Source organism: Narcine bancroftii, chromosome 3, assembly GCF_036971445.1.
Source record: "Narcine bancroftii isolate sNarBan1 chromosome 3, sNarBan1.hap1, whole genome shotgun sequence".
Classification (NCBI taxonomy): Eukaryota; Metazoa; Chordata; class Chondrichthyes; order Torpediniformes; family Narcinidae; genus Narcine; species Narcine bancroftii.
The window spans coordinates 259943386-260012794 of NC_091471.1; the positions used below are offsets into that span (position 1 = coordinate 259943386).

Below are 69409 nucleotides of genomic sequence, written 5' to 3' on the forward strand. Positions count from 1 at the left end.
GTTCTGTAGGCAACTTAATCTAGGAGCTGGGCCCAAACTAGTAGTTTCTGTGCTGTAAAACCCTACAGGCACTTGCTTGACATTGATGGTCATGAAAGGACCTTAAATTGTAGGGAAATTAGAAATGGGTCACCTGTAAACACATTCATGTATTCAAGTAGCTTCTTCATGCAAGTTGTGGTGAGCAGGTGATATTTACAGCCACAGGGCGTTTGACATGAAGGCGTGTGGTGCATTTTAAGGAAGACTGATAAAGGAATACATCTGGAAGGGTGGCTGCATATTTGAACCCAAACACCAATGTTGGCTGAATAGGCGAAGGACATGTTTCTGTGTGGTATCTAGATCTGTGAAAGAACAGAAATCAGTCCCACTGACAGCAGGATTCGTACATTTTTCAGTTATTACTTTAACCTGCAACATGTTCAGCAGGTAAGGCAAGAGAATCAACTGACACCAACTCATCCATAAACCACCTTCCCACTCATACATAAGACTGTGGCAAATACCGCACTCCTGTCCCTTCACGCAGGCTGCAAAATCAGAGCATCAGCAGGTAATTGTTAAATGTTAACTCCTTGGAGGATGTGCAAGGATCCCTCCTTCTTGTTGACCTGTGTCACCTCATTCCAACAAACTGTCATGGTCTGCAGCCATTGCATTTTTTAATTTTATTACATCTTTTAATGAAGGTACAATGCAGTTTGCAGAGAGGGATGAACACTGCAAGGAACTGTTGCTGTTAACGCCCTCTCCAGCCCTGTACAGCTCAGGGAATAAAAATGGACTAAGTAAATTATTCAGAACCAAAAATAAGGAATTTTAATCCTAAAATTTATAGATAAAAAAGGAGCCAGATTCAAGCTCTTCTGGCTCAAACGATTACCAGAAACCTCAGGCAGTCACCATCATTCCCCACTCCCTTGTCTCCAAGAGAGAATAAGGAATCTCTACCACACTCTCCATGCCCCCTCGCCCATGAGATGGGGAAAGAGGAGTTTCAAGACCCTCATCCATGGGCATGGAGGAGGAGAGGAGCCTAAGGGCCTCACAAATGAGTGAGGGGAGGAGAGCACAGCCTCTTTTCACTGAAGAATTGTGTGTCACAGAGAGGCTATGGTGTGGGGGAGGAGGGAATAGGAGAAGGAGTGGGAGGGAGGAGAGTGGGGGGTGGGAGGAATGAGAGTGGGAGAGGGAACGGCGAGGAGGGGCGCGGCGGGAGGAGAGCGGGCGGCAGGAGGAGAGGGGTGGGGAAGGGGGAAACAGAGAGGGAAGAGAGAAAAAAAGAGAAGTAAATGTTTTGACTTCACAAGCAAGCATTGCATTGCATTACAAAGGCAGACAGAGCACAGCATTGACACATCTCCTTAAACACAGAATTCACACAGTGTAACATCACATCATATTACATACACGGCAGAACTAAATGGAAAATTATAACCATGACCCATCAACATAGGCCAGTCAGATTCCAATTAAAGGCTGTTGCCAAAGGAATGGTCTGGGTGGAAATTATGATAATTCATGTCCCTTGAGGGTGGACTGTCCTCTAATAGTCTGTAGTCCAACTTTTGATCGTCTCTCCCACCACACCATCCCCTTCCTCTCCCCAGGTGATGCTGTTTGCAGTGGGTGTAGGGGGTGGGCAGGACAAGCATAGTGACTGAGAAACAAATAATATTAAGGACCCCTCACACTATTGGCAACTCTTCTCCACTGAATAATTTGGCATCCCTAATGCACAGTGACAGTGGGAGATGGAAAGCATAACAGTTCAGTTTGCCTTGCTGTCTAAATTGTGCACACACTTTAATGTAATGGAGTACTTTGACTTTCCTTGGATAAATACAAGTGAGTGTACACAAACTCAACACATTCTTAATAACAATGTCAAAGCAACTAACAGGAATCACTGGCAGGTGATGAGAGAACCATACTTTTGGGCACTCCCTACCCCACCAGGGATCACTGAAGCTACTGTGTCGTTTTCCCCCCCGCCCCCCCCCCCCCACAATACTACGGGAGGGACAGAGTACAACAGTGGCATCTGGGGCAAAGTCTCAGCCCTGCACAAATTCCAACCATCGTGATAATATTAAAACCATTTTGCTGCTGACTGCAAGTAGCCTTTAGCCAACAATCCATGCGACAGCTGGTGCCGCCTGGCCCTGGCAAAGCAATACCAAAGTGCATCTCTCCCACTTGGTGGCTTCATCCAGCAGATACAGTAATCAGATACAGTAATACAGCCACCTGTGACAGTGGTGGAAGGCTTAAAATAAAACGAACTGCTGGAAGCTCAGATGAAAGGCCATAGTTTAAACTCTATTCCCTTCTCCACCGATGTTGCCTAAACTGCGTGATATTTTAGAAGCATTTTCTGTTTTATTTTCCACTTTCGGCAGTTGTTGCATTTTGGTTTTGGACTGTAGGAAGTTCTGTCTGTGGCCCTGCACCCATTCCTGCCATACTGATCTCACAGAGTGGATGGAGCCAAGTTCCAAGGCCGAGCCAGGGTGACAGAGTGAATGCTGGCGATAATCATTGCTGGGTTCAGAGATGGGTCAAGTATGAACTGCTTCAGGATCATCATGGTGAATAGGAAAGCAAAGCATGGATAGGCGAGGAGTGGGGAGAGGCAACTACGTCCACAGGAGCAACCCAGGAACTGCAGGTAGGGAATCTTAAGCAAACAAAGAGGTGGCGCTGGAGGGACTGAACAGATCTGGCAGCATCAATGGAGAGAAACGGACAGTTAATGTTTTGGATTGGGACCATTTTTTGACACCAGATCCACAGGAACCTGAAAGCTCAATAACAACATGCCAGTCTTTTCCCCCTCCCCCCCCCTCCCCCATTTTCCTTCAGTTTTAAAGAGTGGCGAACATTTCACCATGGAGACATTAGGAGGCACACATCTCTGCAGTCTTTTTTAAAAACACCAACCACCACATGACTACTTCAGTGCTAGCCAAGCATCCAGTGTTTGGCAAGGGTTCCCCTCCATTCTGGCCACACTCCATCATTCCATCTGCCACACCTTCAACCATGGTACTGCTAAACAGGATCACTGCTTAAGAATACTCTCAGAACAGTTTAAGCCTCCCTCTAAAGAAGCTCTTATGCACAAACAATTTTTTTTAAAAAACACTCTCACTTTGATTCAACGAGACACTAATTTAAACAGAGATGTTTCTGTAAAGAAGCAAGCGTTAAATTTGAAAACTTTACATAATAGTCAAAAAAAAAAATCCCCTGAATTTCAGGCAGTTAATATATTAACACACTTGTGTTTGTTTTTGTATCTCCAGTTCAGGTTGCCTCACTCCCACCCCACTTGTTTGGAAAGCAACCTTCAATGTGACTTCATATACAGCAGCTTCAAAGGAAGTTAAAGGTCTCAGCCCACAAGAGGGTTCAAGCCAAATATTAACAATCCTCAAGTAGCACAGAGGAAAACAAAGGGGCCATGAATACTGTGCACAGGTAATCTGTTCCATTCGTCAGCCAAAGATAATGTGATCGAATGCAGTTCAAGCCCAAAGCATTCCATTTAATGAAGACCTTCATTCAGCCAAGGTTTAATAGGGTTTGTAGAGCAGAGCCTTGATTCTCATTCACCAGAAGCACTTCTGTTCAGAGCTGGCAGGGCAGCGGTGAACACCCATCAGAGATTGCAGAAAACCCAGCCACCAGCCCTGAACTTGGAGTTGGTGCCTGACACCAACTTCTAATACTGGTCACTTGCTGGGAATAGTTAAAATAAAGGGTCTCAGCAATTTTTCAGTTCTTGAGTTTGTGCAGATCTGGGCTGGTTTGCTTTTAATGATGTACAATTGGCGCGGTCAACTGTGGGATCCTCCAGAGTTGACTGATGTCATTAGAGCAGCAGCTCTGTCTAATGAGGTGAAGTCAAATGCATGGATGAAGTTTCACAAATCTTGTAATCTTGGTACGCATTTCTGAAAGGTTGCCCACTGTAGACGGATTAGTGACAGACTTTGCTTCTTTTTCAAGATAAGGAGAGGGGCATGGGGTGGAAGAGAGGTGCAGCAGCTGGAGACCACCAAAGTCACCTTTTACTAGTCCTGCATTCCGGTGGCCAGGATGCATCACAGGATCACAGGGTACACATCAGCAAGCATTAGGGTGCAACCAAAAATATGTCATGCAACGCCACAATGTATAATCAGAGTGCGAAGAGAAAAATACGACAAAATAGGGGGTGGGGAAGGGAAGAGAGAATGAGTTCAAGGATCACAAGCAGATTCATGTCAAGTGCATTTCCTCATTGATAACACTAGCTGTGTGCTGTAGACTGGTGCTGTGACGATCATTCACTTACACGGGAGCCAATACAATCATCTCACCAGCCAAGAGCATGGTGCGTCCCCCAAGGTCACGCAGTGCACTTGCAACTGCAGTGTGTGAGTGTGTAAGCACAGGTTAAGTGCTGAAGCAGGTCATGGTGAGGGAGGGCACTGGCTGTACTGTACACGGTATCTGTTGACGGGAATGTCATGAATGGTGTCAGTTTCACAAATGGTCTTACACAGGATTAGGTCCTCAACATCCTCGCCCATCAGCCAATCCTGCACCAACTCGGCTGTCTCGTCCGTCACATGGTCCTGCAGCCAACGGTTGTGCCACGACTGAAACTGCTGATGCTGGTACCGGGCAACCTGGCATTGCGACTGGAGTGGGAAAAAGTTGGGAGGGGGAGACAATGGCAGGGATTGGGAGAGTGACAGCGGGGATGGGGAGGAGCACAGTGGACAGGATGGCAAGGGCAGGGGCATGGTGGGACAGGAGTACGAGAGGGAGGGGGCACGGTGGGGAGGGGAGATGGGGCATGGCGGGGAAGGGGCAGGGCCACAGTGGGAAAGAGGACACGGCAGGGAACGGGGAGGGGGCATGGCGGGGAGGAGGAAGGGTTGGGGAGGGGGGACGGGGAGGGGCAGGGAAAGGCAGGACAGGCACACGGTGGGGAGCAGGAAAGGGGCAGGGGAATGGCGGGAGAGGGCCATGGGGGGGGGGAGGGGGAACGAGGCAGAGGCATGGCGGGGAGTATGGCGGGGACCGTGGAAGGGCAGGGATGGGGCGGAGTCAGGACAGATATGGGGAGCAGGCACAGTAGGGAATCAGGGAGGGGCGGGGAGCAGGCACAGCAGGGAGGGGGCAGCGGGCATGACAGGGTGTGGGTATGGCAGGGAGTGGCCACAGTGGGAGGGGGTACGGGGGGTAAGTTTGGGAACGCAGAGAAAAGATCGAGAAAGATGGAGAATGGGACAAAAGTGGAAGACAAAAAAAGTCAATGGTTGTACTATAAATTTATGCTCATTACAACAATGAAACCATGAATGAACTTTGCTGACAAATAAACAGTCCTTTTCCCATCCTCAACCTCCCAGCTTGCAACGTAGCTGTAGTAGACCAAATAAAGCCAACCTCAGGAGGAGGCCATCATTTCTGGGAATGGTCCATATTCCATTGCCCACATTCTCCCAATAGAAAACTCTTTGGTCAGGCAGAATATAGGTGAGATAAATTGATGTTTTCTCTAGACTGTCTCAATGATGCTTCTTCCCCAAGTTCCTCATAGTGCAAATGTCCTGCACCTTGGTCCCATTATGGGGAATCGTTTCCTGTGCTCAAACAAGTCAGTTGGCACGGTCCTATTGTCCCACGTTGCTAAGGGCTGTTGATTAGTACAATGGACTGGCTGGTCTTCTACGCCGGGGTGGCCAGACTTGCTTAATGTAGGAGCCACATACAATAAACTCCAGATGTTTGAGAGCTGCAATAATCACAGGATTGCAAGCCATGCCCACTAAAACAACCAATATGAACATTGACTGGTGTGATTCCAGTCTCAGCCAACATATCTCTGTGAGCCGCATATTATGTCAAAGAGCCACATGTAGCTCTTGAGCCGTGTGGCCACCCCTACTCTATGCTATAACATTTACGTGATGACAGTTTGAGTGAAAACAACAGGGAGATGAGAGTACAAGGAATACTGCGCTATTTTTTAGCCAGGTTTTACTGTGTAAGTGTGGAAGTGACCTATGATAAGTGGGAAAATTACCTCACGGGCTCGATGCAGAGCTCCACATCGATACATGAAGTCTTCAGAGTTCATGACATAAACCAACTTGTGAGTGTTGAGTTTAAACTTGCAGTCAATGCTGTTGGAGTTCTCAACCCCCAAGCTGCGCTGCCTGCTGTTCCTGCTTTCATTCCTCATTGATAGAAACTGTTTCTGTTGCCATTTACGAAACTTTCGAAGATTTCTGTCAACATAAAAGATGTTTTAACTCACACGGAATATTACAATTGAACCTTTCCTTCTGAACCAACTTTTCAATGTTTGCATTCAACATCTAACAACTAAGCAAACAGGAGTACAGTAGAAATCCTGGTTTCCGGCATTTACTGGGATTGCGGATGCTGGATATACAAATTTTCCAGTTGGCTGAGATACACTCTCCCAATGCCTAACCAATACACTTGCACTAAGAATAAAAAGCTTAAAAAAAACAAGAGGGTAAAATGTAATTCGTTAAAAAAAAATCAGTATTGTAGTCCTTAGTTATGTAAAGTTGACTTTAATTAGGTATTTCCCATAACTCACAAAATTTAAATCCAAACCCTGGTTGTTGGTGCAGAAACAGCCGCTACGCTAACCGTGCCACTGTCATAACCCCCCTCCCCCAAGTTTACAGATAAAGCCTTACTAGTATACTTAATACTTATAACGACAAAGACTCTGACTAAGCAGGGATAGGGAGAAACTTTGGGAGAGTCACCCCAGAGGCGAGCGGCACCAGCCTGTTCTTCATCCTGGGCACTGCTGTTTTATTTAAACATAACTTTATTCAAACAGGTGAGATGAGTACAACTGGGGCACTCCGACAGCTGAACGTTTGCTCCAATCTTCACTAAGGGCTTGTGTGTTGCTTTGGAGAACATTTACTTTTACAGTTTTAAACCTTTAATCTAATCTATTTATTTATTTATCTATCTCTCTATTTATCTATCTATCTATTTATCTATCTATCTATTTATCTATTTATTTATTTAGCCGGTTGCTGGTTGCTAGAATTCCAGACACCGGGGATTTTACTGCATTACAATAATTAGGTTAATTGGGACCAGAGGGGCAACATCAGTCTACAAAGCAAGAAACAGAAAATGCAACCCAGATAATGATTAATGTATACATTACACTGTATATGATTCATATTCTGTATATTAATGCATTAAGATTGGTGATTGCTTTCTGTTTTATAGATGACGTAATATTACCCTCTTCCAAAAATATATCAAAAAGAAAGAAAATGCAATCCAGATAACTTAAAGACTAAAACGTTCTGATAGATCTGTAGTAATTCACCTGGGTAAAAAGACTGGCTTATAAAAGAATCCGTCAGTCTGCTCGAACTGCAAGGCTGCCTCCGGGCCTGCATATTGTTCAACATAACTTGTTAAATTCTGCCAATGCAAAACAAAAATAATGAGAATGAACATAAGCACCAGATGGAGAAGAAGGTGATGGGTGAAACAGGACATCTCGGCAGAGGGAATTCAAATAACGTTGAATAATGCAAATTTAAACATATCTAATGCAAGGGTGTCAAGGTGGTGCACAGCAGCAATAACCTGAATCAATTATGACCTCTGGTGTTGTCCACGTGGAGTTTGCATGTTCTCACGTTTCCCCTGGGTGCTTCAGTTTCCTCCACATCCCAAAGATTTGTTGTTAGTAGGATAACTAGCCACTGTAAATTGCCCCTCATGTATACGCGGGTGGCAAGAGTGGGATAGGAATTGGAGAGTTAATATGTGTGTGAGGAGATTCACTAAACTAAAGAGCCCATTTCAGTGTGATGTGACTGGATGATTCTACAATGGTCCAAGAGGCATTGATTCTAATGTGCATAAAAACCTCAGTTGACTAAAGAGTGCACACCTCTTTATGTCCTATAAATGCCTTGACAAGAAATGGGGCCACATTCCTCCCACCCCACATTGGGAATGCACCACCCACACACCCCGAGTGGAAAGTTCATTCACCTGCAGCTCTAGGGGATCATCTGAAGGTGCTTCCTCAGTGTCCAACAGCTCGATGGTCATGGAAACGTGTCCCTTACTCTGAATAAACATAATCTGCAGCAAAAAAAGGCACCAATTCATTCTGTGTAGAGATCTAATATGATTTCCAACTTTTCTAATCCTCTCAATGATTCTATGCCTACTTATAACACTGGTCAATGAAGATTTTGCTTCCTGAACACTCTTGGATGTATTTTATGGATTTTGGGCTGCTGGTCATGAAAATTACCTTAAAAAATTCATATCACATACAATACAACCTATTTTTGTGACTTCCTTTCATATTTTAAATCTACTTCAAATATACAAAGCCATGAAGTGTAACATGTCATTGAAAATTCATTTTCTGCATTCGCACTTAGACTTCTTCCCCAGTGATCTTAGTGCAGTCAGTGATGAACATGGTGAAAGGTTTCACCAGGATATTGTGATCAAGGAAAAGGGGTATCAGGGCAACTGGAATTCATCAATGCTGGCTGACTATTGTTGTAGACTGACATGAGAGGCATCAGATGCTGAGTACAAAAGAAGATCAGTGGCAAAACATCTTTTGGTCAGTTGAACTATCATGATGTGTCAGCATCATTATGCGATGAAACATGTTAAATTCAACTCAAAGTTAATTTAATGTTTCTCCAACATCCTACATGATGCAGCAAATCTGAAATTACCTTTATGGTCATCTTGAAGTTGCCTATCATACCTATTTTTTTCAGGAAGGAAACCTATTGAAAAAATTTGTTGCCCAGTGTAATCTATCCCCCAATTCAAGGTGCTATCTCTATAAAAGGCCTCCTCTTGACACACTGACAGCTTTTTCAATGCAGAATCAATTGTACTGACATGGCCCAGCACAACATGCATCTTAATTTGATTTTGGACAATACCAGTAATCATCAATTGAATCCATTAGCTCTTAATGTGTCTGGTTGCCCTGACTCCTCATGGGAGGGGAGAGGGGTGCGATGTTGAGTGTGCTTTTTTCCCCTCAATATGTATCGAGGGCTGTGGGCTTCGGAGACTGAACCAGCATTTAATTTTGGTGGAGTGAGTAGTTGTGGATGGGGTGCCTATTAAGTGTACTTCTAGGTTCTGAATGGTTTTAGCTTCTCGAGTGCTGTTGAGAATATTCCATCACAATCATGACTTGAGACCCTGGTTAAGAAGAAGAACGGGACCATTAGAGGGCGCACAAAATCAGTAAACTGGTGCGGACTCTAAAGGCCAACATGGCCTGTTTCCGCTCTGTAAATGGTTATATGGAGCCTTGCAGATGGTGGATGGGCTGAATAGTTTATTTCTGCTCCTATGACTTATGGTCATACTATTTTTAAGCTGGCTCTGAAAGTTTCATTTCAACTTTTCAAGCTCTTGCTCGGAATTCATGCACACTCACCTGTTTGCCATGAGGAAAGAGAAAAGCCCAAAGCAGAATCATAAAATTAGTGAAAATTTGTATTGACCATGGGTCGGAAGAGAATTGGCCTTCACACATTGTTGGCAGCCCTGCAGTTCACAGTTCTTTGAGTACACATCTATGTAGAACATTTCTCTCTTTATACCTCTTTCAGGTATAGAGTTCATCTTTTGGATAAAGGACGGTTTCCTCTTTTCCTTTGAACTTTCCCCTTTTATTCTACAAATTGCTGTACTTAAGGTAACGTCCTTTCCATTTACTAGCACCATATATACTCACTAAATCGCTGATGTTGTGTAAGTCAACTTTTGTTTTGGCCCTGACCGCCACCTGCCAAATTCCAAACTGCCCACCCATCTGAGCTCTTGACGCCCCCCCAGACCTGCAGATCTATGCCCCAGCCGGCTACCCACCTAAGCTCCTGACATCCAGACAACGGATCCTCACCCCGACTGCCTGCCTATCCGAGCTCCCAACACCCTGAACACGGACTTACCACCTGGTCCCAGCCATCCAAGTCCCGACGCCACAGTTACTTAATGTAGTCAAAATTATGATCCGTGTAAAAGTCGGGGACACCCCCCCCACCCCACATAATTTGACCTGAAAATTTGGTTGGACCAAAAATTTTGATGATTACATAAGAATATACAGTACCCAAGTTATTCTCTTGCTCTTTATATCCTTATAAAATTACTTTGGAAGTTCATTAATTCAACTCGCCAGAACCTTTCACACTCAGCTTGGATTCAAGTAAAGGGTTTTAGCTAACACTCGTTACCTTAAAACAGTTTTCATCTGGCATCACTCGCTCAGCCTTTAGCTGGTAGGCTGCTTCCAGGGTGGCTCGGACGCACTGGGAGGGCAAACTCCCACCAGCAGCTCCTCGCTTTCTCTCACTCAGATACACCTCTGTTGCCTGCACACACACATCGTCACTCACCAGGTGCTGCAGCTGTGGGAGAAAGAGAACATGAGAAAGACATACTCTGGATAAGATGGGGGTTCAGCGAGATATTCAGCACACTGGGATAACCTTGGATTTAGGATACTTGGCACAGGGGGACAGGTTCAAGCACCCCATGGGGAATGCTGGAGATTGGGACAGGAAATCACACTATGTTCTGCAATATGACAGTAAAATCTAGATAGGATCCACTGTGACAGCCACCGAGTAGAAACCAGCAAAGCAGCTATACCTTCCTCTGACATAGCTTTGATCCCACTTCATGGAGGAAATACAGTATTGATAAACTCAGCTATATATTGCAATATTTAAACTGCTTTTCAAACTAGGAGGCACCAGTGAGTCAGCATTACCTCTCATTCTACAGTCCTGGGCCACTGATTCACAATGTCTCAGCTTGATATTCTTTTGCCATTGACTGCACCTTCAACATGCATAATAGCCAGTGATAGGGTCTCTACCCGAGATTAGTTTCAGACTTACTGAACATTGTAGGTCGAGCCAACTCCCATTCCCAACAATGGCAGAAGTGATTCCATGAACCTCTCAAAAGAAGCAAGGTTGGAAAACATACTGAAATGCTACAGTGAGGTTTCTTCCCACTACTAATTCCAACACTGCACTGCCCTGAAACCCTGAGGCAGCCTTGACGCAATGTGCAAGAGTGTCTTAGTTTCATCGGTCATCTTAGAGCACGCATAATTAGAGTAGAAATAAGTCATTCTTGATCCTGAAAGTGTAAAGTGAATACACAAGCGATGTAACACATGAACCTACAGTTAAATGCAGCTAGGGTCCTTCACATGTGCTGGCCAACTACCATCCCAAATACGAGGGAGAAGAAATCAATCAAATAACCCACCATTTCAATCACCTCACTTTCCAAAAGTGGTATGTCACTCACCTGCCGTACAATATTTTGAATCAGCTTATCAACAGTGAAACCAATGTAGGCATGAATGGTGAACATTTCACGCAGTGTGTCCTCATATTGTGTTGGTTCAATGTTTCCATCCAGCAGATTCCTCACCATATCCAGGAAGGCTGGGTAATACTCTTCCAACTCAATCTCGCCTAAAGATTCAAACACAAGAACTCAGACACAACCTTCCAGAACTCTATCACAGCCTACCTACGTGGCCTTCCATTTGCGTAAGCTCAAAGGCTCCAGTCGGAAGTCGAAAAGAGTTAGCGTCGTAATTCTGCCAGAAATGAGAGAGGAGATGGGGCAGTACCGTCAGAGGGGCAGTGCAGTGAACTACTAGCCTATTGGCATGAGTTTTTTGTGTGAGACATTACCCTCAAGCAAATGAACAGATCCCACTCCAGCAAAATATGCCCCGTATTTATCCACACTGTCACCCAGCAGCTCAACAACTGTCAGACTAAATCTACTTGCCTCTCAACTATTCTATAAGCAAAGTGCAGCATCTTTTCACAGGAATGCACAATATCACGAGAGGAATAGATCAGGTCCTTTTCCCAGTGTAGGGAGTCAGAAACTAGAGGACTTGGGTTTACAGTGAGGGTGGAGAGATTTAATAGGAACCCAAGGGGTAAATTATTTTTAACCCTTTGGACTCCGCCATTTTTTAACCTCTCATAATTGGGGCGGCATGGCCAGCGTAGCGGTTAGTGCAATGTTGTTACAGCGCCAGCGTTTAAAATGATTATAAAGTTAAATTTATGATATATACTCTGGACTGGGTCCATGGGTAAACTACAATGCAAACACCAGAATGAACCTGCTGGTGGTTGGGTATAAAACCAGTTCTGAAAACGGGGACATGGAGTACATGAGCTTATTGGAAATCCCTGAAAACAGGGGCAGGGAGTCCAAAAGGTTAATGCGCAGAAGGTGGTGGGCATATGGAATGGGCTGTCGGGGAAGGTGGTTGAAGCAGGTACTATGGCAATGTTTAAGAAACATTTGGATGGACACATGGATAGGATGGGTGGGATCAATGTGGGTGGGACACTTTAGTCATCATCGAAGGGCCTGAGACAAGGGTGGAAGAGGAGAAAATAGGAGATCTCTCAGCTGGCCTCAGCTGTAATACTGATGTACCCTCAGGGGTCTGGGTGTCAGCACTGCAGGGACAGAGAGAAACCAAACCTTGGGGAAATTAATCGTACTTTGCTGTTTGAGCCGGAGCTCCACGGCAGGGTCGCTGGCTTTCTCTTTCCTTCCTTCCTGTAGTTGTTTCTCCTTCTCTTTTTCCACCTGATACTCCAACAGCTGCTTCTCAGCTTGTCTGTAAATACGCAGCAGCCGGTAGCACAGAATTTGGTGGAGTCGCAGAAAAAAGTACCAGTTATTGTTTACAAAGAACAGGTTGTACACGTCGTCCAAGTTCTTTTGATATTCAGCCACCTGGTCACGCAGGTCCACTCTCTCCTCGGCCAGACTGCTCTCTGGAGAAGCCGCTCCTTTCTGCCCCGTATCTGCATTGTTGCGCTGACTTTGCCGCTGATCACTTTCCATCTCATCGTCCGTTGAGTCCTCCGACTCACTCAGTTCCCCGCGCTGAGAGAAGAACAAGTCTGGCACAAAATGATAGATAATACGCTTGATGTGATCCTTGTCCTCCTTCTGAATGGTGGGCTGTCGCTTCACGTGGTAAATTATGAGGGATGCGGCATCCTCCATGATTTGCTTGTCTTCATATACAAACATCAAGTGGGGCCCAGTAATGCCTGGGCAACCTTCCTCAGAATTTTGCTCCTGTCGCTACATCAAGAGAAAAAAAAGTCAATGCCCTCTGATTTCACCCTCATCCACAAACCCTAGTGAGAAAATGTCAGCTCTGGAACCCACTTTATCCCCCAGGTTAGATCCAATTTGAGTTTATAGATTGGGGTTGATTGATCAGACCTGTTTTTGTAGTCCAAAACTGACTTAAACCCAAGGGGCAGCACAGTTAGTTTTGGTGGGGGGGTGGGGTGGGGAGAGGGCACAGTTAGCATAACACTGTTACAGCACCAGTGATTGCAACCAGGGTTCAAATCCTGTGCTGTCTGTAGGGAGTTTGTACATTGTCCCCATGTCTGCGTGGATTTCCTCCAGGGTCTCCAGTTTTCTCCCGTCGTTCAAAATGCACCGGGGGGTGGGGGGGGGTTGTAGGTCAATTGGGCGGCACATGCTTGTGGGCCAAAAGGGCCTGTTTACTGTGCTATATGTCTAAACTTAAAATTAAATAGGTATCCAGGACAGACCTGCATCTGGATTTCTAGTGTTGAATTGATGAACCTTAGAGTGTTCCACAGCCCAGGATTGTGTTTAAGCTCCGCTGAATTATAGTAACGGGCAATGTGGCACTATGCCATATTTTGTTGCAATCAAACTTTGTAACTACTTAGTCCCATTCCTGGGCAGAACATTCTCGAGGTAAGCATGGTGCAGGGAATTTAACAAAAACCTCTCCGAATTCTTCTTGTCCTTTTTATTTGGAAGTACGTGTGATTGTCTCTGGGATCTTGCCCCATCAAACATCCAAAGTAAGTGTCACAACTGTTCAACCCATCCTCTCCAAACCCGATTCCATACTAACCATGAAATCTTCATTTTCTCAAATACGAAACGTTCACCAGTAAAGAGCTTTCACAACTCTTCATCGACTCTATGTACAAGGTTGGTCAGAGCATATCAGCACAGATTTATGGAGCACAAAAGCAACAGATGCTGGAATCTTGAGCAAACAAAGAAAGGCGTGGGGAACTCAATCTTCGACTTAGTCTTGATGAAGGTTCTTGACCAAAACTTTGACCGACCATTCCTACCCATTGATTCTGTCTGACCTGCTGAGTTCCTCCGTTTCTCTTTGCTTGCTCAAGCATGGATTTATTGAGTAACATTATGTCACCTCATCGTAAACGCTTTCAATCTCATTCAGCAGACTCTTGGAGCGCAGCGCCTTGGTGTCATTTTGTTTGAAGTTGACTCCCTGGTGATCCAGTGATTTCAAGTACGATTTCTCATACTGCTCCCGCCAGATTTTGTTGAAGCCCTGTTGTGCCTCCCGCCATTCCTCTTCCTTGGCTTTCAACCTGTAGCAGGGCAAACTTAATAAAATTTCCAAATCTTTAACACATCCTCATGCCTCATCTTGTCAGCTTGGGTTTGTGGAACAAGACCAGACAAGGGCATTGAGCATTCACATGTGGGATGCAGCACCTAGAAATTAACTAAACTCCAACCCACAAGCACCAACACCATAGATCAAAGCTCCAGCATGTCCCTGCACCCATTCCTTTGAACACCACAGCTTTCAGCCCTCAAATCACTTCTTCTTTATGAATTGACAGGAAACCAACAACAACCCCCTTCAGCCAACACTGCAGCTTTGATTAAAGGTGGCGGATCCCATATTAAATCTCACCTTTTCAACACTACAGGTACAGCGGTTGCTGGATTTTTCTTAAGCCCATCGATTATTTCTGGTGCCTTGTCACCATAGATACGGTAGATGGCTCTACGATGAATAACCTCGGATGTTCCGCCCAAACAGTTATCAAGGCGATATTTGTCTTGATCTTCTGGGGACATTCGGCTCAGTTTCTTCTGCACACTTTCAAGCACACGGATTGTGGCAAGGTTGGTTTCCAATACAACATCAAGCTATTTGTCAAGAAACATCCAAAATAAGTGTCACAACCGTTCAACCCATCCTCTCCAAACCCGATTCCATACTAGCCATGAAATCTGCATTTTCTCAAATACGAAACGTTCCCAAATCGAACCTCGGGTCAGCTCCTCACTTATCAAAACCCATACCAAGCAAGTCAACCTCTTACCCGTCTGGGAAGCTAGCCAAGGGCTAGAATTTTTTTTAACCTATTTTTACCATTACCTAGGTCCATGATCTTGTGCCGGCCTAGTTATCAAAATCGTTTCAGTACCTCAAACCGCTCATCCTCACAGCGATGAAGCTGCTCCTCATATGGGGTTTTCTTTGAGCTGACAAAGGTGGAATCTTCTGACCATGAAGGGAATGAGACCCAGGTGTCATTGAGAACCTAAAAAAAAATAAAAAAGTTATTCAGAGGCAGGCTGGAGAAGAACCGGGGTGGGGGGGGGGGGGGGGGAGAGGAGGGGCGGACACACAGTAAGGAACTCAGCAGGTCTTGCAGTGTCCGTAGGAGGTAAAGCTACGTTACCAACGTTTCGGGCCTGAGCCCTTCTTCACCTTGACAGGTGTTGATCAAAACAGTAGGTTTCCCCATAGCCAAATTTCTGGAAACCGAAAAGATCCAAACACAGAACTTTTTTTTGTGATGCCGATATGACGTCAAAGTGACTGAAGACACAGTGGTACACATCTGGCACAATCTCTGGGCTGCAACTATGTTCAGTGATGATGTTGAACAAGATGGTGATTTTAAAAAGGATTCCTTATGTCAGGTAAGAAAATAATGTTGTGTGACCTCCTTACATGTGCTCAAGATCTACGTTCAAAGTCCATCAGTAAGCTGGAAGACGTGGATATTGAAGCTTTAAACGTCAAGAATGAGGCTCCAGTTGCTCATTCACTGACCGATGGTGAAATAGCTGAAACTGTTCTGCATCCAGGTGAGCAGGATGAAGGGAACTTAGTTAACACATATTGAAGGACAAGAGCAGTGTGCATTCATAACAGAACAAGAAATCATATCAGTTTATAAAATCTAAAACAAAAACCATGAGGCAGATGGCTCTGGAGGAACCTTTTGAAAAAACCATCAAGGAGAATTTCTAGCATTTGGTGCTGCATTTATCTTATTTTGTGAGCAGAGATGAAGTTGTTTTTTGGTAGGTATTAAACATTATTTCACACTCAATGTTTTTTGTTGCCGTCTAACCGCTGATACAAGTATTCTGCTGATACTACTGAGTTCCTTAAAATCATTGTTCCAATAACTGGAAAACCATCGGTCCCAAGCGTTTTGGATACGGGGAAACGTACTGTACTGTGAACTTACAAATAATGCCAAAAATATTAGCCTGAAGCCAAAAAATCTCAATATTTCCAGTATACAAAGCAAAAAGCTCTGTGGACTGAATGTTCAGGCTGCACAGCAGGGAAGATGAATGAGAAGCAGCTGCTGGGGTCATGGGAGTGAAGCAGAGAGATCTGGGCTACTTGTGTGCAGTGAGCATGATCCCACATCAAAAACCATCCCCATAGAGGAGTCACGTGATGGAGTAGTGGCCGGACGGTGAACTCCAGCCCTCTCCAGAAAAGTCGGGAAAAACAAGAGAAAATACAAAGGCACAGAAATACAAGTTAAAGAAAAGTGAGTATAAAGGTGGAAAGAAGATGGAGACAAAAGGAGAAAAATCAAAATCAACGGAAAGAAGAGAGGAAGAGAAGACAACGGAGGAAAAAGGTGAAGGCCTTACCTGTCCGAAGAGGCCCGCTGTGGAGAGAAGACCCCACTACCTCAGGTCGGTAGAAAGAGAACTACAACAATGGCTCACAGAGCCGAGTAAAAGTGCGCAACCGCGCATGCGCGACTCCTCGCGCATGCGCGATGCGCATACAAAAAAACACACCGACGGGAGGGGGGACCAGCTGGGGAGTCGATCTCCACAGCCGGCAACGACAGCTGCAGAACACCTGCAGCAAGAAGAGACCACAGAAGACAATAGAAACAAGAAAGAAGAGGAGGAAAGGGCAGCAAAGAAACAACAGATGGTCAACCTAGAGGAAGAAGAAGAGGAAGAGGAAGAGTACAGGGAAATAGAAGAAGAAAAGATAGGCAAGGTAAAGGAGGTACTTGCTCTTGTTAGAGGATACATGGAGTCATTTAAAGAATGGCAAACACAGGAATTCAATGATTTAAGAAGAAGAATAAACAACACAGAAAAGAAAATAAATAAAATGGATATGACCTTAACAGAAATGGGGAAAAAAATGGACAAGATGGAAGAACGGGCAGTAGCAGCAGAAATGGAGGTAGAAGACTTAAAAAAGAAATTGGAGGAATCTAATAAAAAAACTAAAGAGACACAAGAATTACTAGCCCAAAAAATAGATATAATGGAAAATTATAACAGAAGAAATAACATAAAGATAGTGGGCCTCAAGGAAGATGTAGAAGGCAAGAATATGAGGGAGTTTATAAAAGAATGGATCCCTAAGGCCCTAGGATGTCCAGAACTACAGCAAGAAATGGAAATAGAAAGGGCACATAGAGCATTGGCCCCTAAACCACAACCACAACAAAAACCAAGATCTATTGTAGTAAAATTCCTAAGATATACTACAAGAGAAAAGGTACTGGAGAAGACAATGGAAAAAGTAAGAGAGGGCAACAAACCACTGGAGTATAAAGGGCAAAAAATCTTCATTTATCCAGATATAAGCTTTGAACTCCTAAAGAAGAGAAAAGAGTTCAATGCAGCAAAAGCGATTTTATGGAAGAAAGGATATAAATTTACACTGAAGCATCCTGCGGTATTGAAAATATTTATTCCAGGACAACAAAACAGACTATTCTCGGATCCAGAAGAAGCACGAAAATTTGCAGAACAATTACAAAAATAGACTGAGGGATGAAGACGGGTAATGAGAGCAAAAATTATCACGATTGATATGTATGTGGGTAAAGACAAAAATAGACTGAGGGATGAAGACGGGTAAGGAGGGTAAAAATGACCACGATTGATATGTATGCGGGTAAAGAGGTATAAGAGTGAATAGAGACAATGGGCATATGTGAAAGTATCTGTAATTAGAGGAAAACATAGAAAGTATAGACAAGAATTAATAAGGGAAGGTAATGGAATAGAGAGAATAAGGAGGGAACTAAAAGAGTGACCTTTGTGACATATAAAAAACGAAATCTTTTCTGGGGGGGGCTGGGTGGGGGGAAAAGAGCGGTCACTGCAAAATCAGTTGACGCTTGCGAGTGGATTCGCAAATCCAAATGGAGAGGGGAGATGTGGTTGTCCGACAAGGGATAAAGGGCAACTCAGGAGGGGAAGGGGAGATTGGGGATAAAGAAGATAGAAATAGGAGAATAAGGAAAATGTTGGATGTTGTAGGAATGTTGTCTGGTAAAGAGTTGAAAATAAGAAAACAGAAATGGAAAAGGAGGAAAGGTAATGATGGAAAAACGGAAAGAGAAGATAAACAAAATATAAAATGGCTACGCTGAACTATATGACTCTAAATATTAATGGAATACATAACCAAATTAAAAGGAAGAAACTACTAAATTTACTGAAAAAGGAAAAAATAGATATAGCATTTGTCCAAGAAACACATTTAACTGAATTGGAGCACAAGAAATTAAAGAGAGATTGGGTAAGGCATGTAACAGCAGCATCGTATAATTCAAAAGCAAGAGGAGTGGCTATATTAATTAGCAAAAATGTGCCATTTAAAATAGAAGAGGAAATAATAGATCCAGCAGGGAGATATGTTATGATAAAATGTCAGATATATTCAGAGCTTTGGAATCTACTTAATATATATTCACCTAACGAAGAAGATCAAAAGTTTATGCAAGATATCTTTTTGAAGGTAGCTAATACGCAAGGGAACATACTAATAGGAGGGGATTTCAATCTGAATTTGGATCCAAATATGGATAAAACGGGGAAAAAAATTAACAGGAAGAACAAAGTAACCAAATTTATAATTAAATCAATGCAAGAAATGAAACTTGTGGACATATGGAGGAAACAAAACCCAAAAGAAAAGGAATACTCATACTACTCGACTAGACATAAAACATACTCAAGGATAGACCTATTCCTGTTATCAGCCCACATACAAGGGAGAGTTAGGAAAACGGAATATAAAGCTAGACTATTATCGGACCACTCACCCCTGTTATTGGCAATAGAGCTAGAAGACATCCCTCCAAGAATGTATAGATGGAGATTAAACCCCATGCTACTTAAAAGACAGGATTTTAGAGAATTTATTGAAAAACAATTAAAAATGTACTTTGAAGTAAATACGGAATCAGTGGAAGATAAGTTTATACTATGGGACGCAATGAAAGCATTCATTAGAGGGCAAATAATAAGTTATGCAACCAAGATGAAGAAGGACTATAATCAGGAAACAGAGCAGTTGGAAAGGGAAATAATAAACATAGAAAAAAAATTAGCAATAAAGGAAGATACAACCAAAAGAAGAGAATTGGCGGATAAAAAAATAAAATATGAAACATTACAAACATATAAGGTGGAGAAGAATATAATGAAGACAAAACAGAAATATTATGAACTAGGGGAAAAAACACACAAAATCCTAGCATGGCAGCTTAAGACAGAGCAAACTAAGAAAATGGTATTGGCAACAAGGAAAAAAGACAAACAAATTACATATAATCCAAAAGAAATTAAGGAAAACTTCAGAGAATTCTATGAACAATTATACCGAACCGAAAACGAAGGGAAAGAAGGGAAAATAGATGAATTTTTGACTAAAATTGAACTACCAAAACTACAAATAGAGGAACAAAATAAATTAACAGAACCATTTGGAACAGTAGAAATACAAGAGATAATAAAAAATTTACCAAATAATAAGACACCAGGAGAGGATGGACTCCCAATAGAATTCTACAAAACATTTAAAGACCTAATAATACCGCCCCTCCTGGATGTAATCAACCAGATTGATGAGACACAAAACTTACCAGATTCATGTAAAACAGCAATAATTACAGTGATACTAAAACAAGGGAAAGATCCACTCTCACCAGCGTCATATAGACCAATATCTTTGCTAAACACAGATTATAAGATAATAGCTAAACTATTAGCGAACAGATTAGCAGAACAGGTACCGAAAATGGTAAATTTAGACCAAACTGGATTTATCAAAAAAAGACGCACAACAGACAATATTTGTAAATTTATTAACTTAATTCATGCAGTAGAAGGAAATAAAGCACCGGCAGTAGCAGTTGCTTTAGACGCAGAGAAGGCCTTCGACAGAGTAGAATGGAATTACTTGTTCAAAGTATTGCAAAAATTCAGTTTACCGGAGAAGTATATTAATTGGATTAAAGCATTATATAAGGGACCGTTAGCGAAAGTGACAGTAAATGGACATGTATCAAAGCAATTTAACTTAAGCAGGTCAACGCGGCAGGGATGCCCACTATCACCATTATTGTTTGCGCTAGCTATAGAACCACTAGCAGAATCGATAAGAAGAGATAATAATATAAAAGGAATAAAAATAAAAGACAGGGAATATAAAATCAGTCTGTTTGCGGATGATGTGATAGTGTACTTAACAGAACCAGAACTATCAATAAAAGAACTATATAAGAAATTGAAGGAATATGGAGAAGTGTCGGGATACAAGATAAACGTAAATAAAAGTGAAGCAATGCCTATGAATAACGCGGATTTCTCAAAATTTAAGGAGGAATCCCCATTCAGATGGCAAACGCAGGCAATAAGATACCTAGGTGTGCAAATAAACAAAAATCTAGGCCAATTATATAAACTCAATTACAATCCACTAATGAAAAAATTACAGGACGATTTAGAGCATTGGAAAGAGCTACCACTAACACTGATAGGAAGGATAAACTGTATTAAAATGAACATTTTTCCAAGGATACTATACTTATTTCAGGCATTGCCAATACAACTGACAGAAAAATTCTTCAAAGAGTTAAAGAAAATAATAAGGAGATTTTTATGGAGAGGGGGGAAACCGAGGATAGCACTAGACAAATTAACAGAATGGTATAAACAAGGAGGCTTACAATTGCCAAACTTCAAAAATTATTATAGAGCCGCACAATTAAGGTACCTATCAGATTTTTATCAAACAAGGGAAAAACCAGACTGGACGAGACTAGAATTAGATAAAATAGGGGAAAAGATACCTGAACACATATTATATAAATGGGACGAAAAATTGGTACAACATAGAACTTCTCCAGTATTACACCATCTCCTCAATATATGGAAGAAGATTCATGTAGAAAGAAATAAAATAAATTACCAAATACCAAAACTAATATTGACGCAAAATAAGCTACTCCCTTTTACAATAGGCAACCTTGCCTTTAGAAAATGGGAAAAAAAAGGGATTAAAAGAATAGAAAATTGTTTTTCAGGAAGTAGATTCTTATCCTTTGAACAAATGAGAGATAAGTACAATATAACGGGAGATACAGCGCTGGCATATTACCAACTGAGATCCTACTTGAAAGATAAATTAGGAAGCAACTTGAGTTTACCAGAGGGAAGTAACCTTGAATATGTGATTACAGATACAATGTTAATCAAAAGATTTATAAAAAATATGTATATTAAACTGCAAGAAAAGGAAAATGAGGAAACAAATGGTAAAACTAAACAAAAATGGGAACAAGATTTAAATATAAAGATAAAAAAGGAAACATGGGAGAAGTTATGCTCTGGAACGATGAGAAATACAATAAATACGAGGCTGCGTATGATACAATATAATTGGTTACACAGACTATACATTACACCGCAAAAGTTAAATAAATGGGACCCAACAGTATCTGATAGATGTTTTCGATGTAAAAAAGAAAGGGGAACAACAATTCATGCAATCTGGACATGTGAGAGAGTAGAAAAATTTTGGGATGATCTCAATCAGATATTAAATAAAATAACAGAAAACAATATACCAAAGAATCCAGAGATCTTTCTCCTAAGTAACATAAAAAATAAAGAATTTGGAATTGACTTGGAGGATGCACAAAAAAGATTTGTTAAGATAGCCCTAGCTGTAGCAAAAAAATGTATTATGTCAACCTGGAAATTGGAAGATAATTTGAAAATACAACAATGGTATATAGAAATGAATAAATGTATTCCATTAGAAAAAATAACATATAGTTTAAGAAATAATATTGAAATATTCGAACAAGTATGGGAGCCTTACATTAAATACAATAGCGAAAACCTACCGGGAACAAACATTACCTAAGTTGATGGAAGGAGAAGAGAAGAAAAGAATGGACTCAGTAGAATTTCTGGTGTATTTTTGTTGAATGACAACATTGTCTAACTGAATTAATGCAACCTAGATTGTATAACTAAAATGGATGAGAGGGGGGGGGGATGGGGGGGTGGCTTGGGAGGAGGGAGGGGGGAGGGAGAAAAAGTCACTGTAAATGTGTGGAAAAGAAAAAGTGTATATCATGGCTATTGTGATTTATGGTGTGAAAAATAAAAAATTTAAAAAAAAAAAAAAAAAAAAAAAAAAAAAAAAAACCATCCCCATTCAGATTGCATTCCAAGATGGACGGAACAACAATTTAGACAGAAATGATTCGGTTCAAGTATTTGAAATACTGACGAGAATGACTTTGGGAATGCCAAATAATTGCCGAAGAACAATAGTGCTGGATATTAAAACAAAAAGTTTTAAGGGAAGTGAAAGAGGTTGGATTTCAAAGTGGTGCAATGCAGAATTTCAAAATCTTAAAAGCAATGGACAAACCCGACGAGGCAACAAATTTCCCAAACTGGTTAATCCCAGAAAGGAGTTGGGGTTGAGAGGGAAGAGCACTGAACCCAAGAAAAACTGATATTTTATTATTTATTTGTACACGAGATGTGGAGATTGCTAGTAAAGCCAGGATTTATTGTTCATTTCCAATTGTGCCTTAAACTAAAAAGTTTATTAAGCCACTTCAGAGGATAGTTAGGAATCAACCACATTTTTGGAGATTGGAGTGAAGCAGGTCTGAGTGAGGACAATAGATTGATAGTAGTTTCATGGCCACTATTGTTGATGCAACCTTCTTAGTTCCTCTTTTTTAAAAACTTTAAATTTTCCAATGGAATTCAAACTTGTGTTACCACTTCAACATTCCAGGTTCAGGATATAACTGATAAGATACCCACTTTTCAAACTTATTCAATTATAGGAACTTCCCCCCCCCACCCCTCCCCCGCATTGTCATCCATCAACTATACATTTCAGATATTCTGAAGTTGACATCACCCTATTCATACATCACTCGAGAACTGTTCGTACCTCCTTGCAGACTGCTGTTCGCCCACTGCACTTTGGTTGTTGGTAAGTTTTAGGCAAAGCTCTGTAACTGGAGCCCAACCTCTTACATGAAGCATAGTCAATCTCGCGGGCAATCCCATCCACTGGTCGATCCCGTTGCAATGGCTGAGTGAGTGAGAGCTCTTTTTGACCCAAGAATGACTTGAAGCGTGCAAAAAGCTCTGGAAACTTCCTGCTTTCAGAGTGGAGGGGGTTAGAGGGACAGAAAATTAAAGGAAGGGAGTAAAAAAAATGCATTGAAAAAGTTGACCAAAAACATGGAAAACCCCATCTGCAGAAGAAATCCATTCCATACATTATCAGTTCAAGTAACTGCGAAGTAAAATCCTAAATTCCATTCTCCCAGTCAAAATAACCCTGCAACCAAAGGAAAATGCTTTGCACAGTTAATAAGGTGTAGGTTAAGCCGAAACTTGTACCTAGAATCTTTATCTATCTAATCTCATACTTCCAAGTAGAAAAGGAATTTAAAATCTTATCATCACACATCATATGAAAAATAGCTCACCACTGCAACTGCAGTGGAAAATTATTTCTTTTAAAGTATCTCTACCAAGAAACCACACAACGAAGGAAGATACAGAATGAATCATAGACCAAGGAACTAGGCTCTTTGGTGCAATTTGTCCACGTCGACCAGGCTGTCCATCCAAGCTAGTCCCATTCGCCTGCATTTGACCCATATCCTCTCAAACCTTTCCTATCAGTACAGTAATACCCCTGGTATCTGGGACCTACAGGGAATGGTAAATGCCATATATGCTTGAGACTCACTCTTACAAAGTCTAACTAATACACCAGCATCAAGAATAAAAAGACAAAAGACAGAGTAAAATATAATATGGAAAAAAATAAGTAACTTAATTCTGTAAAGTTCACTGTAATCAGGTAACTCCAGTAACTTACAAAATTTAAATTCAAACCTCAGTCGCTGGCACTGTAACGGCATTGCACTAACCGCTAACCTAACCATGCCGCTGTCATAATTAACCGCCCCCTCCCCAAGTATACACATAAAGCATTACTAATATACTTAATAATGCACTAATAAAAACTCTTACTAGGCTGGGACAGAGAGACACTTTGGGAGAGTCACCCCAGCAGTGAGCAGTATCAACCGGCTCTTCATCCTGGGCGCTGCCATTTTATTCAACACAGCTTTATTCAAACATCTGCTGTGGGCGGTGCACAACCGGGCGCTCCACTGGCTGAATGTTTGCTCCCATCTTCACCAAGGGGTTGTGTGTTGCTTTGGAGAACGTTTACTTTTACAATTTTAAAATTTTATTAAAAATTTAATTTATTCTTAATTATTTTAATTTTTAAAATTAATTTATAAGTGTTCAATTTAGACATACAGGACAGAAATAGGACCTTTGACCCATTAGCCCGTGCCGCCCAATTACACCCAATTGACCTACAACCCGCGGTACATTTTGAATTGTGGGAGGAAACTGGAGCACCTAGAGGAAACCCACGCAGACACGGGAAGAACGTACAAACTCCTTCCAGGCAGTGCCAGATTTGAACATCGGTCACGATCGCTGCCAATGTAACTGCTTGTCACCTCGATTTTTTTTTCCAGTTACTTGAGGTTGCCAGTTGCATGAATTCGGGATAATAGGGATTTTACTGTCCATGTCAATACATCTTTTACACCTTGAAATTGTACCCATTTCTACAGCTTCTTCTGGCAGCTCAGTCCATACACCCACCACAGCCTATATGAAAAAGTTGCTCCTCTGTCTGGTCCCTTTTAAATCTTTCCCTTCTGCCATTAAATTTATGAACCCTAACTTTGGACTCCCCTACCTAGACTGTGATCATTTAATGATGGCTGTGTTTTGCAAAACTCAGAATGAATATGTGAATCAAACGCTAACGTAATGTTGGAGGTTTTTCACCTTCAATGAATAAATGAAGTGAATGGACTTACCCGAGGAATGGAGTAACCAGTTGAAGGAGCTCGGAACCAGACACCACCTCCTGGTTGAACAGGGCAATGCAGCGCAAGAAATTTTCATACACCTCCTGACTCTTTAGAATCCTTCGTACCTGGGGGAGCCGGGAGTTGGGAGGAAGTGGAGATCCATGAATGGAAGGTGGGGATGTGTGGGGAGAGAGGGGAAGTAACAAATTGCACATGCAATGTTCTACATTCAATTGAAACAGTTATCAGTTAAAACTAGAAGTAAAACACAAAATTCTGCAGCCAACGTGGTTAAAGTAAAAACACAATGCTGGAGAAACTCAGGTCAAACAGGGTACTTTATGTAACAAAGATAAAGATAGATACCATGTTTTGGGCTTGAGCCCTACATCATGGTATCTTGATGAAGGGCTCAAGCCAGAAACGTTGGTTATGTATCTTTTATTAGTTAAAACTACCTTTTAGGGCAAGAATTTCCTTGGGTGCTCTCTTACAACTAGCTCCGCACTGCTCTATGTAGAGGTGTTTTGTTAAGCACTATATTGTGGCACTAAGGGCCATAATACTGCTATCTGCATAGCGAGATAGTCGAACACGAACCTTGGTGGTGGTAATAGTGTAGAAAGTTGTGCAATAGAATATAGACAGGTTGTAGGGTTAGGTGGAGAAGTAGCAGATGGAGCTCAATCTGGAAAAGTGTGAATATATACACGGTGGAAGATCAAACTTGGAGGTGGATTCTTAGGCAGTGTAGAAGAAAAATGGGATCCAAGTCCTCAGATCCCTCAAATTTTCAGCCAACCTGACAGGGTAGTTAAGAAGGCAAATGGTGTGTTGGCTTTCATTACCTGGGGGATTAAGTTCAAGAGATTCGAGGTAATGTTGCAGCTCTATTAAAATTCTGGTTAAATCATATTTAAGAATATTGTGTCCAGTTCTGGTCATCTCATTACAGAGTGGATGTGGAAGCTTTAGAGAGGGTGCAGAGGAGATTTACCAGGAGGCTGCCTGGATTGGAGAATACAGCATTATGAGGAAAGGTTGAGTAAACTAGGCTTTGGAACAATGGAGGATGAGAGGCAACTTAATAGAGGGGTATAAAGATTATGAAAGGCATAGATAGGGTGGACAGCCAACACCTTTTTTTCTCTGGGTGCCAATGGCCAATACTAGAGGACACCAGTTTAAATTAAGCGAAGGAAAGTTTCGAAAAGATGTCAGAGGTAATTTATTTTAGAGAGAGAATAATAATAACCTGGAAAGCACTGCCGAGGGAGTGATACAATAGGGGCATTTAAAAGACCTTAGATAAAAGAAAATTGATGATTATAGGCTGCAAGGGAGGGAAATGTTAGGCAGACCATGGAGTAGGTTGATTGAAGCCAGTGCAACATCATGGGTCGAAAGGTCCATACTGTGCTGTACAATTCTATGGTTTATGTTCGATGACTGTAATGAGAAAATCTCTCAGGATAGGAGCCTGCTATTCATGTCATATTTTTGCTGACTCTTGGAAAGAGGTGTTCAAAGTAGTCTCACTCCCTACTCTTAGCCTTGTAAACTTTGCATTTTCTGATTTCAAGTTTCTCCTTCATCAGTTTCCATTCCTCTTTAAGGTGTCACAACATTCTCCAATAATCTCCCTGTTCAATATACTAATTGATTTTTGATTACGGTTTAATCACTTCCACTTTTTCTTTTACACTTAATTGTCGCAGGAGATTCATTCCAGAAGTGGCTACAAATGCAATATCTACATGGCTGTTCATTAAACTTGACATGCTTTGTGCGAGTTTGCAATCATGACCACAAGACGAATGTGGCTTTAAATCAATCAACTAGCAGATCACAATAAGACTACAAGACCATGAGCTATAGGAGTAGAAGGCAGCCATTCGGACCATTAAGTCCACTCTGTCATTCTTTCAGGAGCTGATCCATTCTCCTACTCAGCCCCATTCCCCATAACCCTCGATACCCTGATGATTCAGAAACCTATCAATGTTTGCCTTAAATACAACCAATGACTTGGTCTCCACACCTGCCCAAGGTAGCAAATTTCAGTGGTTCACCACTCACTGGTTAAAGAAATTCCTCCACATCTCTGTTTTAAGTGGGCACACTTCAATGCTGAAGTTATGCCCTCTTCTCCTAGATTCCCCTACCATGGGAGATAACTTTGCCTGAACAAATCAGGCAAAGTGAGACAGGGAAAATCTGACAGGGTAGATCTGATATATTGGATCTAGAATCAAGGATTGCAACATTGAATAGGGTTGAAAATTAGGAGAAGTCGGTTCCAACAAAGACAAATACAACTTAGAATGATCTACTAAGGAGAGTTGGCCATTGTTTCAAAAAGCTTTATTGGTTAAAAATAATCCCACTAATAAATTCAAAAGTTCCATTTAGATATGTCACTGAAGTTTAATTTGAACCATATTAGTGACTGCAAAGAATAAACACATTTAGGGATTAGGTGCAGGGAGAAGACTGATGTTGGTTGCTATCTCATGAGTGCTTTCATAATGATGCAGACTGACCATAAATACAGTACCAGTGGGCTTTGACTGTCCTTTAAACTCTTTCCTTTTCCAATACCTTCAGTTCCTCTATTCTCTCCATGTAACTGAGCTCCCCCATTCTTTGTAAAATTCTAATAAATCTCCTATGCAGCCTCTACAAGGGCTGACAGTCTGTAAAATACAATAACCAGAAATTGACAGAATACAGTAAAATAAAACATTTGGCATCTACTGGGATTGGCAGACACTGGGTAAGTGAGTTTCACGGTTGCTTGAGACTGCATGTTGCATGAATGGAGAACGAACGGCAAGGCATGCCGATTTTAAATTTCCATGTTTATCCATTTATTTTCTGCAATTTTTTTTGCTGGTTGCTTGAATTCCGAATTACAGGGATTTTACTGTATTCCAAATGGATTCTAACCAGTGTTTTCTAACAGTTCAGCATCCCTTTCTCTATTAAAGAGGTTTCCAGAATCCAGAGGGTGGGTTATTTTTTAAAGGCATCCTCAATACTTCCCACCACCTTCAAGGAGCTCAGAATGTTCTAGGTCTCTCTGGTCCTGCCCTCACTTTAAAAAGAATTCAGACCATCAGCCAACAACTGCATAAAGTCAACATACTCACTCTGTCAAAGAAGCTGAACTCTCGCAAGGTGCCATGTTTGCCTGCAGAAGCCAATGACCGGTCCTTCACACTAGACAACTTCAATTTTTTCTAGTAAACATAAGGATGGAGTGATGATCAGAAATAATAAACGGAGCAGCCGCTAAGAGCTAATGCCAGGCATCAGAATATTACAGTGATTGAACATTTTTTTTAAAATCGAGCAATGAACATCAGCATCATGTGGGCCAGAGAAGTTGCTGTTGTTTCCAAAACTCCTCACTCACTGGAGAGGTTTATTCAACAGATCAGTTGGTCACAATAATAACTAAAATCAGAAATGTCATGAATTATCCATCTGAAGGTAGTCTATGACTTTATAGGGCATCACAAACAAGGCCAGCACTTATTCCCACCCTTCATGACCTTCAAGGTAATGGTAGTGAGGTCCCTTTTTTGCTTGAGCTCTTGCAATCCTTTTGGCAAAGATTCTCCTTTAGAGTTCTGAGGGAGGGAGTTTCATGATTCAGCCTGCCACTTGTGGAGGGATTGAGTGTCTGTATGGTGCTCACGGTGCCAATCAACTGATATGCATTGCGCTGGGTGGTGTAACTACACCTCAATCCTGTCACAAGGTGATATTAAACTAATCCCATTTTCCTCCACATGGTCTGTATCCCTTTCTTGCTTTCCTGCTCCTGTATCTGTCCCTTTTAAAAATGATAATCCTATCTGTTTCTTGCACCTCCCCTGGCATAAAGCCAAGCAAAAGGTGGCAAACACATCCCAGGACATCACAGGCAAAACCCTCCCCACCATCGAGAACATTTACAGGTACACGCTCCTTTATCTGGAACCTTGGGGAACAGTGTATTCTGAATTTCACATTTTTCCAAATTTCGGAAAGCCCACCAAAATTGTGCTGCCGTATCCACCCCCACCCCTTCCAGGCCGCCTCCCTCAACCGTGGTCCCTTGGCTGCCTCACCGACTGCCTCCCCCAACAATGGTCCCTCGGCTGTCTCCCCGACTGCCGGTCCCTCGGACATCCGGCTGCCTCCCCCAACCGCGGTCCCTCAGCTGTCTCCCCGACTGCCAGTACCTCGGTTGTCTGACCGCCTCCCCCAACCGCCGGTCCCTCGGCCACCTGGACGTCTCCCCCGACCGCCGGTCCCTCGGCCACCTGGACGTCTCCCCCGACCGCCGGTCCCTCGGCCGCCGGACCCCGGCCGCCCGGCGGTCTCCCTCGGCCGCCGGACCCCGGCCGCCCGGCGGTCTCCCTCGGCCGCCGGACCCCGGCCGCCCGGCGGTCTCCCTCGGCCGCCGGACCCCGGCCGCCCGGCGGTCTCCCTCGGCCGCCGGACCCCGGCCGCCCGGCGGTCTCCCTCGGCCGCCGGACCCCGGCCGCCCGGCGGTCTCCCTCGGCCGCCGGACCCCGGCCGCCCGGCGGTCTCCCTCGGCCGCCGGCCGCCCGGCGGTCTCCCTCGGCCGCCGGCCGCCCGGCGGTCTCCCTCGGCCGCCGGCCGCCCGGCGGTCTCCCTCGGCCGCCGGCCGCCCGGCGGTCTCCCTCGGCCGCCGGCCGCCCGGCGGTCTCCCTCGGCCGCCGGTCCCCCGACCGCCCGGCTGCCTCCCCCAACCTCCAATCCCTCGGCCGCCCGGACGTCTTCCTCGACTGCCCAGACATCTCCCTCGGCCGCCTGTTCCCTGACCACCCGGCTGCTTCCCCCGACCGCCGGACCCTCAGCTGCCTCCCCTGACCGGCAGTCCCTCGGCTGCCTCCCCCAACCACCAGCCCCTCGGCCCCCTCCCCCAACCACCGTCTCCACTTACCGGATTTTGTAGCTTTCCGGATTTTAGATGTCCGGATAAAGGATCGCGTAGCTGTACAGAGAGCCCTGCCGTCAGAGAACAGCGGCAATCATCAAGGATTCACACCATCCAGCACCAAACTCTGTTCTCACTGCTGCCATCAGGAAATAGGAATAGGTGCCACCAGGTTCAGAAAGAGCTGCTACTCCTCCACCATCAGACTCCTCAACAATAAACTCAGGGGACTCATTTAAGGACTCTTACTTTTGCACTTTATTGCATCTTTTTTCCTTTCTGATTTGCCCAGTCAGTTTGTTTACATTTCTTTATTTGTTTATATGTGTACATTATAAACAGGTTTTTTTTTTGCACTACCAATACGGCCTTGCCCGCAGGAAAAAGTATCTCAGGGTTGTATGTGATGTATGTATTCTAACAATAAATCTAAAATCTAATCTGATCATAATTTCTGAGACAGTATCTTCTCCCACTCAAAAACCATACAAACCATCCTGAACAAGTTCATTCTTTTCCAAATGCAAATACATCCTGACCCTAAGAATCCTTGAATGACTTCTCTCCCACTGATGCAACAGCTCACCAGAATATAATGTACTGGTTTGTCTCTGTTTCACTTCTGAAACAAAAGAACATCATTAGCTACAATTCCAGTCTTTTGTAACCCTGTCTGGAACTAAAGAAAAATCTCTGTCAAACCCCAATAATATCATCCCTTGTTTCCCTCAATATCCTGAGATAAATCTCATCAGGCCCTGGAGATTTATCCACCTTAATATTCATCAATACACCCAACAATATCAACATGCCCTAGAATATTAACATACCACTCCCTGATTTCACCATCAGCCAGGTCCTTCCTTCTCCTTGATGCATACCAATGTAAAGTACTCATTAACAATTCCTCATTTCCTCTGGCTCCAAAGATATATTATCCCCTTCATTTTTAAACTTAACTAGCTTCCCTTTTGCTTCTAATATACATATGAAATGCACGGGATTCTCCTTAATCTGAAATTCCAAATTAATTACCATAATTTAAATGCACCAGTTAACATTGTTGGATTCCAACTCATTTTTGGAACCACGGCCCACAACTCTGACTGCTGGTCCAATCACTCCCACGTAGAAAGAGCTTTATTCCTTGTCCAGTTACTTCTTGATGGACAGTGTAGAAGAAGCTTTCCTCTATCTAACACCTGCCTGAGCATTTGACTGCAAGTCCCTCAAATCAATTATCACAACGTTCAAGAAAATGAAGAGCAGGGTTTAGGGTTTGGGCCCTAAATTGTAGGCAGCCATCAGGATGGAAATGAACAGTGTGGTTTCCTATCCACCATACTAATGGAAATGCATGCCTGTGCTTACCTTGAGTGGAGGAGGCACTTGGGGTAGCAGCGTAGTTCGCAAGCGCTTCTTGCTTTGCGAGTGTTTGGATGCTTCATCTTCGTCAATCATTTTACTCTCATCCTTTTCAGATGTAGCACTTCCAGTGAACTGAGAATTAAAAGGGAGACAACAAATCCCAACGGCACAGCAACAGTTTGAATAAAAACTGGATATACAAAGATTATAAACTCTGATTACTACACTCCTTCCATCATTACTCAGAGCCCAAATTACAAGTGAACATAAAACACACAAGAGTGGACCTACAGCAACAAGCCTTTTGGACTGCTATGTCTGTGACAACCAAGACACCAAGTTAACTGATCCCATCTGCCTGCATATGGTGCTTATCTATCTATTCCCTGCTGTTCGGATGCTTATATCACCTCTCATAATACACTCCTGAAGTGTAAAGTCAATTCTCCAGGGACAGAGATGCTTGATGAGCCAGGAAGATGTGAATTGTGACAAATCTGCCAGGCACCAATTTAAAATCTGAATCAATGAAGAGGAGGAAGTTATGCAGCAAATACACCCTGTTATAATCAGGCCCACCAAACATGAAACTGCCCTCCTTGTTGGAAAATAAATTACTACTGAACTACAGGCAAAATATATTACAGGGCTTTTAGTTTGGACTTTGTATCACCCCAAAACCTGACAAAAAGGGTAAACTTAGGGATTGGATTACTGACCCTTTTAATTAATCTCCAATTCCTAGTAAGTCTAGGAAAATTCTCAGGTGTGGTTGTGGTGGAGGGAGGCAGTGGGAGTTTCACATACCAGAGATCGCTTGGCGTCTGGAAGAAACTGGCCAAATTCAGTCAGCAGATCTTCCTGGCCTCGGAACAGATTAGCAACCTTTGCAAAGACTTCATCTTCAGTCATGCCACAGTAAGGTTTCCCTTTGGTATCCTTCACAATCAGCTGCTCCTTCTAACAAGAGAGAAGGATGGGTGCTTATTAGGATAAGGAACACTCCTGGCGCAGATTAAGGGTGGAGCTGCTTAAACACAAGCAAAAGTCTCCATCAATATGAGAAGTGTATGTCCCTGGAGAATGACATACATTTCCTGCATTAGGAAATCTCATCAGTCCAACTGGTCACTGTTGATATCTGTTTTTCATTCAAATCTCCACCACATCTTATCAAATCAACACATTCCTTTCTTCTGTTTATTAACATAGCTTTCCCTTAAAATCTTCTCATTGACATTAGATTTATTGGTGACCATCGTTTACTAATGGCGCTAATTTTGGACACCCTTGAATCTACTCATTCTATTTTTTTCATCGTTTCATAGCCTCAAGCTTCTCTAGAAAACAATGATCCAGGGCCCCAGTAGGATCTTCGTCACACACCATCGAAGTTCACGGCACAGAAAGGAAGTCATTCATACTATTTTGTTCAAACCAATCCAAAAACAACATAGAAACATAGGTGCAGGAGTAGGCCATTTGGCCCTTCAAGCCTACACTGCCATTCAATATGATTATGGCTGATCAGTACCCAGTTCCTGCCTTCTCCCCATACCCCTTGATACTCTTAGCCCACAGGGCCAAATCTAACCTACTCTTAAATATTGACAAGGAACCAGCCTCAACTACTTCCTGTGGCAAAGAATTCCACAGATCCACCACGCTCTGAGAGAAGAAATTTTTCCTCATCTCAGTCCTAAAAAATTTCCCCCTTATCCTTAAACTGTGACCCCTAGTTCTGGTTTTTCCCAGCATTGGAAACAACCTACCTGCATCTAGTCTGTCTAACTAAACCCTTAAAAATGTTATATGTTTCTATAAGACCCCCCCTCAATCTTCTAAATTCCAGAGAATACAAGCCTAGTCTATCCAACCTTTCTTCATAAACAAGTCCTTTCATCCCTGGTATCAATCTAGTGAATCTCTGCACCCCCTCCATGGTGAGGATGTCCTTCCTCAGATAAGGAGACCGAAAATGCACGCAGTACTCCAGATGTGGTCTCACCAAGGCCCTCTACAGATGGGTATATTAATTCCACATTCTGTCTCTAACTTTCAAATGTGATAAGTGATTCTACTTTTGCCACCATCACAGCCAACGAGTTCCAGACTTCGGTAAAACACGAAAGTCTGCAGACACCGTGGTTGAAGTCAAAACATAATGCTGCAGAAATTCAGCAGGTCAAACTGTTTACTTTATATAGAAAAGATATATAACGTTTAGGGCTTGAACCCTTCATCAAGGGTATATACAAGTGTAAATACAAAGTATAATCTTGATGAAGGGCTCAGGGCCAAATTGTTGGTTATGTATCTCTACCTTTGCAATATAAGGGACACTGACCTGATGAGTTTCTTCAGCATTATGTTTTTAGGAGTTCCAGGCTTCCACTGGGAAAAAACATTTTCTTCAACTCCCACCAATCATTCACTAATTACTTTAAATCTCAGATAACTAAATATTGCCTTTATATGTCCTTCTTCTCCATCCCTTAAGGACCTATTTTAATTTTATAAAACTCAGTTAAATTTCTCCTGGTGTTGTTTCAAAATAAACAAACCCAGTCACTCCTCTTAGCCAACGTTTTCTGTCCTGGCATCATCCCCGAAACTGGGCACTTCTATAAATCACCTCTGCACACTCGCTAGTACGTCCAAGTCCATCCTATAGTGTGAGAATTGATGAGAATTTCTCATAGAAGCTGCTTTGTTCATTGGCCACACTTTTTAATGCTTCATAAAATACAAGGACCCTTGTAAGCACCTTACTCAACTGTCCTGCCACCTTCACATTCATGCTAGCCATATGCTCTTTTCCACCTCTCTTCCCCAAATGCTTTGTACCTCACACTTCTGATTTCCATTTATAATTTTTGTAATAATTAACCAATCCACTTCTCCTGCCAGCCTCAACTTTCTTCCTCATAGAAAGAAACTGCCAATTTAACATCATCTGTAAACTTCTTAATTGTAGTTCCTGCTTTTGACTCAATAATTAATACACACCACAAAAAGCAAGGGAAGTAACAGGCAAGTCACCTGTTACCCAGAGGGTCATGAGGTGTAACAAGAATCTGAGAACATTGTAGTCACTAAAGTAGGTGGCAATCTGTACCCAGCTGTCTGGGTCAAGTTCACATCAAGGTTGCAAATTTCTATCTATCTATTTATTTATTTATTTATATTTTTTTAAAGTTCAATTAAAACTGAAATTAAAGAACAAACTTCTCTACAGAGAACATGGTGCATTTATTAGAATAAATATAATTAGATGTGATGTCGCTGAAAAACAAAGCAATGTTTTTTTTCCAATCAAGATGCTAAATCAGGTTTTGGACCTTTTTGACAACAGAAACGTGTTCCATTAGTTTAATTTTGGAAAACTAGATCCAGTAAAATTAGGCTTCTTGTAACCGAGTTCCAGAATGATTTGTGCTAAACATGTCAGACTTCAGAATAATATCTAGGATTCCTAATTTTTAAAATGCATCTTATCCTGGTGATCAGATTTACTCAATCTTTCTCTCAATTTCAGGCACTGCTTATCATACCAAACCCATGGGGAAGTAATAGGGAAGGTTTATCACTGCAGCAACAAATATTAATCTCTCCTACTCATCCTTTCCATCTGTTGTTCAACTGCTCACTCCTTCTGCTTCATATAGTCTTGGAAAGAGTAGAGTGCACAAAGTATCCTGTACCCACAACACCTCCTCATTAGTCAGGAAGGTACAGCAGCACCAACACTTCGTAAGGAGGTTGAGGAAGGCAAGGTTACTAGCCCCCATCTTGACATTTTACAGGAGAACAATTGAGAATGTCCTGTCTGGCATGATTGTCTGGTATGGTAGCTGTAAAGCATCGAACTGGGTTTATACAGAGGATCATCAAAATGGCTGGGAAGATTACTGGGGTCGCCTTTTCCTCTATTAACAATATTTACTGGGCCCGTTGCTTAATAGGGCTGAAAGAAATATAGAGGAACCTTTCCATCCAGCACATGGTATCTCTGACCTACCACCATCAAGGAGGAGGACTGCCAGGCTGGGAAACAGCTTCTTCAGGCAGGCTGTGAGATTAAAGAACAGCATCATGTAACCGAGTTAATAATGCCAAAATTTTTATATACATTTATTTTAGATTATACCCTTGTGTATATACGTGATTATCATGTGCTGTTTATTGTATGTGTATATGTTTGCAACATGGTCCGGAGAAACATGGTTTTGTCTGGTTGTATATGTACAGTCAGATAATGAAAATAAACTTGATACAGCTTTCAATAAGATAAGCCTCACCCTTCCACCTGCGAATCTCTCTCAGGAAATATTGGGCTATGGTGTCAGTTCTAAGTCAGTCCACACTCAAAGCATCTACTTAACTATTCACAGAACATCTTACAAACCTGCCAGTGGCAGAAAGGACAGGGTCTGCAGGTACTTGAAGGCATGGGCTCAGCTGTCTCGACAAACAAACATGAAGTTGCCCAAAGCTTTGATGACCATATCCTAGCTTGGGCCGGTCCATTTTGCTGCAATGACTAATCGAGAATGGCTATTATTTAAACAACAACTCATTTTAAAATTCCCATCTTTGTCTTCAAATCCCACTATACTCTCCCCTCATCTCCATTCTTCCCTCTAAGCTTTCTGTAATATCCATTCCTTCCTCCAATTCTAGCCTCTTAAATATCCTTGAATTTAATTGCAACACCACTGCAATTACATTAATGCTAACAAGATCCAAAGCTTTGGAATTCCCTTCCTCAGCATCCTTGCCTCATTCCTAACTTAAGGTGGTCTTTTACATCGACCATTTCTCAAGTTTTATGTCACTCGCCCCAATAACCCCTGATATAATTTGACAATTCTCTTGTGAAGAGCATTGGGAGCTTTTACTATATCAACGGCACATACAAATATACAAATTCCTGCTGAAGAATTCCAAAGTTAGACAACTTGGATATTTTTACCTGATAGGTATGTAAAATCTCCAAAAAGGATTTGTAAACCTCAGGGCGCTCTAAGTAACGGTTTTTGATTTTATTCACATAACTAATTGCGTTGTCGAACTCCACAGGGTGGGGATCATTGGATATTAAATCATCATGGTGATCCAGTAAACGTGGAGTGGAGTCCTCGCGGATTGGACGGCGGTCCATATGCTCATCCTTGTGACCCACCAGAGGGCTCTGGGTTGGAGCAGGCTCGGCCCGGGTAACCGGAGCAACTGCGGCATTGGTAGGAGCAGCAGCTGCACGTTCATGTGCTGCCTCAGTCAGCACCTGTGAAGGAAAGGAATTGGTAGGTTGAGCTTTGAGCCCTAACAAAGCCAAACTAATTCCAAGAAAATTTAAATACACAACATGTATAGAGGACTCTGTTGTGGGAGATTCAACTATCCAGGAAGAAGCAGACATGGCACAGTTAGCATAACTGTTACAGCCCCAGCGATCAGACCCACACTATTTGTACATTCTCCCCGTGTCTGCATGTGCTTTCCCTGGGTGTAATTGGGTAGCACGGGCTCATGGGCCAAAAAGACCTCTTACTATGGTGTATGTCTTTTTTTTTAATTTAAAATGATTAGCAATGTAAAGCAAACAGTAAAACCTTTTGTCCCACCCTTACCTCTATTCAACTGCCTTAATTAAAGAATATGTTATTGGGAAATTGAGGCTGTGAACATACACTCTCAACTCTGCTGGGGACCATGGGCAATGATCGATGCACTCACCTGTGTATCAGCTGGGGTGGGTCCATGCACACTCACTGCCTTGTTCTTCTGAATCTCTATTCTGTATCCAGGTGGCAGGAAGGCATTGAATCCCAGAATAAGATCGGGATGCCCCTGGAAGAGCCGGGAAACCCTGTCAATTACACCAGGTGTATCGATGCTGCAATCCAGAATAAGAAACAGTGGGCGATGAAAAACTCAGGCATATTATCGAACCACAAATCCCTCACAGTACAAAGAGTGATGGATCCATCAGTTTTCCAAGATGATCAGCTTGGTTCCCTGCTCTAAGTACTCTTGGTTCAATGCTTATCTGTTCAATCAAGACAGACTAGAGAGGGCAATAAAGCCTTAGTATTCGGGTACTGGGACGATGATAAGAAATAACGAAGTGGCTAAAAGTACTGTGTTTCACTCTCTTGGTCTTGTTTCATAACTCAGCTGGTTTTCAATTGATCTTCCATCTCCTAACTTTCATTCACCTTTTGATAACTTTGTAACTTTATTCCAGCTACCAACCTCAGTTCTGAAAGCTCCAATTGATCCCAGGACATTCAGCTTTTGAGGAAAAAAAAACCTGATTCCACACCATTTGTGTAAGTAAAGTAATGCTTTCTGACATCAACCTAAACAATTTAGTTCAAATGTCCACTTGTTCTGGATGCCCCATAAAATCTTATTCATATATCACACAAATTAAAAGGACTTAACCAGAGAGTCAACAATATCACTCAAAAACATTGTAAAATCTCCCAAATCCTCCACCCTTCAAATTGGCAGCTTGAACAATAAATGGATGGAATGGTAGGCCATCACAAGTGTGCCATCAGTTTGAGGGGGGAACATTCTGAAGCTGTCTGCATACCTTTGAGACTTAAATTCTTTCATGATGTCAAGGAACTCATTGTAAACGGCTGGATTGTTTCCGAATTGCATCTTAACCTGGTCCAAGTATGACAAGGCATCTTCCACCTGAAAAGCACACTAATAACGTATGAGGTTGTATTAACAGGACTATTCTGTAGAAAACAGAGCACAACATTTAACCCTTGTACAAACCCCTCCTTACACCATATACAAAAATTGCATCCATCATTGGGTATAATTAAAGAGGTGGTTGACAGGTTCTTGATTAGTAAGGGTGTCAAAGGTTATAGGGAGAAGGCAGCTGAATGGGGTTGAGAGGAAAAATACTTCAGCCATGTTTTGAATGTCAGACTCGATGGCCCAAGTAGCTTAATTCTGCACCTATGTCTTATGATCCCATTGTAGAATGGTTGACACGGAGCTCTAAATAATTTAACTACATACATTACAATGAGATATCAGCAAATCCTGACAACAGATTATTTCAATTTTGGTTACATGAGGACAGGGCTCCATTAAATATTATAAATTTTAGTGTATCATACATCTGCAGTCGTTATAGATTGCATTCATATAGAAATCTTCTGAGAGAGGGGCATTTTTAAACAAAAATAAAATAATGATAAAATATAAGGAAGTAAAAACCCACTAATAGGGTTTAGCTAAATTCAAATGTTGAAGGATAGGAGAACAAGAATGCAGAATTTCCCTTCTAATTGGCCAGGACTTTATGGTCCACTTGCATGAACAATCTCAGGATCTCACAAAATGATGCGATTATATTCAGTTATCTAGGGGCATGCAGTTCTCACAATCATGTCTTGAAAACAATCATCTAGTCATTTCCAACTAATTAGGGTCACATGAAAGCAGCAGCATGCCAAAACACAAGAAATCCAAACACACCGTGTACCTAAATGTGCACAAATTATACACATAGATGGATTAGCATGCACCACGAATGCATGCTCAATGCACACACACACACACACACACACACACACACACACACACACACACAGATGAAAAGCATAACAAACTCCAGTATTTCACTTACTGTATATACTCATCTAATAGTTGTTTTTTTTGACCAATTTATTGGGGTAGAATTTGGTGGGGGGGGGCTTCAATTATATATCTTTTTTTAAACATGGGTCATACTTTTGACTGTGGCAAACATCTGCCACAGTCTGGGAGTTTGGATGGCTGGGTCTGGATGTTAAGTCCATATTTGGGGTGTTGGGAGCTCAAATGGATGGGCAGTCGGGGCCAAGAAAAGAGCCTGTGGCTGGGGTGTCGGGAGCTCCAGTGGGCTGGAGCGTGGGTCCGCGGTTGGGGCATCGGGAGCTCGGATGGGTAGGTGGCCAGGCCATTGGGAGCTTGGATGTGCAGGCAGTGCCAAAACAATAGGTGGGGGGGGGGTTCGACTTTAACATGGGTCATATGGGAAACACACAATTTTTCGGCCAAAAAAGGAGTGGAGGTCGACTATTACACGGGATCAACTATTACACAAGTATATACGATAAATATACTCCAACTCTCCAATACAAAAATCTTTAAACCATGTAAGGACAGGACACAGGAAACTTCTCCTTCAGGGAGCTGCTGACAACAGAATTCACATTGACCACTATCCCAATTAAACTTATGCTCGAACAATGGTTATAAGGTCCCTCTTGGCGAGTAATGCACTTGCACGAATTAGTACAATGGCCCTTGTGTACAGGGCTCACCATACTAATTGCCAACTCTCCGAAGTGAGAAATAGTCACACAATCTACAGCCACATTAATTAATAATAACAAAGGCAAGGAAACAATTCAAACATAATAGAGGAACACAAAAACTGCAGATGTTGGTACCGAGTGGAGAAAGAGAAGCTGGAGGAACTCAGCATTAATAAAGGGTCCCACCCTGAAATATTGACTGAATATTTCTATCCAAGGATGCTGCCTGACCAATCGATTTCCATCAGTTTCTCTTTGTCAGCTCAGCCATTCAAATATGGCTCTCCACCTGATCCATATACTTGACCTGTCATAATTCCAGTCTTGATTCTCTCCCAAAACTCTAGCTAAAATGAGCAAGGCAGAGTGGAGGGCAAACAAAAACCTCATGTTTGGAACAGTTAGAACGTGACACCACATGCCCTCTATGTTACATTGAGCACAGATATGTCAAAGCTCAATCTTCACTGTGACAATGGTTACAGAGTCTCAAGTGACTACAAGTAAACTGGTACCAACAACGGGACAATAGGTTACATAACCGTGAGGCATACAGGTTACAGGACCATTATAACATTGCTGTTCCACCTTGAGAGAGTTCAGATCTATTTTAATTTTAGTAAATCTAATCATGAGAATAAATATTACTGGAAGCCCAGGACCCTGAACAGACTGGGCAGAACTCCTTTAAATACTTTAGTAAAGGATTAATGGTAGCTCTGGAGAGCACTTCAACAAGGTAAGCGTATCTTTCAGTAAACCCATTTTGGAGCTTTTAAGGAAGGCAACATTTTATGCCCAACCTTCATTCTCCTTGAGGTTGTGATGGTGCGCTAGAGTTCGGATGATCTTTCCTGGACCCAACACACCAACGGCATCATGAAGAAAGCACATCAGCGCCTCTACTTCATCAGGAGTTTGCGGAGATTTTGTATAACACCAGAAATCCAAGCAAAAGTGTGCTGACTGGCTGCATCATAGTCTGGTATGGAGACACCAATACCCCTGAGCATAAAGTCCTGCAAAAGGTAGTGTTCACAACCCAGGACATCACAGGCAAAATCCTCCCCACTTTTGAGTGCATATACAAGGAACACTGCCGTCGGAGAGCAGCAGCAATCATCAAAGATCCACACCACTCAGCGCACGCTCTGTTCTACCATAAAGAAAGAGGTATAGTTGTCAGAAGACTCACACCACCAGATTCAAGAACAGCTACTACCCTTCCACCATCAGACTCCTCAATGACAAACACAATCAGATAAAGACTCTTACTTGTTCACTTTATTGATTTTCTTTTTTATTCTCTCTGTATTGTACAGTTTGTTTACATTTGTTATCTCCTTTCAGTTCGTTATTTGATTACATATACACGCTGTGTACAGTTTTTTTCACTACCAATTTGTGGTAATTCTGCCCACCCTTAGGAAAAAGAATCTCAGGGCTGTATGTGATGTCATGTATGTACTCTGACAATAAATCTGAAATATTAAACTGCTATGTTGGGAGTTTCTAGATTTAGATCTTGATAGAATGAAAAAAAGCAGTATACTTCGAAGTCATGAAAGTATAGTATGATGGAGGGGAATCTCAAGTTCATGAGTCTCCATGAGCCTGAAGTCATTGTTCTTCTCTGACATGCTGTCAGAATATCCCAGGCAAGTGACATTGTATTCTGTATATTGATGAATATTATGAACTACGTAAATTGGCTGAATTTTTTTTTAGTATTATTGAACTTGAAGATGCAAAATATTCCATACTTTTGACATACAATGTTGATTGGGGAAGAGTGGGGTGGCTTTGGGATGCCAAAAGATATCACTGCAGGATACCCAATATTTTTATAGTTGGTTCTGTTATGTTACTGGTCATTAAGATACTGATGGTGGGTGACTCAGTAATAGTAGACATTGAACTTCAAGGGTAGGTGGTCAAACGCTCTGTTGTTGAAATGCATACAATTTTGGAGGCGCAAATCATACTTGCCACTTACACTAGGCAATAATTTTTCTCAAAAGATTTGCTTAAGCTGAACACAAAGATAGTTTAAGATTTGCTGTATCATGTAGGAAGTTGGAGAACAGTATCTGTGTATGTGAGCTACTTTTATAGCCTGTCTGCATCTATCCTGACTAAGCATGCCCAGGCCTAAGACAACATTTGCTTAGCACCTGTACTGAGTGCATGTCTAAGCATGCTTGGACCAACCAAAGCAGCTTGTTTTGTGGACAATATACTAGTAGACTTAAGATATGACCAAAAATATGTTACATCTAAAAAAGGTACATGAGAGGTGATTTTGTGATCAGCGGCCCAAAATCCATAAAAAGAGTTCAAGAAGCAAAATCTTCATTGTCCAATGCTATTAGCCCAGACCTGAATGTTACCCGAGTATGAACTGGTTCACTTGCTAAAGTGAATGGAATGTAACATTACAAAATCAATGAAGACTCCATTTTCTAACCTCATAACAGAAGCAATACTCGTAAGAAGAAGCTAATGAAGCTGGCTCGACTAGGACACTAACGATCAAACTCGTACAGAAATAACTTGGGTCTGGAATGATTAACTTCCAACAAGAACAACTCTCTTCCTGTTTCCCTTTGGGGACTATAAACCACAGTTTCACCATGTTCCTTGATGCCTCAACTCTGGAATTCAGCAGTGATTAGATGTGAAGCCACAGTCCAGGGGAAATTAAGCATCAGTGAGCAGGTTATTGCCAAATGAGTATTGTTTGTTGACATATATCATCACTTGGCTGATGAATGGGAAAAGACTGATTTGATGATAATTAGTTCTACTTTTTGTGAACAGGAACTATTTTTTAATATAAACACAATTATTTGGAGCCATGGCTTGTTTTGGAGCATACGACAGCTGGAATATGACCTGTCAAAACCATGCTGGGTATTGTGTGGATTCCTCTCATCAGTCTTACCTTGAGCCTCTGGAACTGCTGGTGCTGTGTCTGTTTCTGCACTGCAAAAGTCTGAGCCTGGATTTGATGGTTTATCTGTTGCAAATGGGCCTGAATCTTGGCCATGGTCTCCCTTCTGCGCCGACGTATCTGGGATGGTGGCGGTTCCAAGTCTAAGCCTTGGGTCACCCCAGGCATCTGGTAGCAAGAGGACATAGAATGAGCCATTGGTTAAGAAGGAGATTGGGGGATAAAAAGCATATGGAGTAAAGGTTAAGATGGAGAGGAAAGCAAGACACTATGCTGTGGACATTATAACATGGCCTGCATGGAAACATTGACCTTTTCCACATGTAATAAAATTGTTGTACTTCTGTGGGTAATAACATTTTTTCCGGAGTCAAATGGCCAAGTTAATTTCCCACTCCAGAGACATAAACACACCATCTGGTTGATGCTCCCAATGCAATTCTGAGACCTTCACTGTCTGCTATATGGTCTTTATTTGTGCAAAAAGTGATTCCCTCTGATGAATGTAAAAGATTCCACAGCACAATTTTGAAGAACAAGGTTTTCACCCCAGTGTCCTGATCAATATCTAAATAATCAATACTGTAAAACCCCTGGTGTCTGGAATGAAAGCAACGGGCAGCATCAAGCAACCAGCAAAATAAAAAAAGGAGAAATTTAAAATTTAAATAAGTAAGAATAAAAAAAAGGAAAAAAATTATGCAAATTTAAAATTGTAACAGTAAATGTTCTCTGAAGTAACACAAACGTTTGATGAAGATGGGAGCAAATATTCAGCCAGCAGAATGCCTTGGTTGTGTTTTGTTTGTAGCAGCTACACCCTCCATAATGTTTGGGACAAAGACACTTTTTTTTTCCCTTTACTTGACCCTGTGCTCCAGTTTTAAATTTGTAATCAAACAATTCACGTGATTAAAGTGCACATTCCAGATGTTATATATATTTTGGTTTGACCATGTAATATTTGCAGCACTTTTTATACATAGTCCCCATTTTCAGGGCATCATAATGTTTGGGACATTTGGCTTCACAGGTATTTGTGATTATTCAGACATGTTTCATTTGAGTCATTTATGCAGATTTAAGAGAGCCAGGCTTACTTCTAAGCTTTTGAAGTCGTAGTTGCCATTTTTCAACACGAGGACCAGAATTATGCCAATGAATCAAAGAAGCCATTCTGAGGCTAAAAAACAAGAATGAAACAGTAAGAGACATCCCCCAAACCTTCTTCTTTTCTTTGGCTTGGCTTCGCAGACGAAGATTTATGGAGGGGTAAATCTCCACGTCAGCTGCAGGCTCGTTTGTGGCTGACAAGTCCGATGCGGGACAGGCAGGCACGGTTGCAGCGGTTGCAGGGGAAAATTGGTGGGTTGGGGTTGGGTGTTGGGTTTTTCCTCTTAGGATTAACAAAATCAACTGTTTGGAACATACGCAAGAAGAAAGAGCGTACTGGTGAGCTCAGTAATCGCGAAGGGACTGGTATTCCAAGGAAGATCTCCACTGCTGATGACCGAAAAATTCTCATCACAATGAAGAATCTCCAAACGCCTGCCCAACAGATCAGAACCATTCTCCAAGAGGCAGGTGTGGATACGTCAATGATGAACTGTCTGCAGAAGACTTCATGAACAGAAATATAGAGGCAAACCTCTAGTTAGCCACAGAAGCAGGATGGCTCGATTACAGTTTGACAAAAAGTATTAAGAGCCTGCAGAATTCTGGAAAAGGGTTTTCTGAACAGATGAGACCAAGATGAACCTGTATCAGAGTGATGGCAAGAGCCAAATGTGGAGGTGAAAAGGAACTGCCCAAGATCCAAAGCACGCCACCTCATCTGTGAAACACGGCAAGGAGGTGTTATGGCCTGGACATGTATGGGCTGTCACAGTAACAGTGATCCACTTATCTTCGTTGATGGCAGAAACAAAATGAATTCTGAGGTATATAGAAACATCTTATCGACTCAAGTTTGAGCAAATGCCTCCAAACTCATTGGACGACACTTCATCCTACAGCAAATAACAAAGGAGTTTTTCAAAGCTTAAAAACTGGAAAATTTTGAGTGACAAAATCAGTCACCTAATCTAAATCCAATTGAACATCCCTTCCAGGTGCTGAAGAGAAAACTTAAGGGGACAAGCTCCCAAAACAAGCAGGAGCTGAAGAAGGCTGCAGCAAAAGCCTGGCAGAGTATCACCAGAGAAGATACTCAGCACCTGGTGATGTTGATGAATCACAGACTTCAAGCAGTCATTGCATGCAATGGATTATACAACAAAGTAATAAACATGACTACAATACTTTAATATACATTACCATTGCTACGTCCCAAATATTATGATGCCCTAAAATGAGGGGATTATGTATATAAAGTGCTGTAATTTCTACATGATCAAAACAAAATGTAGACAAATACCCTTGAATAAAATCTGGAATGTGCACTTTAATCACAAATTTAAAACTGTGGAGAACAGAGGCAAATAAAAGAAAAAAAAAGTCTTTGTCCCAAACATTATGAAGGGCACTGTATTTGAATGATGTGTGTGACACAGCAATGGCGTTACCCAGGGTGAAAAGCTGGTTGATGATGCTCGACCATGGGGTAACTCTCTTAAGTTTCTCCCTATCCCTGCTTAGCAAGAGTTGCCTCGGTCAAAGGCTTTATCTGTAAATTTGGAGGGGTGGGGGGGGCTTGGGGTAATTTTCTATAATATTATTGGTCGCCTTTTAGGCAGCTCTGTGTAAGGGGAGGAACCTGCAGATGCAGCGATGGTTAAATGTTTTCAAAGAATGTGACTGAAAATAAACTAAAATGCTTGCACAGTTTATATATTCATGCAAGAGAAGTTTGTTCAGTGTAGGTACAGTACAGTAGTTTTGACTTTTAAACTGTTTATTCTTAACGCAAGTTGTATTAATTAGGTATTGTAAGAGTAAGTCTCAGGCAGCCGGAAAATAGTTATCTGGCATCTATCCCCACATGTGCCAGATATCAGGGGTTTTGCAGTATTTTTATAGCAGGTATCCACCTATTCATTTTCACATCACTGTTTTTGGGAGCTTCCTGTGCACATAACTGGGCAGCAACATAGTAATATTTCATCATAGTTTAACACATGAAAACATTCTGAAAGAGATGAAAAAGTGTTGCATATCTCTCACACATGCATCCATTGTTAAGTTGACAGCAGTATTTGTTGCCCATCATGAATTGCTCACAAAGTTTAGAGGAGAATATTTATAGGAAAAAGACCTCTACATTGTTATTGCAGGAGAGTTGGGATTTTGGTCCAGTGATGGAACTGTCAAAGAAGCTGAGCAAGTTTCTACAATATACTTTGAACACTGTGCAGAGGGCGAACACTTCGGACAATCAATTGGCTGGATTTATCCCAATAATCATGTATATTGGCCAGTAGAAACTGCATGGTCTTGTCTTTGAATCCAGTGGGGAGGATTTGAAAACTTTCTTATTGGATTTGGTCACTTTTTGCCATGTACAGCATGGAATGAAAGTCCTTGCCATTTTCAGCCCAAGCTTAAATATTGTTGGGTGCATGCTGCATGAGGGCATTGTCTAGTTAATTAGCAGAATTAAGGCCTGCATCAAATAAGTGTGACAATAACCCCAGATATGGCAGCATTGGCTTTAAGTCCAAGATGAATCTACTGCTTTAATTCAGTGCAAACTTGGCAATCAAACCTAAAACATTTTCATGCTGTGCAGCCAAGCCACAACATCTGTTGATTCTGCAGCATACATGAGGGTGAGGAGACGGAGGGCAGATGGGACAGAAGTAGTGATCAGTGAAAGACTGCAGAAGTGGGGAAAAGGGCAGGGGAGAAGTAGACTGGAAACTGAGTAAGAGATCACATAAAACATCTGAAATCAAGGGTCAAAAACAATAAGCACTTAAGACTACACTGAAGTAAATCATGTCTTGAAACCTGTTGGAACAATGTTAGGAATTGTGAGAGCCATTCAGCTCCTTGAATACATTACAAGGGACAATGAGGTATTCAATCTCTTAAACCAGCTTCTCTACAGCTCAACACCTTTCTTCAACCACCCCTTGTGATAAATTGACACAACTAAATTATTTCAATCACAAAAAACAGACTGAGAGGTGGTGCACATGTGTCAAAATCCCAAGTTGATGACTTTATATTGGAAAGATTAGATATAAACTGTGTCAAGATTCAGAGAATAGAGTTGGAGAAGAGGCAACACAAGGCAAAGTTTGTGTTAAGTAGAAAGTGGGAATAATTATACAGCAACACTCCTAAACCCACCAGTCCTCTACCCCAACATAGAGCAGAACCTACCAGTACTTTATTCCAATGTCATAATGGTACATGGTCCCATCAGTACTGGAACAAATTACAACAGTGACATACTATCACCTTTAAACAAAAGGGCCATTTTCATCTTAATTGTAGTCAGCACTTTGGCTTGGCTTCGCAGACGAAGATTTATGGAGGGTTATGTCCACATCTGCTGCAGGCTCGATGGTGACTGACAAGTCCGATGCGGGACAGGCAGGCACGGTTGCAGCGGTTGCAAGAGAAAATTGGTTGGTTGGGGTTGGGTTTTTCTTCCTTTGTCTTTTGTCAGTGAGGTGGGCTCTGCGGTCTTCTTCAAAGGAGGTTGCAGCCCGCCGAACTGTGAGGCGCCAAGATGCACGGTTGGAGGCGATATCAGCCCACTGGCGGTGGTCAATGTGGCAGGCACCAAGAGATTTCTTTAGGCAGTCCTTGTACCTCTTCTTTGGTGCACCTCTGTCTTGGTGGCCAGTGGAGAGCTCGCCATATTTCACGATCTCCATTCTGGAGATGCGACTCACCCAGCACAGTTGGGTCTCCAGCACCACTACTATCGAGTTAATGGAGAGAGACCAGTATTATCTATATTTGTCAAACTGATCTCCAGATAGAGCTCATAACTGAAAACTTTTTTAAATTACTGGCTATTTTATTTTGTGAAAACTTTTAAAGTCTTGCTGTGCTGATGGACGTCTCAGTATTGGCTCAGAGCCCCAGCTACTTCTTCTAGATCCAGGTTCAGCCAGTTGAGATTTCCAAGGCTGGAAAACCTGATAGAGCAAGAATTGTCCATAAACAGTAGAGTCCAGCATTAAGCCCCAACACAATTTTTCAAAGTTAGATCCTCCCACCTGCAGTAGCCTCCCACATCAGCCATGACCACACCAAGTTATGACAGTTAAAGGAATCCTCATCTATCAAGAGGTTTGGGAGATATTCTGATGGTGGCTGAGATTTTTTTTCATGATCCACAAGTTCCACGTTTACCAACACAGGGATTGAATTTAGGACCAGGGAGGTTACACTGCAACTGTTCAAGTTACTGGTCAGCTCTGGTCTCCTTACTTGAGGAAGGACATTCTGGCCTTAGAGGCAGAGGAGGTTCATCAGGTTGATTCCAGGGATGAGGAGAGATTGAGTCAACTTGGACCATATTCACAGCAATTTAGAAGAATGAGAGGAGATCTTACAGAAAAGCACAAAATCAAGAAAGGTAAACCCAAGATTAGAGATTGGCAGGTTGTTTCCATTGATTGAGAACTAGGGGACAGAGCCTCAAGATTTAGGATGGAGATGAGGAGGAACTGCTTTTCCCAGAGGATGGTGAATCAACGGAATTCCCTGCCTATTGAAGCATACAGGCTACCTTAGTGAATATATTTAAGACAAGACTTGATAGCTTTTCACATAGTCCGAAAATTAAAGGATATGAAGATAAGGCAGGTAGTCCATCATCAGATCAGCCATGATCTCACTGAATGGCTTGCAGGCTCGACGGGCTGGCTGGCCGACTCCTACTCTTATTTGTTATGTTCTAACATTTTTTGAGATTTGTGCCAAAAGACTGTTAGGCAGCCAGGAATGCCCTATACCAGGGGAAAGAAGAGACCATGAATTTATAGACCTTTAGGCTTAACTCTGGGGCTATAACTGTAATAATGGCTGCAGTGTGTGCCACTGACAAGATGTGCTGCAGCATTTAGACGGCACCTCCCAAAACCATTTCATCATCACCAAATGTCAAAATAAAAGCACTGCTGATGAGCCACACCACGCAGGCTCCAGTGACACACAAAAAGAAATGCTGGGAGCAGTCAAGCAGCACCGGTAGAATGAACTAACGTTAATATTTTAGGTCAAAGACCCTTCCTCAGAGCTGAGAAAGAGAGAACATAAATTAGCCTGAGTGTCTCCAAAGACTCAAACTGGTTCTCTATCATCTTCCCACAGTCAATTAGGGGCGATCAAGAAATGGTAATCCAATTCCAAGATAGAAATTCACTCAAAGTCCTAAAATCCGGACTACTCAGGGATTGGGTCATTCCAGATTTTTGGATTCTCAGGTTGTACTTTTAAAATTCAAATTTAAGGAGGAATAAAGAAGAGATGAACAGGTAAATTTTGATAGTTCATTCATTAGCAAATACAGCACGTTTCATTTATCAAAATGAGCAGTTTTAAAGAAAAATAAAGTCAATAGCGTGGTCTTGTAGTATAATACAAGACATGTAGTATAATGGATCATGATCATCAGGTGCCTCGCCGTTCACCATGGGCAATCATGTCTCTCCATCCATCATGATCTTTGACCCTCCGAATTGTAATTGTTGTCTCCACTGTTCTCCTTCGGTGAAGGCTCCATCTTTGAGCAGAGGCAGTAGTTGATGTTGAATTCATGATTATACAAGGGAAAAATACTGAAGTGGTTTCCTGTTGCCTCCATCAGTTTCAGTGTCCATACTGGATGGGTAACCCTGGCTATTAATCAGCAGATTCATCTGCCCAGCGTTTTTAGTTTTACAACCATAAATTCCAATTTGTAGAATCTGCTTGTAAAAAAACATCCACCATTTGCAATCTATGGCTTCCCATGACCCTGATTGGGAGGCTATACAGGTACTACACCTTGCCCAAGGATGACCTGTTGGCTATCAGATACTTTCTAAAAATTTTTCAAGGCCTGCTATCTATTCTACTACAAGGGAACGAATGGAGAGAAACAGAAGGGGCCACTTGTCCACACATGTTATAAAACTAAGCAAGTTGAAAGTATGATTTGAAAAATTGAAAATGGCAATATTGGAAATACAATTACTTTAAACAATGACTGTTAAGGAAGACATCAAAAGAGGATTTGTGCAAGATGGTACATTCTGATATGAATCAGGAAACTAAATATTCTTTGCCTGCTCCAAATGATGTTTGACCAAGGTACTGCATAACTAAAGCATAACTTTGGTAAACAAGAAATCTGCAGATGCTGAGAAATTGGAGGAACACAGGGAGTCAGGCAATAGATACCGTACATATGCTTGTAGTAGTCGACTTTGATGAACCAATTTTATGGGTGAAATTTAGGGGGTCAACTATTACACGCATACTGCTTTTGACTGTGGCAAGTACCTGAGTCGTTCAGGATGTCAGGAGCTCGGGTGGGCAGGCAGCCGGGGCATAGGTGAGAGTCTGCGGTCAGGGTGTTGGAGGCTTCAGAGTTTGGGCAGCAAGGGGCCTAGGTGAGAGTCTGCAGACGGGGCGTCGGGAGCTCCAGTGGGCAGGCGGGGCATCGGGAGCTCTGGAGGCCGGGCGGCAGGGGCCTGTAATCATATACATACATGAATAGTTTAATTTCTCACATCTTTCCAAAGATGTGAACTGAAGAGACTGGGGAAGAGGGAGTTGGCTCACAAATAGGGAAAGCTTGAAGACCATGTGTGAGGGAGGATAAGGCAGGTGATATGTCTATTTTAATGCAAGGAGTATTGAGAACAAAGCGAATGAGCTTAGAGCGTGGATCAGTACTTGGAGCTATGATGTGGTGGCCATTACAGAGACTTAGATGGTTCAGGGACAGGAATGGTTACTTCAAGTGCTGGGTTTTAGGTGTTTCAGAAAGGACAGGGAGGGAGGCAAAGGAGATGGGGACGTGGCACTGTCGATCAGAGATAGAGTCACAGCTGCAGAAAAGATGGACGTCATAGAGGGATTTTTCAAGGCCTGCTATCTATTCTACTACAAGGGAACGAATGGAGGCCTCAAATTGGATAAAGTGCAAAAAGAAATTCATTATGATAGTCTTAGCGATAGTAAAAAAATGTATAATGTCAACTTGGAAAATGGAAGAGAGCCTGAGAATACAGCAATGGTACATGGAAATTAATAAATGTATTCCATTGGAAAAAAACAACATAATTTAAAAAATAAAGTCACAATGTTTGAACAAATTTGGGAACCATACACGGAACATTTCAGAGAGAGCTTGCCTACGACCTCCATCCCCTAAAATGAGAATGAAAATGATAAGATGACAAAATTACTAGATTCAGTGTGTAAGAAATAGATGATGCATTTTTCTCATTTATTTTCCTTTGTGTGAAGATATTGTTTTATGCTTTTATTGTATTGTATATGTTGAATATTTATGGGTTTTGGAGGGGGGTGGGTAGAGGAGAGGGAGGGAAAGGGGGGAAAAAGGGGAAGACCCCTGTGTAAATTTAATGAGAAACGTTTGTACATATTTTGATTGATATGGTTTATAGTGTGAAAAATAAAAAATTATTTTTAAAAAAATGGAGGGATTGTCTACAGAGTCTCTGTGGGCGGAGATTAGGAGCAGGTAGATCTCAATAACTTCATTGGGTGTTTTTTTATAGGCCGCTCAATATGAACTGGGACATGGAGGAGCAGATCTGGAAACAGATCATGGAATGGTGTAATAATGAGTTATTGTGATGGGAGATTTTAATTTCCTAAAAATTGATTGGCATCTCCATAGAGCAAGGGGTTTAGATGGGGTGGAGTTTGTTAGGTGTGTTCTAGAAGGTTTCTTGACACAATATGTAGGTGAGCCAACAAGAGGAGAGACTGTACTTGATTTGGAATTGGGAAATGAACCTGGGCAGGTGTCAGATCTCTCAGTTGGAGAGAATTTTGGTCATAATTCTATCTCCTTTACAATAGCATTGGACAGAGATGGGAACAGACAAGTTAGAAAAGCGTTTAAATGGAGTAAGGGGAATTATGAGGCAATCAGGCAGGAAATTGGGAAGAGGTTCTCAGGGAAAAGTACGGAAGAAATGTAGCAAACGTTCAGGGGATATTTATGTGAAGTTCTGCATAGGTACGTTCCAATGAGGCAGGGAAGTTATGGTAGGGAACAGGAACCGTGGTGTACAAAGGCTGTAATAAATCTAGTCAAGAAGAAAAGAAAGGCTTATAAAAGGTTCAGAGGTAATGTTAGAGATCTAGAAGATTATAAGGCTAACAGGAAAGATCTTAGAAAGGAAATTAGGAGAGCCATAAGGGGCCATGAGAAGGCCTTGGCGAGAAGAGGATAAGAAAGAATAGGATCTATCAAGTGTGACAATGGGAAAGTGAGTATGGAACTGGAGGAAATAGCAGAGGTACTTCACGCGGGCTTCAGTATCCACTTTGGAAAAGGATCTCGGTGATTGTGGAGATGTCTAGCAGAAGATTGAAAAGTTTGAGCATGGAGATATTAAGGGAGAGGATGTGCTGGAGTTTTTGGAAAGCATCAAGTTGGATAAGTCGCCAGGACCAGATACTGTGGGAGACGAAGGAGGAGATTGCTGAACCTCTTTGAAACATCACTGGAGACGGGAGAGATTCCAGAGGATTGGAGGGTTGCAGATGTTGCTCCTTTGTTCAAGAAAGGGAATAGAGATAGCTCAAGAAATTATAGACCAGCGAGTCCTACTTCAGTGGTTGGTAAGTTGATGGAGAAGATCTTGAGAGGCAGGATTTATGAACATTTAGAGAAGTTTAATATGATTAGAAATAGTCAGCTTGGCTTTCTCACGGGCAGGTTGTGCCTTTCAAGCCTGATTGAATTTTTTGAGGACGTGACTAAACACATTGATGAAGAAAGAGCACGAGATGTCGTGTATATGGATTTCAGCAAGGCATTTGATAAGGTTCCCCACGCAAGGCTTATTGAGAAAGTAAGAACTAGATTGCCCACAGAAGGCAAAGAGTGGTTGTGGATGGGCCACATTCTGCATGGAGGTTGGTGAACAGTGGTGTGCCTCAGGGATCTGTTCTGTGACCCTTACTCTTCGTGATTTTTCTAAATGACCTGGATGAGGAAGTGGAAGGATGGGGTTAGTAATTTTGTGGATAACATCAAGGTTGGGGGTGTTGTGGATAGTGTGGAGGGCTGTCAGAGGCTGAGAAGTGGCAGATGGAGTTTGACCCAGATAAGTGTGAAGTGGTTCATTTTGGTAGGTCAAATATGATGGCAGAATATAGTATTAATGGTAAGATCAGAGGGATCTTAGGGCAGTGTCCACAGGACACACAAAGCAGCTGCACAGGTTGACTCTGTGGTTAAGATGACAAACAGTGTATTGGTCTTTTCATTAATCGTGGAATTGAATTTAGGAGCTGAGAGGTAATGTCGCAGATTTATAGGACCTTGGTCAGACCCCACTTGTGCTCAATTCTGGTCGCCTCAGTACCGAAAGGATGTGGAAGCCATAGAAAGGATGCAGAGGAGCTTTACAAGGAAGTTGCCTGGAAAACAGGTTGAGTGAACTCAGCCTTTTCTCATTGGAGTGATGGAGGATAAGACGTGACATGATAGAGGTGTATAAGGTGATGAGAGGCATTGATCGTGTGTTTTTGCTTTATTTATTTTACGCAGGGAGTAGGTACAGATGAGGTGTCAGGGTTTGTTTTTGCTTTATTTATTTTACGCAGAGAGTGGTGGGTGTGTGGATGGGCTGCCAGCAACGGTGGCGGAGATGAATACGATAGGGTCTTTTGAATAGGAACATAGGGCTTAGAAAAATAGAGGGTTATGGGTAAACCTAGTAATTTCTAAGGGAGGAACATGTTCAGCACAACTTTGTGGGCCGAAGGGCCTGTATTGTGCTGTATGCCTTCTATGTTTAATTGTACCCTGTCCTTGCACACTCGCTGATTCAAAGTACACTACTTCAGAGTTCTCCACGTTGAACATACACTGACAAACTTAACCTCCAAGTTCACACTAAAATAAAGAATTGTATGTCTAAATTTAAAAATTTTACAAAATTAAACTAGATGTGAAAGAACCTTCGTATTAAAATTACATTCATCACATTTGAATTAAGAGTTTACCACTGTAGCTGGTGTCTCAGTCACAGGGTGACATCTATCTGAGTTGTATCAGCACAAGTTTAAAATAATTTGGGATTTAAAAACAGTATCACACCTAAAGATACTTTTGCACTTAGGTTTTCTATAATCACTTCAGCAATCTTGAGATTCATTTCACTTAGTTCAGAGAAAGGAATAAACCACTAGTCTCCATCAGGTGCAAATATGCTGCTTCAGGAAGCCTCTGCAAACCAGGCTCCATCTCACAGACATGACACAGCTTATTTTTAAATACTTTCTGCATTGTAAAAAAAAAATCAAATGAGTTTACATCAAATGAAAAAATGAGTGGTTCAGCATCATTTTTCTATGACATTTGGTGACTGATAAATCAGGAGAAATGGTCACGATTATTAATAAACATTTGGTGATAAACATATTTTCAGGTTTATAATAATTAAAGGTAATTATTACTAATCTTGAATATATCTTGGTTAATTTAAAAACAAATTCTGTCCAACTGTTGTGGTTGATTGAAGACTTTGTGGTTATAATTCTTGAAAAAAACTTGCATAATTTCAAGACGGACCCCAAACAGAAAATGTGCTGCACCATTTATTAAATGAATGGATCCAGAACAGTGCAAATGACTCACTGAACAAATGAGGAGTTCTTAACTCCAGGGAGGAAAGGATCACAAGCTATTATGCACTTAAAGTCACAGAACAGAAGCTCCTGGATGGCAGGAGAAGGAAATAGTGGAGGAAAAAAATTAAATGTCAGCGTCGCATTTATTAACTCCAAGACCAAGGATCAAAACATCCAGTATTGAACTGAAGTAAAACACAGAAGTCTGCAGACTGGAGAAACTCAGCAGGTCAAACAGTGTACTTTATATAGCAAAGTTACATAACTAACGTTTCAGGCTTGATCCCCTCATCAAGGTATGAGCAAAATGTAGGCAGGCACCAGGTTCAAGCCCGAAACTCTGGTTATGAATCTTTATCTTTGCTATATAAAGCCCGCTGTTGGACCTGCTGAGTTTCTGCAGCGTTGTGTTTTTGCAGCATTTAAATGATTCAATAATTTATTGAATAAGAATTTATTCTGTCACTGCTCTGAGACCAACACAGTACTTGATTCAGACAGCAAGTCATCACTTCTTTACCACCAAGCAGAATAGCAAAATGAAAATTTGCAAGACACCACCACGCTGGCTCCAAGCAATCAATAGCAGTCAACAGAAGGACTTTGGAACAGCTGAAATGCATATAGCGGTTATCATATTGACACGACCATTCATTTTCATTCTCAGCAACTGGTGAGTATTGAACACAGAGCAAAAATTAGATCAAACATAGACATTCAGGATCAAACTGTTCTTTAAATCCATTTAGTAACTATCTAACTGTAGATAAGGAAAAAGAATCAACAGCACAGATTGCACGTTAGCTTTTCTAACCGAGTAACTAGTGATTAAACATTGCTCTGAAATCGATGACGGGCTTCATAAACGACAGCCGCTCACATCGCATTCTATTCCTGCTTCAGTCAGCATGTGTCTCACAGAATATGATTCTCAGAAGCCAGCAATGGATTAACAGATTCACTTAGGAGAATGTAAATCAGGAAATCAAGCCTGAAAATAGCTATTTGAACACAAACCAAGGCAAGTGGTGGGGGGGGGGGGGGGGGGGGGGGGAGGCGGTTATGACAAAAGGCCAAGGGAAATAAAATGTGGGTTACAGGAATTCAAGGAGGGTGACAGGATTGAGTGAGGAGAAACTGGTGCCAACAAGAAGGGATTGGTGGGAGGAGAGATGAGGCCAACAGAGAGGCTGACATGAAGAGCATTAAAAACTGAGAGGAGAGATTGGAGATGGCAGGGAATTTGTTGGGGGGGGGGGGTGGGGATAGCCTTGGCAGAAAAGAGGGGAGGGGTAAAGGAGGAGGATGGAACCGACAAATTGGGAGGGGAGGGGTAAATGAGGAGGTTAGAACAGACGGATTGGGAGTGGAGGGGGGAAATGAGGAGGTTGGAGCCAACATATTGGGAGGGGATGGGGGGGAAACGAGGTTGGAGCTGACGGATTGGGGGGGGGAAACGGGGAGGTTGGAGCCATCGGAAGGGGAGGGGTAAAGGAGGAGGTTAGAACAGATGGGGGGGGAATAAGGAGGTTGGAGCTGACGGATTGGGAGGGGAGAGGGAAACGAGGAGGTTGGAACCGACAGATTGGGATGGGGGGGAAAACGAGGAGGTTGGAGCTGACAGATTGGGGGGGAAACGAGGAGGTTGGAGCAGATGGATTGGGAGGGGAGGGGGGAAATGAGGAGCTTGGAGCCAACAGATGTGGGGGGAGGAATGAGGAGGTTGGATCTGACGGATTTGGAGGGGTGGGGGAAAGGAGAAGGTTGGAACCAACGGATTGGGATGGGAGGGGGGAAACGAAGAGGTTGGAGCCAACAGATTGAGATGGGAGGGGGAAATGAGGAGGTTGGAGCCGACGGATTGGGATGGGGGGGGGAAATAAGGAGGTTGGAGCTGACAGATTGGGAGGGGAGGGGGAAACGAGGAGGTTGGAACCGACGGATTAGGATGGGGGGGGAAACGAGGAGGTTGGAGCCGACAAATTGGGAGGGGAGAGGGAAAGGAGGAGGTTGGAACCGACGGATTGGGATGGGGGGGGAAACGAGGAGGTTGGAGCCAACAAATTGGGAGGGGAGGGGGAAACAAGGAGGTTGGAACCGACGGATTGGGATGGGAGGGGGGGAAACGAGGAGGTTGGAGCCGACAGATTGGGATGGGAGGGGAAAACAAGGAGGTTGGAGCTGAAGGATTGGGAAGGGAGGGGGAATGAAGAGATTGGAACCGACATATTGGGACGGGGGGAAAACAGGGAGGTTGGAGCTGAAGGATTGGGAGGGGAGGGGGGAAATGAGGAGCTTGGAGCAAATGGATTGGGGGGGGAAAACGAGAAGGTTGGAGCTGATGGATTGGGAGGGGAAGGGGGAAACGAGGAGGTTGGAGCTGACAGATTGGGATTGGGAGGGGAAAACGAGGAGGTTGGAACTGATGGATTCGGATGAGAGGAAGGAAACAAGGAGGTTGGAGCAAATGGATTTGGGGGGAGATCAAGCAGGTTGGAGTTGATGGATTGGGAGGGGAGGGGGGAAATGAGGAGCTTGGAGCCAACAGATGGGGGGGAGGAATGAGGAGGTTGGAGCTGATGGATTTGGAGGGGTGGGGGAAAGGAGGAGGATGGAGCCGACAAATTGGGAGGGGAGGGGGAAACGAGGAGGTTGGAGCCGACGGATTGGGCGGGGAGGGAGAAACGAAGAGGATGGAGCCAACGGATTGGAAGGGGTGGGGTAAACGAAGAGGTTGGAGCCAACGGATTGGGAGGGGAAATGAGAAGGTTGGAGCCGACAGATTGGGAGGGGGAAATGAGGAGGTTGGAGCCGACGGATTGGGAGGGGGAAACAAGGAGGTTGGAGCCGACAAATTGGGAGAGGGAAACAAGGAGGTTGGAGCCGACGGATTGGGAGGGGGAAACAAGGAGGTTGGAGCCGACGGATTGGGAGGCGAAATGAGGAGGTTGGAGCCGACGGATTGGGAGGGGGAAATGAGGAGGTTGGAGCTGACAGATTGGGAGGGGGAAAAAGAGAAGGTTGGAGCCGACAGGTTGGGAGGGGAAGGGGGAAATGAGGTGGTTGGAGCCGACAGATTGGGAGGGGAGGAAACAATGAGGTTGGAACTGACGGATTGGGAGGTGGAAAAGAGGAGGTGAGAACTGACGGATTGAGAGGTGGAAACGAGGAGGTTAGAACCGACTGATTGGGAGGGGGGGAAACAAGGAGGTTGGAGTTGACAGATTAGGAGAGGAGGGGGGGAAATGAGGAGCTTGGAGCCAACAAATTGGGGGGGGGGAATGAGGAGGTTAGAACTGACGGATTGAGAGGGAGAAACGATGAGGTTAGAACCAACTGATTGGGAGGGGGGGGAAACAAGGAGATTGGATTCGACAGATTTGGGAGAGGAAGGGGGAAATGAGGGGCTTGGAGCCAACAAATTGGGGGGGGGAAACGAGGAGTTTGGAACCGACGGAATTGGTGAGGATGTTGGACCTGAACAGATAGGAGGGTGGGGTTAGGAGTCAAGGAATGGAGGGAGAGGGGGACGCGGTGGGGGGGAGGGGGACGCGGTGGGGGGGAGGGGGACGCGGTGGGGGGGAGGGGGACGCGGTGGGGGGGAGGGGGACGCGGTGGGGGGGAGGGGGACGCGGTGGGGGGGAGGGGGACGCGGTGGGGGGGAGGGGGACGCGGTGGGGGGGAGGGGGACGCGGTGGGGGGGAGGGGGACGCGGTGGGGGGGAGGGGGACGCGGTGGGGGGGAGGGGGACGCGGTGGGGGGGAGGGGGACGCGGTGGGGGGGAGGGGGACGCGGTGGGGGGGAGGGGGACGCGGTGGGGGGGAGGGGGACGCGGTGGGGGGGAGGGGGACGCGGTGGGGGGGAGGGGGACGCGGTGGGGGGGAGGGGGACGCGGTGGGGGGGAGGGGGACGCGGTGGGGGGGAGGGGGACGCGGTGGGGGGGAGGGGGACGCGGTGGGGGGGAGGGGGACGCGGTGGGGGGGAGGGGGACGCGGTGGGGGGGAGGGGGACGCGGTGGGGGGGAGGGGGACGCGGTGGGGGGGAGGGGGACGCGGTGGGGGGGAGGGGGACGCGGTGGGGGGGAGGGGGACGCGGTGGGGGGGAGGGGGACGCGGTGGGGGGGAGGGGGACGCGGTGGGGGGGAGGGGGACGCGGTGGGGGGGAGGGGGACGCGGGGGGGAGAGGGGGACGCGGGGGGGAGAGGGGGACGCGGGGGGGAGAGGGGGACGCGGGGGGGAGAGGGGGACGCGGGGGGGAGAGGGGGACGCGGGGGGGAGAGGGGGACGCGGGGGGGAGAGGGGGACGCGGGGGGGGAGAGGGGGACGCGGGGGGGGAGAGGGGGACGCGGGGGGGGAGAGGGGGACGCGGGGGGGGAGAGGGGGACGCGGGGGGGGAGAGGGGGACGCGGGGGGGGAGAGGGGGACGCGGGGGGGGAGAGGGGGACGCGGGGGGGGAGAGGGGGACGCGGGGGGGGGAGAGGGGGACGCGGGGGGGGGAGAGGGGGACGCGGGGGGGGGAGAGGGGGACGCGGGGGTGGGAGAGGGGGACGCGGGGGGGAGAGGGGGGAGAGGGGGACGCGGGGGGGGAGAGGGGGACGCGGGGGGGAGAGGGGGACGCGGGGGGGGAGAGGGGGACGCGGGGGGGGAGAGGGGGACGCGGGGGGGGAGAGGGGGACGCGGGGGGGGAGAGGGGGACGCGGGGGGGGAGAGGGGGACGCGGGGGGGGAGAGGGGGACGCGGGGGGAGAGAGGGGGACGCGGGGGGGGAGAGGGGGACGCGGGGGGGGAGAGGGGGACGCGGGGGGGGGAGAGGGGGACGCGGGGGGGAGAGGGGGACGCGGGGGGGAGAGGGGGACGCGGGGGGGAGAGGGGGACGCGGGGGGGGAGAGGGGGACGCGGGGGGGAGGGGACGCGGGGGGGAGGGGGCAGGGGGGGAGGGGGCGCGGGGAGGGGAGGGGAGGGGAGGGCGAGGGGAAGAGGGCCCTAAGGTGGGGAGTGGGGGCGGGCCCTAAGGTGGGGAGTGGGGGGCGGGCCCGATGTTGGGGCCCATCCCGATGGAGGAGGGGGGCCGGTCACGTTGGAGGGAGGGGGGTGGTGGGGCCGAGGGAGTAGTGGTGCCAAAGGGATGGCAATGCTGGGCACAGACGGAGAAGAGTGATTGGAACCGACCGGGAGAAGGTGGGAGGGGGGCGTGTAAGGGAAGCGGCGTCCAAACCCAGGTCGCCCCCTCGCCCCTGCCTCTCCGCTCCATCCTATCCCAGGCCCAAAGCCCCACTCTCACCCGCCGCTCCGACCCGGGACACCGCGCTCCCTCTCTCGGTTCCGGCTCCTTGGCCGCGGCGGCGCCCCGCTTCCGGTACGGCAAACTAACCCTTCCGCGAGCTTGGGCTTCCACCAGCCAATCGGAACATGGAAACTGCTCGTCCCTTCCAGAATAAGGTTCGGAAGGCGGCCGGAGACACGCTGATGGTTCCTGTTGCGGGGTGATGAGGAGGCCTCGGCCTGCAGGGCGAGAGAAGGCGGGTTGTGTCTGGTCGGCACTCAGCGATGCTCCTTTCCCTGCCTATACCGTCCTATCAACAGATGAGAAACATGGGAGATTTAAGAATAAGCAGGTAGATAGAGTAATAAAGAGAGCTTTTGCTTATTGTCCTTCATAAATCAAAGTATTGAGGCGAGGAGTTGGGATGTTCTGGTAAAGTTTTATGACATTGTTGAGGCCAAATTTGGAGAATTGTGAGCAGTTTTGGTCTTCTAACTCCAGGAAAGATATCAATAAGATTGAAATAGTGCAGAGAAGATTTACTAGGATGTTGCCTGGACTTCAGGAACTGAGATACGGGGAAAGGTTAAGCAGGTTCGGACTTTAATCCTTGGAGTGTAGAAGAATGAGGAGACATTTGATAGAAGTGTTCAAAATTATGAGGGGGGTAGACAGAGAAAAAGTAAATTGGTTTTTTTTTCCCACTGAGGGCAAGAGAGATGCAAACCAGAGGATATGGGTTAAGGGTGCAAGAGGAAAAGTTTAGGGGAACTTCTTCAAACAGAGGCTAGTTTGAGTGTGGAACGAGCTGCCAGCTAAAGTGGTAAACTCAAAGCGGTCTCAATGTTAACATTTAAGAGGAATTTTGGACAGGTACATGGATGGGAGAGGTGTGGAGCGTTGTGGACTGGGTGTAGGTCAGTGGGATTAGGCAAAAAAAAATTGGCACAGACTAGAAGGGCTGAAGGGTCTGTTTCTTTGATGTAATGTTCTAAGAAATAGAAGCAGGAATTGCCAACATGCTGAACTATGCAGTCAAATCATTCCCTCATGCACATTCCCCACACCATCCCCTGTTCTCTTCTATCTTGGGGTTGTCCACCCAGCCGCCATCAGATTGCCCATCCACAGCTGTCCTCCACAGAGAAGGATAAAAGATCCACAATCTTCTTAGTGGATAACATTTTTCTGCATTTCAATCCCACATGTATCGTCCCAGATGTGAATTGTCTGTAATTAAACGAGATCCACAGATGTCATCTGAATGTCAGCATTCAGATAAAAACATTTTTTATTAGCTGTTTGTATATACAACATTTGTAACTAGAGAATGCTGCCATTGATCCAATCTGGCATATGCCAACACCCAGCGATTCCATGGACGCTATTCTATCTCTCTCATGCACATACCCATCAATTGCCCTTTAATTTCTTTTGACCATTTGCCCATGGTGAAGAACAATTCGCAATAACAAATTAATCTACCAATATATCTTTAGGACAGCTATTGTTGATCCAATTAAACATGCAGGATGCAGAGACCTGAGTCTCTGGGAATATCTAACCTACTCTTGTTGAGGATCGTGTAAAAACAAAAAGAGTGGTGCATTTTCCACCTGCTTACTGTGACCCTGAAATTTGAACATATCAATATTAGTGTAATACGATGACTGTTTTATTGTCTTATCATTTTTAGAAAGCATTGACAAGTGCTCCAACCCTAACCTTCCCTAACTTTTATACTTCGACATTTTTGAGTGTTTACCTTGGAGACAATAGTGCAATAACATTCAGATTTATTGTCAGTGTATATACATGACATTACATATATCCCTGAGATTTTTCTGCGGGCGAAGCAGAATTGCCACTATTGGCGGAATAAAAAAAACTATACACAACATACACATATAAACAAATAAAGAAAGGTAAACAAATTGACTGTGCAATACAGAGAGAGAAAAAAAAAATCAATAAAGTCCAAGAGTCCTTAAATGAGACCTTGATTGAATTTGTCTTTTTTGAGGAGCCTGATGGTGGAGGGGCAGCAGCTGATCCTGAGCCTGGTGATGCGGGTCTTGTGGCACCAATACTTCTTTCTTGATGGCAGTAGTGAGAACAGAGCTGGTGCTAGGTGGTGTGGATCCTTGATGATTGCTGCTGCTCTCTGACAGCAGCATTCTCTGTAGATGTTCTCGGTGATGGAAAGGGTTTTTACCAGTGATGTCCTGGGTTGCGTCTACTACCTTTTAGAGGGCTTTATGCTCAGGGGTATTGGTGTCTCCATACACCAGACCATGAAGAAGCTGGTCAGCACTCTTTCCTCCACACCTCTGTGGAAATTTGCCAGGATTTCCAATGTCATTTCCAAATCTCCACAAACTCCTGAGGAAATAGAGACGCTGATGAGCTTTCTTCACCATGCCATTGGTGTGTTGGGACCAGGAAGGATTCTCTGAGATAGTGACTCTCAAGAACTTCAATTTTGCTCACCCTTCCCACCTCTGATTTCCCTCACTGTATCATATACCTCCAGCTTCCCTTTCCAGAAGGCAACATTCAGCTCCTTGGTCTTGGTGACATTGAGCAGCAAAGGATGTTATTGATGCACCGTTCAGCTAAGCTTTCAATCTCCCTCCTGTACGCTGACTCGTTGCCCCTTTTGATACAACTCACAACCATGGCATCATCAGCAAAGTTGTAGATGGTGCTGTCAAACCAAGCCACACAGTCATAGGTGTATAGCGAGTAGAGCAGGGGGTGCGAAGAAAGGGGCTGTAACTGTGGTGCATGTGTGGTTAATCTATGTTGAGCTGTCAGTCTCTCGCTGTCACATGGTCTGCTTTACTGACATTGCACGTGTATTATCTCCGCCACTAAAGACACTCCTCTTGAGTATAAATGTATATGCACTCATTGTCTTACATTATTGTACCACTAGTTTTTGCTAATAAAAGGCATGATTACTGGTTAACTATACAGTCTTCATCTTCTTTATTAACTGGCACTTCAGTATGTCTAAAAAAAATTTAAATAAAATCAAACTCTACATACAGTACAAGGAGAACATCCCACTGCTAATCTTCAGATGGAAATTCACCGATGAAGCAGGCAGGACACTGCCCTGAAGATGATTGACCTCTAATAACCACAACCATCTTCTTGTGAGATATGACTTCAGTAGTTGGAAATATTTCCCCTTGTGGCCCAATTTCTTCAGTTTTACTCAAGGGCAGTCACTCACCTTACCTTCAGAATGATCTTCAGTCCACAGATAAAGGCTCTGAGAAGGTCTGGAAGCAAGTGGTCCTTGCACATGGTACGTGCCACTTGATACCACTTTCAATGACATCTTCCACTACATTGCTACAATTGAGCTTTGGTATCAGTCAACCAGATAAGATTTGTCCTGCTTTTAACGAATGGGAGTGGAGTGAGAATATTGGCGCAGGATAGTATCTGATGTAAATCATAATCAAAACACCCACTTGGTGGACTCGGGCTCAAGAGACGCTGGGGTGTAACCTCTTAGAATATAAAGTGAAAACAATGCTGGAGAAACTCAGCAGATTGAACAGTGTAAAGTAAGAACCTCAGGTATCTGCCTCCATTTCACTCATACTTTGATTAAGGGCTCAAACCATAACATTGGTTCTATATATTTCTCTTTGCTCTATAACATGCACTGTTCGACCTGCTGAGTTTCTCCATTATTGTGTTTTTACTTCAGTCATTGCATCTCTAGACTTCGTGTTACACTTCTTGGTACATAAGCATTTGTGACTTCTCATCCTTGCCATCACTATAGCAGTTCCACTTCCCTGCTCTTTCACAAGGCCTTTCAAATTATTACCACGTGTCTATTTAAATCCTTACTGAAGGGGCTCTTATTCTGTTCCCACCATCCCTCAAGTTGCAGATCATAATTACTCTGGTGTATATTAATTTTTCTTCTTGACAGTCTCCTTTTAGCATATTCTTGTGTTCCATGGGTCTGGAACCATCTGTTAATTGGAACAGTTTCCAGCTACATTCCCAAAACCTGTTGTGATCTCAAACACCCCATCAAAACTCTTCAAATTTTTTGTTTCGACAATGCCAGCATGCCCAGACACTTCAGCCTCCATTACCCAAGCATGCTTGTCCCTTCACTCAAGGACCTTCCAATATTTGACACAATATTTTAACTGTACCCTCACAATCCCCTGTACAGGTTTGCATGCCAGTTTAAACCAGTGATTGTAGCTCCTGCAATGATCAGTATTGCATATTCATAGGTATGGGAAAGGGCTTGTTGTGGTAACTCAAGACTTTTAATAATCAATTTTTATCTCAGTATTTACACAAGAACATAAATAGGAGCAGGCCATTCAGCCCATTGAGCCTGCCCTGCCATTCAATGACTGATTGATAGGCTATCTCCACCTACCTGCCTTTTCCCCATATCTCTTAATTTCCCTTCATCTTAATTATATTCACTCTCACCTCTACTGCTTCAATGGGCAGTGAATTCCATAGATTCACCACCCTTTGAGAAAAGCAGTTCCTCATCTCCATCCTAAATCACATACCAGTGGAATAAACCTACCTCTATCTTATCTATTCCTTTCATAATTGTTTATACCCTCTCCCATTCACACTTTTCCAATGTCCCCACCCCCTTGCCCCAAGTGATCTCTGCCTCTCTCCACCTCTCCCACCTCGTTCAACGCCATGTCACATTGTGGCCCCTCATCCAGATTCCTTCCCCCCTTCCCAACATATGGTCCCGATCCAAAACACTGACTAACCATGGATGACCCAATGGGTTCATAAAAGCAGGAGTTAGCCATTGCCTCTGTGTCCTAGTGTAGATCTCGGATGGCATAATGACTTCAGATTTATTGTCACAGTACATAGATAACATCATACAGCCCTTGAGATTTTCCTGCAGATGAGGCAGAATATCACTTGTTAGCAGTGAAAAAAATGTACACAATGTATACATGTAAGTATATAAAGAAACATAAACAAACTGACTATGCAATACAGAGAAGAAGAAAAATTAATAAATTGCAAAAGTAGGAGACTTTAAATGGGCCCCTGTGTTTGCTGCTGAGGAGTATGAAGGGATAGCAGTCATTTCTGGTGGTGCGAGTCTTGTGACACTTCTTTCCTGATGGCAGCAGCGAGAACAGAGCATGTACTGGGTGGTGTGGATCCTTGATCATTGCTGCTGCTCTCTGACGGCAGCACCAACTTGATTCCTGCTTGGCAATGTTGCCAAGGCACAGCTCCACTGACATCAGGTGCTTGGGGGAGGGGGGAAGCAATGGCCTCAGAATATCAGCTCTTGAAACAGACAGAACAGCAAGAATAAAACAACTGCTTGTACAAGTACTACCTGACAAAATAGCATTCTCCAGTCCTCGGTGCAAAAACATGCGGACACACAACCGGACACAACACACATGACAAATAATACATAAAAAGGACAAGTATTTTATTTATAAAAATAAATAATTTTTGCTTTGTACAAATGAGTCTCAGATGGTTAGTGTGAGCAGTTCCTTTGGTCAATCAGCATTCTCGCTGCCCTTAGGAAGAAGCTGTTCCTCAGCTTACATCTACTTGAGTCAGTGGCTCAGGGCTGCTACGTCACTCTTAATTCCCCGAATTCCATCTACAGCCATGGTTGTGCAACTGCCAGTTAGACTGGGGATCTTAACATGAACAACATAATAGGTTTTCCCCCTCAGGCAGACATCATCCTGATTTTGCCACCTCAAGATTCCAGTCTCAAATCCTCAGGAACCCACAATGGCTCAACCAAACCCCCACCCCACGGTTTCAAAATGAGATCTGTAAGGCACATCAAAGCTCAATTCAATTCTCACTTGGAGATGCATGACCCACTACACTGCTAGCTAAATCAGTAAAGTTGTCCCCAGTCCTGCATCAAAAATCAACCATTCCTCTAGTAGAAGTGGATGAGAAAAGAATCCTTCCTTCAGTTCATACCTCCATCCCACCAATTATCCAAGGTTTAAAATAAATCAATTTTTTTTGTAGAAGATACTTAAAAGCTTCCACATCACATCTTTGGTAAAGCTTCTAAGTTTACAAATTGACCAGCAAGACAATCCCAGAGTGTATTGTTTACCTATGATTATTAAAAAGATTGAAAAAAGTAAACAATCCCAGAGAGCAGGATTTGTTGGAGATCTGAGTGTGTCGGCTATCAGTGAAGGATAACCTTCAAACTCATAAGTCAGCCAACTTTCTGTCTGCACAACTGTTCGCAGGGTGATATTTTGAACATTGTATCAAAGTAGCAGTCAACCTGGTTGCAGCCACACTAGTCATCAGACATGTGGAGTAATGGCAAGGATCACAAGCATTGAGAAATTAAAGGGACCAAATAAATGCAATTTTTAAAAAAATCCAATATCAAAGCCTGCCCTTCCTCCAGATTTTCCAACCAGAAGCAGAGTATCTTTTCCCAAACATCTAATTTCCAGTGAATTTAATTAAATTCTTTAATAACCTCCTCCTAATTCATCCAAATGCCATGCCAGCAAGTCTCTGATACCCATAAGATGTTGTTTTGCCGTTTCAGTAGGCCATCAAGAAGACAAGTGGAACATTGGCCTTTATCGCTAGAGGGATTGAATTTAGGACCAGGTAGATAATGCTGCAACGGTACTGGTGAGGCACATCTGGAGTACAGCGTGCAGTTCTGGCAGACCAGAGGTTCTCCAGGTTGATTCAAGATATGAGGAGGGTTAGCCCGGGACTGTACATTCTGGAATTTAGATGAATGAGGAGAATCTTATAGAGATGTAAAATTATGAAAGGCATAGATAAGATAAAGGTAGGCAAATTGGTGGGGGAAGAGGACATAGCCTCAAGACTCAGGGTAAGATTTTTTTCCCCCAGGTAGTAGGATGGAGATGAGGAAAAGCTTTTCCCAGCCCACTGAAGAGCCAACCCCAGTAAGTATATTTAAGATAAAGTTGGATTTTTTTTTTTTTTTTTTTTTACAAAGTAGGGGAATTAAGGAATAGTTAAAATGTTAGGTAGTTGGAGATGAGCCTATCATCAGATCAGCCATGATCTCATTGAATGGCAACGCAGGCTTGTCAGGCCAGATGGCCGACTCCTCTTATATCCTACAGGATTAAAATAATCTTTTAGCTGTGCTGCTTGAAATCACTGTGATACAATATTATAGCTTTGGCATCACATTTAAACCTTTGCATTTCATTGCTGGATTCATTCTATTACCATTTATTTCAGAGCAAGATTTTAATGGTCAATGTCCAGTCTCTTGTGACTTCTCTGCTGTTGTACACTAGCTCCAGAGTGAATGATCAAAATACATTTACTGTATATTCTACTATTTTTTTTCATTACCTCTGGTAAATTAATGCTACTACTGTTTCTGGGTCTTTGGAAGGCAAACTTGGCCTCTAGTGCTTGTTCAACAGTTGGCGACAATTTGCTGTAAAAATACATCCACTCCTGAGTAAGTGAAGTTGGGAGTTGCAGTTACATCCATCACCTGCAGTGGAGAGATTCATGGAACAGAAGCATGCTCCAGCCAATAGTGCTTTCAAACTGGAGAGGTTATAAACAGCTTCAAAGTGACACAAACACCCACCATATCTTGAAAAGTTCTTTATTAGATTTAGAAACAAAGAAATAAAAAGACTTTAAACCAAACTCTGGATCACTTCTGGCTCCTGTCAGTGAACACAGGTGAGAAGCAACTGTGACCCATGCTCTTGTAATGAGTTCTGCTGGCTCCAGAGACTGCAGTTGAGGGCAAGGAATGCGTGCACGCTCACGATGATCAGCAGCATTGGTATCTGCAAGCAAAAGGGAGACCACACAATAGGTTCCCTCCCACCACCATCCCCCCACCCCCCTGGAACACTTACTATGACCAGAGGCTACAAGCAAGACAATCCCAGAGAGTAGAATTTGTTGAAGATTCGAGTGTGTCGGCTATCAGTGAAGGATAACCTTCAAACTCATAAGTCAGCCAACCTTCTGTCTGCACAACTGTGCGCAGGGTGACATTTTGAATGTTATATCAAAGTCAGCCTGGCTGCAGCCACACTAGTCGTCAGACAAGTGGAGTAATGGCAAGGATCACGAACACTCTATCCTTAGAACTCTCCCCACCCATGGATGGGCTGCAGTCGGCAGCATCCAGCTAGCATGCTTACTGACCAGGTGGGGGCCATGTGGAATTGCAGTCAGGGAATGGAATTTGCACACAGCAAGGGCCATTTCACATCAGGAAGACGGTCGACAAAATGGAGTTGACTCTCTTCCTATAATCACCCTCCCAGCATTCTGCCCATCTCTGACCCAACCACCTCGCCCTCAGGGAGTTTGAGCATGGAGCAAGTCTGAGGATTTACAATGAGAAATTCACATATACACATGCCCTGCTCTCCAAGGGAGAGCTGATACCCCACATTGGGTTATTCTGTGCTGAAAACACAAGTGCTGCTCAAACGACTTGGGGGGGGGGGGGGGGAAAATCACAGCCCAGTCAATCTCACACTCACAGGCTCCATCAATAAGGAACAAGTCTTTCATTCACTTGCTCACATTAGGAAGTTTATAATTTCCCACTCAATACCCAAGTACAGGACCACAAAGTTTATGTACCGCACTCTAACTGGAAAGCAAGTTCATCTGTAATAAAATGTCTTTAACCATCTAGAGCAGGAGTGGCCAACCTTTTTTTTTAAATTTAGACATACTGCACTGTAACAGGCCATTTCGGCTCATGAGTCCGTGCCGCCCAATTAACCTACACTCCCCCGGTACTTGACTCGTGGGCCAAAATGACCTGTTATTGTGCTCTATGACTAAATTAAAAATTAAAAGGTTGGCCAGCCTTGATCAAAACGTGAGAACTGCTTGTTCTGAGTGTTAAGCAGAAAAGACCACCCCACACAAAGTTTTTTGACTGCTTTTCTAGTCAAAGGGGTAACAGCGAGACTGTGGAGAGCAGGAACAATCCCCAACCACACCTTATTTCTCCCTTATTGTCACCACTTTGGACCAGAAATTCACTTCTGATAGGCTGTGCAACATCAATAGAAAATTAATGTCACAGGTAGCAGACCTTTGGCCCATGTCCTGCTCAGCTTCATCCCAACTTCCAGCACTTTGTGTTGCCCTGCAAGTCAAGTACACATTCAAGTATCAAGTGCAATGCGAGGTGGAGACATAAATTGATTCAAGTTAATTTCAAGCAGTTTCTTCAAAAGGTAAATTGCAAAATAAAACTTGAATGTAAACGC

The 69409-nt window shown here is 43.6% G+C and overlaps 1 protein-coding gene across 5 annotated transcripts; it reads right to left on the bottom strand.

Moving 5' to 3' along the window:
• Positions 1-656: 656 nt before the first annotated feature.
• Positions 657-60308, bottom strand: sin3b (SIN3 transcription regulator family member B). Of its 5 annotated transcripts, XM_069927806.1 has the most exons (21): positions 60126-60195; positions 50506-50696; positions 43051-43227; positions 38375-38493; positions 37510-37669; positions 36746-37057; positions 32578-32730; positions 31774-31902; positions 28601-28690; positions 25455-25573; positions 23480-23690; positions 15399-15515; positions 14879-15117; positions 14363-14546; positions 12636-13230; positions 11404-11573; positions 10314-10487; positions 8077-8169; positions 7397-7494; positions 6089-6293; positions 657-4694 (listed from the first exon to the last, which is right to left on the bottom strand). In XM_069927806.1, the coding sequence occupies exons 3-21, from the start codon at positions 43225-43227 to the stop codon at positions 4464-4466; spliced, it is 3576 nt and encodes a 1191-aa protein (XP_069783907.1). In that variant the 5' UTR covers positions 50506-50696; positions 60126-60195; the 3' UTR covers positions 657-4463. The 5 variants fall into 5 exon arrangements, with proteins under 5 accessions (XP_069783907.1, XP_069783908.1, XP_069783909.1 ...); XM_069927807.1 differs by lacking the exons at positions 50506-50696; positions 60126-60195 and adding an exon at positions 60216-60308; XM_069927808.1 differs by lacking the exon at positions 50506-50696 and having other exon boundaries at positions 38375-38481; positions 60126-60210.
• Positions 60309-69409: the final 9101 nt, after the last annotated feature.

Coding starts and splice junctions, on each gene's coding strand:
- sin3b (XM_069927807.1), bottom strand. CDS start 43,227: ATGCCTGGGGTGACCCAAGGCTTAGACTTGGAACCGCCACCATCCCAG. Junction 13,231..14,362: donor TTGAAAGCGTTTACGATGAG/GTGACATAATGT, acceptor CTCTTGATGTAG/CGACAGGAGCAAAATTCTGA. Junction 10,488..11,403: donor TTCAAAATATTGTACGGCAG/GTGAGTGACATA, acceptor TTTCTCCCACAG/CTGCAGCACCTGGTGAGTGA.